Raw genomic sequence first — 65,335 nt, forward strand, 5'->3', positions numbered from 1 at the left:
CCATCTCAGCCGGTTTTACCGGGCAGCACAGCCCAAGAGCATCCCTGGATGCTGCAGGTCGGGCTGGGGCTCCCCTCAGCAGCGGTGGCATCTGAGGATGCCACTTGACAGTGTCCCCAGCCCATGAGTGACCTTCCCTTGCAAAACTAGGATTCACCCCATCAGCGAGCGGGACCAGGGCTGGGATTTGGAGGGACCTGAGGATCAGCAGAAGTGGGACATGCTCAGCACCCTCCGAAATCTGAGCTGTCCCCACCAGCTCCAGGCAGGGGCTCGGCCAGGTTTGCCCCCATCCTTGTGCGAGTCCCCTCAGGGACATGGCGAGGCAGGAAGGTGACGGGCAGACCCGCACGCACGCATCCCCAGCACCATGCAGGGAGGGTGAAAACGATGCCAAACGCCTCCCAACCCCCCGGGAACAGCCCAGGGAGCAAGAGGCCCCGGGAGCCACTTTGCAGCTCGGAACATGCCATTGTCCCCGTGCTCCCGAATACCAGAGATTCCTGCCCTAAGCCGACGGCCTCGACCTGCGAGGCAGGATTAGCCGGTGCCCTCCGGCTGCTCCTGCTCTCAGCAGGAACGGCAAAAACTCCGGCAAAAGAGAGAAGAGAAGAACAGAAAAGCCTCTCTTGGGATCTTTCTTTTGCTTTCCTTCTCCTTTCTTTCCCCCTTGTTTTCCTAATTAAAACGGTGCATTGACAGCAGTTGGTGGCTGCAGAGTCTCTGGGCTAATTACAGCTCCTGGCTCCCACCCCGGCCATTTGTCCCCGAGCCCTCCCCAGTCTGGCACCGCAGGAGAACCCGGCTTGGTCGGGACATGGCGGAGGAGGCGGCTTCCCCCCGGCTTTCTCGGCAGAGGCTCTTTCTTTCTTCCTTTCTTTCTTTCTGGATTCTTGCTGACAGCAGCATCTGTCATCTAACAATATCTCCCGCGCGGACCAGCAGCCGCTGAAGGCACCCAGAGCCCTTTGCCGAGCGCGAGTCCAGCGGCCGGTGCAGCCACCAAGTCCCCTCGCTGTCCCCAGCACCGGGCACACACCGGGAGGGCGCCCAGCGACCTGCAAAGCCACCGAGAGCAGGAATTAAAGCTCAGGAGACAATCCCCTCCGCCTCCCTCCGCTCCAGGAATAGGTTCATCCTGTCCCTGACCTCGCTGCCTGCCTGTGGCTCTGCCCAAGAACTGTCACCGTGGCCACACGCTGCACCGGGACATGCAAAGCAGAGATGAGGCAGGAGGAGGAGGAGAAGGGCTTTTTGCTCCGGCGAGGTCTCTCAGGACAATTGTGGCATGGCTGTGCTTGTCCCCGCCAACTGTGGTGGCCTTGGGGTGTCCGGGGTGTCCCCAGTGTGGCACAGCTGGGCTGAGTCGTGCGGGGACACGGGACTTTCTCCCCAGCACCCCGCTGGCATCGTGGGCGGCAGCTCGCTCCCAAAAATGATAAAACCGTCCCCAGCCCCGGGGGTCCTGGCACCAACGTGTCCCCACACCCCGTGTCCCTGTGTCCCGGGGGCGGGAGGGGACGGTGGCAGCGGGACAGGGAGGGCGGCAGCTGCTGAACCCCCTGCGACACTCCAGCTGGTTCCTCGGCTCCCTCCTCCCCCCGGGGCTCGGCAGCACAATGTGGCCCCACAGCAGCCCCACATGAACCCGCGCTGGGTTTTTCTAACGACGTGCGAAGAGCCTGGACTTTCTCCGTGCCCCAGTTCGGCTCCTCCAGCTCCCTGCGAATCCCCACTCCCGCCTGGTGCTAACTCGCGTTTTAAACAGCGAGGTGGCACTTCGAACAAAAATAAATCTCTTCGGGGAGGTGGCGGCGGGGGGAGAAGAAAAGGAGCAATTGCAGTTTCTAGTGGTGGAAGGCAATTAATGATTTCCTGCCTCCGCGAGCTGAGCTTCCTTCTCACAACGAGGGAGCTTGTGGCACCCACAAAGACACGGCACGGGGGCTGAGGCTTAATTTGGTCCGTGTTTGAGGCCACACGGAGCCAGGGGCTGAGTTACCAGGTCCAAAACTGCCGTGGCATGTCCTGGGGCTGAGCCGCACTCTCACCCCGCAATCCGGGTGCAGGAAAAGCCACCGCGGCCACCGGCGCTGGGTCCCCTCTTCCAGAAGGATTCAATTTTTCGCCCTTCTTTTTCCCATATAAAGTCTTTATTAAGAAATTTGTTTTTCTAAACTTCCTGCTGGTGTTTGTCACAAACCCAAACAGCCATCCAACATCACCCACTTGGGACATTTATTACCCCGTAAATACTGTTCACTGCATTGTGTACGTCGCTTTTTCAGACGGATTCCTCACATAGCATCTTCCCCAAGCCCCAGCGACGCTGTCGACCCCGGGAAAGCCCCGAAGGGCTGCGGTACCCCGGGCTGCACAGTGATGGCTGTTTGGCCCTGGGAAACAGCATAAAACCCCCTTTCTGCTCAAGAGCTTAAGCCATTTTTTAACTTTTGAGGACGTGAGCCTGGCCACGAAGGGCTGCACGCACGTTGGCCGCCCCGGGGTTTTACCGGGAGCCCTGCAACGCCTGGGTTTCACCACGATGCTGCGGTTCAAGCGCTTGGAGGAGGAGGCTGTTGGCTCAGGGTGGGGACAAAAGCCACCCCAGGGAGCCGTCCCGACAGGTCCAGCAAGCCTGGCGGACAGGACACCTCCTCTCTGCTCCACACCTGCACGTTGCTGTATTTCTGCTGCAAAGTGCAAGGGGGTTTAAGCCGATCTCACCATTTTTTAACAGCGGAGGTTAGTGATGGTTACACCTCGAGCTCCGCTGCCTTATCTGGAGCTGGAGAGATGGCCAAACCCAGGGAGAAAGGGACCTGTGTCCTCCAGATACAAGGGCTGGACGCTGCATGGTCCTGGGAGGGTTGGACGGCGTGACAAACAGCCCCCAAAACGTCCAAAGGTGGTGCACCCAGTGCAGTGCTGGTGTGGGACCCACCGGCTGCTCCGTGCTGGGAAACAAACACAACCCCCCGAGCACCGTGCAACCCCGGGACCCCCGGGGCTGCCAGAGCCTGGGTGCACACCGACCCCATCCAAACGCTCAGCCCCGAGAGCCCCGCTAAGGGGCTGCACCGTGCCAGGCCAGGGCCCCCCTGCACGGGGCGCTGTAGGAGCCCCCGCCAACGGGCTGCACCGCTCCAGCCCGGCCCCGTGCCAGATACACGGAGCCAGCCGCCCGGGGCCGGGTGCACCGGGAGCTCCCGTTAATGGACTGCACCGTTCCGGCTCCATCCCGGGCCGGGTGACCCGTTACCGGGCTGCGCGCTCCCGCGTTCCCGCCCTCCCGGTCCCGCAGCACCGGGCGCACGAGGCGCCGCGCCCCGGGGGACGCGCGCGCACGGCCCGCGCCCGCTTACGCAACCGCGCTCCCGCCGCTCTCTACGTGCGCGGCCGCGTGGCGCCGCTGCGCGCACGCGCCGTCCGTCCCCCCCCCCCCCCCTCCCCGCCACCGGCTGCCTCGTGCCGGGAGCGCGCGCGCGCCCCCGCCCCTCCCTCCTCCTCCTCCTCCGCCGCCGCCGCCGCCGCCGCTCTCTCGGTGTCTCGGTGCGGGGCCGCCGCGTCCCCGGCAGCAGGAAACCCTTCCCCGGCTCCCGCCCCGCGCCGCTCGCTCCCTCCCTCCCTCCCTCTCTCTCTCCCCCGCCGCCCCGCCGCGGGGGGGCGCAGCCCCGCACCCGCCGCCCCGCCATGCCGGAGAAGCGGCCCTTCGAGCGGCTGCCCGCCGACGTGTCCCCCCTCAACTACGGACTCTGCCTCAAGCCCGACCTCATCGACTTCACCTTCGAGGGCAAGCTGGAGGCCGCCGTGCAGGTAGGGCCGCGGCCCCTCCTCCTCCCCCCCCCCGGCCCCGGGGGACTCTCCCCTCAGCGGCTCCTCCCGCCGCCGGGCCCTGAGGGAGCCCCGGGTCCCCCTCCCGTCCCTCAGCCAGCGGGGGCCCGACCCCCCGCTCCCCGCCGGGCCCTCAGGGCCTCCCCGCCGGGGCCCGGCCCTTGGCGCGGCGGAGCCGGCCGGGCAGGTGCAGGGAGGCCGCTCGGAGCTGCCCCGTCCCCCCCCCCGCCCGCCCCGCCGCGGTCTCCGCCCTCCTTTCCATTCAGCTTATACATATCGATGTATATATCCCCCCCCGCCAGCCCGGGCAGCCCGCGGGCCCCGCCCTGCCCCGCTCCGGCCCCCGGGAGCGGCCTGGGGAGGGCCGGGGCTGCTCCCCCCGGGCTGCCCCCCCCGGGCGCTCCCCGGCTCTCGGGTCTGGATGTGGGTTAAGCGGGGAGCTGCCTCTGCTGTCCCCGGCTTCCCCCAAAGCTGCACCCAGCCACCCCTGCTCCTGCCCTCAGCCTCCAGCGTGCTGCTTTTATCTCTCTCCAGCCATTCAGATGGCTCGGGATTTTGCTGGAAAGACAAACTACCACATGTGCAATTAAGCGAGAACTCCTCTAGCGTGGCACGGTAAGCTGGTAGGCCTCGGGGTCACCGAGGGGCTCGGCTGGCGGTGGGAAGGGGTGCGCAGGCTGGAAACACGGCGTCTTCTGCCTCTTCCCAAAGGGAAAAGCTTCCCCGTGTTCACCCTTCAAAGCCAGAATGTTTGATGAACGCCCTGAAGTCTCATAGTCATTCTTAGGTGGCGGTGCCAAGATTTCCTAAATTTGCTTTCGTGTCTCTCCTTGTGCAATGATTTGAAATAGATGCAGGATTGTAAGGGCTTACCAGGCTTGCTCTTAAAACGGGATGACAGGGAAATACTCGAGGGAGAGTTTAAATACTGAGATGTGCGCAGATTTAAGTGTTGGTCTAAAGGGGTGGTTAAAACCCTGTAAAATGGGGCAGCATTGGGGCAATAAAGCTGCTCAGTCTGAAGCAGGAGGCGTGTGCGAGTCGGGGAGGGCAAAAGGCTGCGGGTGATAGTGGATCTTGTGACTTTTGGGACCTGGAGGAAGACAACCAGAGATGAGTAAGTTTGTGTCATGTGGAAACAGCACTGGAAACGTGAATTGCCTCGCTGATTTTGTTCTAGCTCGAGTCCTCTGGCTGCTGCTGATTTTGTGGGGGGGTCACAGTCTGATGGTGCATCAGCCTGGTTGAGAAATTCCCGGTCTCTTCCGTCTTAATCCCAACCGCCTTTTCCCGTCTTCGCACCCAAGTTGCTGCTGCTCAGTCCTGTTACAGCTGTGGGGCCGTGCTGTAAATGGGATCACTGAAATCATCCAGGTTAAAAATAACACTTAGGGGGAGGGGAGTCGTGGCTTTTTAAGCCAGCGTTGCTACTGAGGAGAGAGTCGCACTGAACAGCAGCCTTGGGAACTTCGTTTAAATCCAGGAATAACAAGGATTTGGAGGGTCCTTGTGGAGGTGGTAGATGGTTTGCAGATTTTAGTCCTGTTCAGATGTTTAAAACATTGTTTGCTGTTCAGGGGATTGCTCAATGAATTCCTAGAGCAATGGATACCACCTGACAATGCGAAATCCTGGACTTTCCTACCAGCTGAGGGCATGTGTTAAGGAGGAGCACTGACCTGGCGGGTTCAACGTTGTAAAAAAACCTCTTGTTCACATCATGGTGAGCTGATGTGGTGTTCCCATGGTAGAGTGGATTAAAAAAATATAGGGTGAGATTTTTTTAAACGCATCTAAAGTATATACCTTTATTTTAAAATAACTTTTAGCAACCATAGATGGAAGAATCATGAGGCCACGTCCCACCATATGTCTGCAGGTGCAGGAAGGTGTGTGGGGTGAGTTCTGCTTGTCTGGCATTGGAAACCTGGAGAAGTTTGCTGTGGCTGCCAGTGTCCAAAGCACAGTCAAGGCGCATCCCAGAAAATCAGGGGGGGAACTATTCTGCACCTTGATGGAGAGAAGAACAACCAGCTCACCTATGGCGCTGGGTGAACAGGATATGGAGACTTTTTTGTACCATTTAGCACAGTTAAAACCGCCAAAAATCCATAAGGGTTCCTTGTGAAATAGTTCATTTATCCCAGCTGGGACAAAACATGGTTGTGGGAGAGTCGAGCACTGCGTGTCCGTAGCAGATCTGGGGCTGAAATAGTCGCCTGCTCACAATCCTGTGACCGCCCTGTCAGTTTTACCATCTTTTAGCATTTTAAACTGTTGATTTGTTGGGCGTGTGGGGTTGTTTCTGAATGAGCACAATTCAATTTTTTTTTTTAATTTTGGTGGAAATAGTTCATCTACTTTATTCATGTGTTCGCTTGAGATTTAATTATTCTAACCCTGATTCTCAGGCTCTAGTTATCAGTGCCGCGCACTCGTATTACTCAGCGTCTAGGTCAACTTTTTTCCATTCTGCTTCTGATCCTGGGCGGCCTCTCCGCGGGCTGGAACAAAGAGGGGATGTGCTGCGGGTCCACGCTCCAGCATCGCGCCGAGAAGGCAAACATGAGTAACTGGCGACAGAACCGCCTCCCAAAACTCAACGTTTTGTTTTAAGCTTCTAAATGGAAGCTCTGAACGCTGTGGTGGCTCCAAACGAGCCCGTCCGGAGCTGCGGAAGGTGTGTGGCTCTCCTCTGCCTTCCTGCTGTTTGCTCCACATAAACTCCCTCCTTTGGGGAGTGCTGGGCAGGGATTAATTTCTTTCTTTGCAAACTATGAGGTGTTTCTTGGTTGCAAAGCAACCTGTCTTTGCTTTGAACACTTTACAACCTGAGGTGGATGGCTCTTCTAAATATCTTTCCCGGTCCCTTTAATATGTCTTAAGGATACTCTGTTATATTTAGCAAAGTTTAACCTGTATCTGTTGCTTTTTATAGGTTAATTATGCAGTATCTGCCAGACTAAAGAGTGTGTAGTCTTCTGATCCCGCTGCATGCCAGTTAAAGATTAATTGTGACACTCGTGGATGTAAATCTTGAAAAATTAAGCTTAATGGGTGTAGTATTTGTGGTCAGTGTCATTTGGGGGAGAAGTAATCTATGATAAATACGTGGTCATGTTGTCCAGCATTTTCGCTTACATTTCCAGCACGTAGAATTAGATTTGGAGCATTTTGAGTTCTTAAAGAGATATATCCTAGAACAGAAGGGAGGTAATTTGGGTTGTTTTTAGAGAATAAAATGGTAAAAACATACGTGCTTGTTATAGTGCTACATTCAGAAAAGGACTCTGAAGCCGAGTGACAAGATTTAAATTATCTAGTCTTATGAATGGCTCTAGAGGATTAGTTTTGACTGTAGAAGATGTCTTCTGCTGCACCTCATCCTGTCTTTCGGGTAGGCTGGCATTCCACTGGAGCCATTCAAATTCTTGGTTTTAATGTCCTAAAAAGGTTTTTCCATCAAGTCCTTTCCTGCTCTGATAACTCAAAAGCTTTACAGCACCTTCAAGTCCTGTTTGGCAGAGCCAAATAATGAGCCTTTTTAGCTCTTCCGTCAAATGATGTTGGAAGACTTTTGGGGGGAACTTAAGCCATTATCTCCTACTGGATGAGGTTTTCCTTCCCAGAAGCAAGTGCTGAGCGGGAGCGTGGATGAGGAGGGCGCTGGGAAGAGTGTGTCAGCTCCAGTTAAAAGGTCTTCAAGGTCTGGAGTTTTATTGCAGGGCAGACCTGCTCGTGGTATCTGCGTCTGACTAATCTCCAGAGGTATTTGAGTTCTGATTAATGTTCCTAGAGCTTCATCAAAAGCAACAGGTTTAAAGTTTTGCAACGTGGCTTCATTCCAGATCTTGGCCTTAGTTCTGCTGCTGCTTTTAGGCGTGTCAGCCTTATGACAAAAGTGCTTTCGTTGGGGCATTTGTAACCTGCTCTTGCCTTGATTGACCTCTTCTGTAGAAGAGAACATTTGTTATATTATCGTGTGAGGTGAAGCAGGGTGACAGTTCACATATACACAGCTTTGGGGTTGGTTATACCTTATGCAGCGAGATGCTTTTTTGCCTTTTAATATGATTGCACTCATGAAAAGCGCTGCCTGAGTGGAGTATCTGTCTTCCAGAACATGGTATTAGCAGAAATGGAAAAGCAGTTTCAAGGTACCGCCTACAGTAAAACACGTTCATTCATCTTCCCGATACACCTGGTGTCTGTAAGTGTTCGGCTGTAGGTTCCTCTGAGATAAAATGGTCACAAGTTAAGTATGCTGGGCGGTTCATAATTTTGTTCTTACAGGTGTGTCTGTGCTTCATTATTTTCAGTGGATCAGAGGGAGGAGGCTCTTGTGCTAGAGCCCGTGTGCCAACATGAAGCCTTTTTTGATTTTCCCACAGAATGAAATGGTGAGAGCCTCAGAAGTGTGCAGTACACTGTCAGATTCCTATCTGCAGGCTGAGTTTTGCCCTTCGTGTCTGGGGACCTGGAGGGTAAACATTTTTTAGGTTACCGGTTCTCTCAGTCCCTTTACGTTTTGTAGTATGTTGCACTCTTTTGTAAAACTGGCTCAATATTTGTCAGAGCTAAGGAAAAATCTAAAAATAGGTAATTGCCTTTCTAAGGAGCCTCTGAAGTTTTCTCTGTTTAAACATAACTTATTTTGCGGGCACAGTGCTACACTGAGAATTCTTCTGTCCTCAGCAGAAGGTGTTTTTTAAAGATTTGCCTGTTGTTAAACCCAGTATTATCTGCAATTTGGACGGCTCTTTGTGCATCTTGAATTCTTAATCCGGAGAGATTTGCGTTTATAGATTGAATGAAGGTCTCCACCAGTGTCACTTCAGCTGTTACATTTGCTGGTTTGATGCTTGGCAAGCATGTTGTTTTTAGAGTCAGGTGAAGTTTATTAGGTAACATTGTTTTGCTTTTATTACCTCCAAGAGGCAACATGGTGAAACCAGCACAGCTCTGGGGACACTGCTGCAGGATTTGGGAAGATTCACCAATACTGTGTAAGCCCTTATGTAATATTTATTCTACAAACAATTCTGCTAATGGGAATAAGCTGTAGAATTTGCTCCAGAAGCAAAGTTGGTGACTGAGGTTAGAGAGAAACTCAGGAGTTGGGTTTGTCTTGTGTAAACCACCCGCTGTGGGAGTTGCCGTCCCTTGGAATATCTGGGGTGAGCCCTTTGCTTCAGAGATTATTAGACTGGACGGGCTGCTTTTATGATGTAGATACATCTCTGAAGTTATTTCTTAAGCCTCTCTTATCGCTGGCTAGACTTGAACTTGGTTTTTATATACACAATGACTAAGGAACCATTTCTTCAGTGAGCCCGGGTAGAACAGCTTAAGGCTGAATATCTGTTTCCTCATCCTGTGTCGCACCAGCTCCTTTGTGGCAGAGCAATAAGTGTCTGTTGCAAACGTGACACTTCACAGCTTGTTGTTTGACTTGTCACAAGTGCTGCTTCCCTCAGGTGTTGGGATGGCGAGCTGGCGGGTGCACACAGAGCACTTGGGTTTTGCTGCAGGGCGAAGGAGCTCTTGGTTCCTGGGAACCAGTTCCCATCACAGATTAATAAGCCCAGTTGGTTCTGCTGTGTTCAGACATGGAGCGATGGGTACGGGTGCTAACAGGGCGTTTTAAGGTTATAATAGCGAAAAACCCAGAAAGGGATGATATAAGTCTGTCTGCTTTCAGGGACTTACTGTCTGGGGTAGGAAGCAGTTCTTTTGTGCACACGTTAAACCCTAGTTGGCTGTTGCAGAAGTTCTTGCTCTTTTATTTAAATAACTGGCGTTGTCTCCTGCTAGAAATTGGACCCTGGACTAGCAGCATTACCAGCGCAATCCAGCGTGATGATTCTAGTGGTTTCAGCTCTAAGTTTCTAAATAATTCCTAGTTTAATTCCCAAATATTTTAGCCCTTTGTAATTAATTGATATTTAATTTGAATTCCTCTGTATTCGAGCTCTCACATCCAAATAGAAAGCTGGCACAGTGAGACAGTTTATTACTACGCTGGGAGCCGGCCACTTGTTAAATAAAGCAAAATGTGTGCAGCCAAGAGCTGGCAGAAGGAAAGCTTGCAGGAAAATGTAAAGGCGAATTTCTTGGCAGATGTTTTAACCTAAGAAGTTCTTACAGCATCAACAGTTTAGAACACGGTACCATAGGTTGTATTTCTGATCCTCTCTGGGAGATGTAGGTTTGTGTTCCAAGGCTTTGACTCCAGGCTGCTGTCGCTCGTCTCTAAGATGAAGCTTGCAGGCTCTCTATCTATTTTTATTGGTCTTGGATTCCCAGGCACGTACAAGGGCCCTATTGTCCAGCTTACATACCAATTTTTAACGGGCTGTCCATTCCCTTAAATAATTTACAGTCTTGATAAGTAGGCCTGGATGGCTGGAACATGATTCGAGTGCGCATGTTCCGGAAGAAATGAGAGCAGTCAGTGGAATACCTTTTTTGCCACGCTTAAGCACTGCATTTTGTTTCAGATACTTGATGATGGAGGGGATTTTGGATTACAGGGCGGTGGGAATGCCTGCCGAAGGGAGCGGGGAACACCACTTCTTCCTGGTGATCATAAATTTTCTCTCGCAGGTGAAACAGGCGACCAACCAAATTGTGATGAACTGTGCTGACATCGACATTATTACAGCTTCCTATGCGCCAGAAGGAGACGAAGGTAGGATTGCTTTTTTGCTGGAGTTTTTACATGTTAATCCCTTTCGTTTCTGACGAGAAGTGCTGTTGCCAACAGTTAACAACTCGATTGCGAAATTGCATAGTAGTTTGATAAGCTAATCTACCCCAGAAGCAGAAATTAATTATCTAAACTTCACTCTCTTCTCATCACTACCATTGACATTATGTGTAAAAAAGTTACCTCAAGCTTCTGTGAAATCTGCATTCTGTGTCGTAGGCAAAAGGAAGTTTGACTGGTTTTACATTATTATTTATCTTTATAGTGGATTACTGTGCAAGAGCATGATCTGTACCTGTGGACTTTGCAATATTGACAACATCTGTGACAAGGGCTTAGATAAGGAATGCAGCAATAATGGCCTGCGGTAGGAAATCCTCATTGGGAAGGACTTGGAAAAGTACAGAAGACGCTTAACTGACGTTTAGCAGGATGTTCTGAGCGTAGGACAACATGGAGAAAGGTGATTATGTGGAGGATCCAGTTCAGCGAAAGGCTGGAAGTTACTGGAGAAATCCAAGCAGCAGTAGCTGTTTGTAAGACACAGCTACAGTAGTTTATATCTTCCCCGGTTGTATTTTGAGGAGATTTAGCAGACACACACATTCAGTTCTCGTAGTGACATTACCCTACGACAAATAGATTTGTTACGTGACAAGTGGAATGTCTGCAGTGAGTCTTTGCATTTAAATCGGTTTGGCTTTTATTTTTAACATATTATTAATGAACCAGAGGGTTCCTTGGGTGCAGTTGGAGGCCTGGAGTCCGGCCACCGAGTTTTGATGGAGAAAGAACACAAGGCTGTTCCCTATGTGCTTCATTGGGGCTCGCGGGCTGTCCACTGGCGCTCCGTTCCTCCTTCCACGCGCCATCCTTAGCGATCTCTGCTTGATTGAGTGCCTCGTGTTGCTACGTGCTCCTGGAGCTATTTCTTGTACTGAGTAATGAGGTGCTAACGAGAGTGGTACTAATAGCAGAGTGTGTGTGGAGTCAGCTCCACCTGCCACCCTGCCGTAAGCCCAAACCACCTATTAAGTTTTTATTTTGTCATTGAGAAAATGAAAATAAATGGAGAAGGTACCCAGGAATAAAGGTACCTAGGAAAAATACATAAAATAGAGAGGAGAGGGTCTCTATTTTAGCGTATTGTCTTTGTTGTTTTCAGAGCTGATTTCCCTCTCGTAGGGGTCTATTTTTCTGTTCTTTAGCAGTGAGAACTCATTTTAACTTCATTTTAACTTCAAAGTAGTAATAGTAGAGCTTCACGGAGACTTAGAACCAAGTACACTGGAAATGAGTTTCTGTGGCTTGAATAATTTCAGTACAGCAGTCTGGTTGTGCTCTGGGCGCTCACCTCTCACCCTGTTGCATCATAAATACTGAAGGTGCAATTCTGTTGCATGTTTACTATAATTATCCTCAGGCTCCATGGGGTTAAATGTATCTTTCGGTTTGGTAAACTGCCAACTCGTGTAATGGCTTGGGAAGGAAAATCGCGTGAAATTGGCAGGGTATTTGCTGGCACCTGTTGACACAGCTCAAGTCAGTCCTACTAATGCTTCTATTGTGCGCAGCTTTGGGATGGTAATTGTATAACTGGTCTCAAAACCAGAGTATGAAATACAGGCTGATGAACCAACAGGAATATCAGCCAGATCATTTGGGTTTAGTTACTCAGGTGAGGTTTGCACCAATTGCCCGTATAGTGTTTGAAAAGAAGTGGGACGTTAGTGATATTTTCTCCTTTAAAGGCTCTGGTGAAGAGTCGTTACCTCTTTTAGTTCTGTACCTCAGTGGGGAAGAATTTGTCTCACGCTTGTCTGTAAATGTGAGACAAAAGATAACGGGTCACTTATCTTCTTTCAAGTGTGGTTCTGTTCCGAAAAGAAGCTGTGTGAAAAAGTGACCTTCTTGTCCAACAGACAACTTTCCCTTGTTTGTGGAGGTGATCTGTTGGCTTTTGTGCGGAATTGTTTATTCTTTTCCTAATAATTCTTGTTAGAATTATTATACTGCACTGTGGCTTGCACAACAGAAGTCTTGGCTGGAACCGTGGGCCATGTTTCATCTCCCCTCCTGTTCGCTCTTCTAAAGATGGATACAGCAGAAGGTAGAACTTGATCTTTGGAATTTTAATGCAGATTTGCAGGGAAATCAGATTATTGCCCAATATTTGACAAGAAGCTGAGGAAGGATCTCTGAAGCTTTAAAGTCAAAGTAAAAAAATCTGCTGCGTAATCCACAGTTGAGCGATAGTGAATCATAAACCAGGAGGGACTGATTACACAAAACTTTGGAGTAGAAACATTGCCTGTTTCATTGTGAAACTAGTGCAGTGATTGGGACTGGGCGCTGTGGCTTTGCTGGTGGTGCCAGGTACACTGGCATGGACCAAAGTGCTCAAAAGACTCGGTTTGCTGTTGCTGGAGTAATGAGCGGCTCCTCCCACTGATTGTAACGAGCAATTGTTCTTGTTTTTTTTCCAGAGCCTTGTTTTTAGCATTCATAGCCCATAGTGCAGCCTCAGCGCTGAGGTGTGCGGGTGCTGAGCTGCTTTTGTCCAAACCATTGAGTTTGCTCAGCCGAATGAAGAACTGAAAAGGCAAGTTGGTTCTTAAGCTAAATTTTAGGGGATTGAGTTTCATACTTAGTGAATGCTGAGTAGCTTGAGCTTCCTGTGCATCTCCCTTTTTAAGGAGCTGTGAATTTGTGGTGGAGTCATCGTCAGTGAATTGCATTGTTTTTTGCTTGGAGAGCTTTTCAGATACTGGGGAATTTAAGCAGCTTCTCAAATTTAGAGATGCTCGGAGAGCAGTAGTTGGCAATTCCACATAGAAAATTAAAAGCAACCACAGTGATGTTTGTTTAGCAGAAATAATCGAGTGAACTTTGATTTGGACTTCTGGCCTTAAAATCTTTTAAAGGTTGAACTCGTTATTTTAGTCTTTTCCTTCCTAGTACGGTAGGGACAGGCTTGGATGCTGGTGCTGGATGCTGGTTACGCCAGAGCCGCGGCTGATGTTTAAAAAACAGCAAGAAAAGGTCACTAGCACTGATGGAAGCAATCAGGAAAGTGCACTGCCTGAAAACTGCCTCTACAAGGGGGGAGAAACAAAAAAAAAAAGCAGCTTGGAGACAGATCGTGTTCCTGATCCCAGCCGAGGGAAGGGGACGGAACACGCAGCTGGGGCCGGGGGGGAAAACGAGCCTCCTGTCCTGCCTGAGCACACTGGATTTGCTCCGGCCCGTTGTGAAGCCTTTCTTTGTTGTAGCAAAGCTCATCTTCACCCTTTCTTCTGGAGAGGGCTCCATGTGACGGGATTTTTTAATGGTGGAGTTTTTTAAGGAGGCTTGGGCTGCGTTGGCATGGATGGTTTGGGAATATCTGATATGTGAGAATATTCCTGACTACTTTTTTTTTTACAACCACTGGTTTCAAGCATGTGAAAACACATGGAAGAGCTCAAAAGCATTAACATTCTGGGGACCGCATCAGTGGTTATGCTGCGGGACAGCGGATGCCATGTCAGCACAGACACGGGTTAAGCCAGCGTGTTCAATTTGCAGATAGAGCAGGCAGAGCGCACCCCGTTGCTGCAGCTCAGCTGACGAACGCAAGTTCATTAAGCCACCATACCTTAATTGCCTGTGACTTCTCCCTGCCCTGCAATGAGGGCTACTCGAAAAAATCCCGTCTCTCGCACTTGGCTTTGTCTTCACTTGGAAATACACGCACATTTGACATTGCTTAACACCTCTGGCTGTGATCCACGTTTATAAGTGTGTCATACAGAAACCGGGCTCCTTAATTGCCATTTCCATCTGGTTACTGTGCAGTCTCGGGCAGAGCTCTGGAGAAGGGCTGCCCTTTATTGTCAACGCTGTTGTAAAATGTGATACGTAGTGCTCCGAGTTTGGGAGGGTCACTAGGTCTGATTTTTATGCTTTTTTTTCTTTCCAAAGGCACGGAGCACTCGCAGCTTTTTATTTTCTCATGCGACTTGGTCCAGACTGTGCACTAATGTGCTAGTGATTAACTCGCAACCTCGCAGTGCCAAACTCTCCAAAGTTCACAGGCTGCCAAAATTGTGTCGTTCTCTTCAGGAGCTTTTGTATTCGGCACCGTTAGGAACCCGGAGACCCTTTCACTGCAATTACATCTTTGTTATAAGCAGTTCTCTCAAACTCCAACAAAAAGCATTGTTGATGGTTTTCCATGGTTCTTTTGCTCTGGATTAAATTATTAGCACTGAATAGTTTAAAAAAATGTGATTTTGAATCTTCCACTCACATTCTGCAGTTTCAGAAGTTGGTGTATAAGCAGCTACTTTGAGAATTGCAAAAAATCGCTAGCGTGGAAAGAGCCTTGTAGACACCAGCTCCTCAGAGTGTGTGTGTTGTGAACCTGTAATGAGCGTCACCTCTCGCTCCAGGTGCCCTTGGTTTTAATTGCTGGTCCAGGGTGGTTGTGATGGGCACTCTCAAGGCTCCTTGCCTGCAGGTCTGGGTCGGTGTTTGCCCGAGGTGGCTCCTTCCAGGCCCTTTGAACTACAACTTGTTGTAACCTTGTTTCTAACCTAAGGATAATTGGGCTCCCACCCTGTAAAATTAAGGCTGAGAAGTTCTTTGAAACAAAGTTGCTTTCTGCAATGTTTAATGTGCTTTCCTGGAGTGTTGCAAAACCCAAACCTGCAGGTCTTCACCTTGTTTACCTGTGCCTTTCCGAGTCCAGCTTAAAAAGGTTATACAGCAGCAGAGCTACAGATTTGAACACATGTAGGACTCACATTTGGGGGAGGAAGAGGGGGAAACTCGATCTCCATTGTCAGCTTTTGGCAGAAGATCCGCATAACGCGCATTCCTCTGCGTTCCTCAGTTTCAGTAGGTTAGAACCGTGATCCTGAACTCATGGTATTGTTTGTCTTCTGTATCAGATTGTTTCCATTAGAAGCTGTAAAAAGATACAAATGTTTTTGGTTCACTGTGGTCATTTTAAGATACGTGGGGAGAGGGAGTGTTTCTGCCTTCTTGTTCTGATCTTTATCAGCGTTTCTCAGGTTTTCCACCGCTCAGCATCTGCAGGTTCCTCAGCAGCGGGCTCCTCCCGAGCAGCCTCACATAAATTTCCGACAGGTATTGAGTCCTTCCCCCTGCCCCAGGTCCCCAACGCCGTCACAGAACAACAGGTTTGCTGTTGGTTGGGCTCTAAAGATACCCGGGGTCAAAATTCATTGGATCTAAACCATGTGCTCAGCCATCAGCTCCACTCCTGTCGCTGGGAAGCCCAATTTCGGAGTATTGTGTTGTACATTAGCATTGTTCCCCCGAATATCTTCTCCCATAACGTCTATTTTTCTGCCTTGGTATTCCGCAGAGTTAGAAGAAGAAAAACTGAACCTTTCCTTTTCGTTGCTCGTTGCCCAACTCTCGCTGGCATTTTGGTGTCCTTGGCATGTGTTCTGTTTAACTGCTCTGCCTCTTACAGTTGATTTTAAAAATCTTGGCGCTCCTCGGTACAGACTAGTAGTCTAAAGTTCTTAGTTTTTACAGCTAGAATTGTTTTATTGAGGCATTTGTGTGTTATGTGCCCGAGCACGGTGGTTAACTCTGATTAAGCGCTGAGCAGAGGCTCTGAAACCAGTAGTTAAGACTAATGCATTCATACAGCTTCTGCTTTTGTGTTCTCTATGAGCAGAGGTTGGTATTAGCCCTGACTTAGGGCTGAAATCATACTATTCCAGAGTAAATAACACTTTACGTTTTATAAAAATAAAAATGCGTTTGCAGTTACTTCTGTCACATATGGAACAACTCAGCAGAAAATATGAGTCGCTCAGGCTGCCTCTGAAACCAAATACCTGGGTTCTTGGAGTGATACACGAGGATGGAAAACAGGGCATCCTATAAATTAAATTGTTGTTTCAAACAAGCTTTGTCATTCAGAATTCCACGTAATGAAGCAGTGGATATAGTGGTACATTTTTCTTTTAGAGTGCCCGCCCCTGTGTATCGCAGCACTTTGCGCTTTGAGTCTGGGCTGTATGGCCTGATGGAAATGGAGATTTACTTGTCTGAAGCAAGATAATGTAACATGCAAGTCTTACAATGGGTGGCGTTGCTTTGGTTCCTTGCATTTATATAATTCAGGATTATTTGAAATCTTCATTGATTTGTTCTATAACTCCAGAGTTATAGTTCATTTTAGTTCATTTTAAATGCTCATGAGTTACAAAACCACTTTTGGGGCTTGTTTCAAACACAGTGGTCTGTTTTTCTGTTTCAGAGGTACATGCCACAGGGTTCAACTATCAAAATGAGGATGAGAAGGTTACTCTCTCCTTCCCCAGTACTCTCCAGAAAGGTAAGAGCTGTTTCCGCGCCTTCCGCTTGCCTCAACCGCGTGTTTCAGACCTTTGCACTTGAAGGAGCTGGAGCAGGACAGCTCTGTCTTCCCTGGAGGTTCTGACTGCAGATGTGCTGCTCCCAAGGAGTCTGTCCACTAGAACTCACTTTGTGAGCCTCTGCAATTGAAAATGTTGTTTCTCTAGCGCTGGTGTTTGCTCCTAACTCCAATTATTTACCTGCTATGGGGAGTGAGGCTCAGAAGCTGTTTGTATTAGATGCTGGTGATGTGTGTTCCTCTCACTGAGAATGAGCTGATCTGAATTACTGCAGGATTTTCCTAGGTATGAATGTACTAATTCTTTTGAAACCGCTACTTTTTTTTTTCTCTCTGAGGAGTTTGTCAATTGAAACTCAGCTCCTCGGTTTGAATAAAGCAGTTTTATTTCATCTTGACAAATACAAATCCAAAGATTCTATGGTGATAACACTTCAGTGTTCCATTTGGTGGGATCTCTGGTCACGATCAGGTTTCTCCTTTTGTGCTGAGACATGGAGGGCAGAATAAATCCTGAGACTAATTGACTTACAGGCTTGAACGCAGCCAGTGCCCCATCTCGGCTTTTGTAATGGATTCCATAGGGTGCTGTTATTACTTAGTAGCCATCCTGTATTTTTGCAAACTTTACTCAAAGGTAAGGATTGTAAGGTCATGTTTCTCAACCTGTCCTGGTGCTGCATTGTGTTCAGATGAAATGAGCGCTGCAGCAGCCTCTCTCCTCCGATCAATGCTCAGATGCTGTGGTGAGTCTGGCTTGGCCTGCTCTGATCCGCTGGAGCTTATTTTGTGTAAGGAGAGCGGAGGGTTGGAGGGAGGCTGGCAAAAAATGATGGGTGGAGAGGAGCTGAGTGGCCGTCTGATCTCAGAAGGGCAGCGGCCCAGCTGAGGAGCCGGGCCCAGACCAAAGAAATGTTCTGTTTGGCACATGCAAATAACAGTGTCCCATCCGTTCTCTTACAGGGACGGGGACGCTAAAGATAGACTTCGTAGGGGAGCTGAATGATAAAATGAAAGGTTTTTACCGAAGTAAATACACCACCCCTACTGGAGACACACGCTACGCTGCTGTCACTCAGTTCGAGGTACGGGCTGTGTTTCTGTTTGCAGGGAGTGTCCTTCTTAATACAGGATTTATGCTCAGAAGAAAGACAGACACGATTTCCTAACTTTACTTGTACCCTCTGGGTAAATTTCAAAAATCCATATTATTTGCTGCTCGCTCCTTGTGTAGATGGGTAATACTAAAAGCAGCCTTTACATTGCGACTTGAAGGTCAGTGAATTCTGGATCTGGCAAATTCCCCAGCCAAGGATGATCCTGATGTGTGATGCATTGTATATGTACAATAGCTGCAATGTTTAAGAACAGCTATTTATTTAGATTTGGTCGTACACCTCCATATAACTTTCCTCTATGGAGTATATTAATTTTTTAACAGGACGCTGACTTTATCTTGGTATCTTAACCACATCCGAAATGTGAGCCTGATTCTGTTGCCAGTGTTATGTAAACCTTGGACATAATGACAGGATTTTACACCATATTGTAATTTCATAGTTATCTGCCTAGTTACATAAAATCCCGGAGCACTCACCGCACAGAAACCGAACATTTCTTGGGGGCAGTCTGCTGACAAGAATATAAATAGGTGGTCTCCTCCGGCCTGTGAACGCCTGGACGCTCTCTCTGCTCTCACATGACTGAGCTTTGCTCCTCTCATGACTCTGCTAAATTTTGCTCAGATCGTAGAATTCCATCAGAGCACAGAGCAGTTTTCAGCTGCAGTTTTTTAAACCAAGAGTGAAATAAGTTACCGCAGTACAAATAAAATGCTCTAATGCAGAGGTCAAGAGTGTCAATGAAGAGATTCTACACCAGTGACCACCCATCATTTGCCCAGTTTCTTACCTGTAGTTTTTTGTGTGTGTTTTATTGCCACAACCTCTTGTGATTTGTTTAATGCTCTTATTTCCTCCAGGCTACTGATGCTCGCAGAGCTTTCCCTTGCTGGGATGAGCCTGCGATTAAGGCAACGTTTGATATTTCTTTGGTGGTTCCTAAAGACAGAGTAGCTTTGTCAAACATGGTAAGTTCTTGATGTGCAAGTTGGGATGCGGGTAACACGCTTTGGACAGCAGCTGATAGCTGATGTGCTCAGCTGCCGTTGCAGTAATGGAATATAACTTAAATATTATGAAAGTACACCTCCATATACAATGGGGTGCTTTAATTAGGAGGGCAACCACATTACGGTGTCTATAAAATCATAAAAGTTGTCCTTTCATTTTAGATGTGTGACTCATTGCGATGAAATAATCGGGTGTGTTGTGTAATGTGGTTTCACTTCTATGAAACTAACCGGTTCCCTTTCGCTTTGAAAGAACGTCATTGACCGGAAGCCGTACCCGGACGACGAGAACCTGGTGGAGGTGAAGTTTGCTCGCACCCCCATCATGTCGACGTACCTCGTGGCGTTCGTGGTGGGAGAGTACGACTTCGTGGAGGCCAGATCCCTGGACGGCGTCCTGGTGCGGGTTTACACGCCGGTGGGCAAAGCGGAACAAGGAAAGTTTGCACTAGAGGTAAATTCGCTGAGGGCTTTAATAGCTTGGAGACACCAGGCTTGATATTAAGCAGAATTTCAGTTATGAATAAACTAATGTCTACAATGCCAAAACTGTAGGGTTTAATTCCATTTCAGTGATGTAGATTTGGTCCAAAGATGCTGAGAAGCACTGAAGGGCGGGCTGGGAGGAAAAAGGGATGGGAGTTTTCCAAGCCATTGTGCTCTGGAAGCTGGAAATGGGGTTTCTGGAAGAAAACTTCTGTATGCTGCTTTTTAGGCTAGTTTCAGTCATCAGTCTGCAAGTTTTACTAATTGTTCTGGGGTAACATTTCTCTTCTTGTTTCTTACAGGTTGCTGCTAAAACTCTGCCTTTTTATAAGGATTACTTCAATGTTCCTTACCCTCTTCCTAAAATTGATCTCATAGCTATTGCAGACTTTGCTGCTGGTAAAGTAACTCGCTTTATTGATGACCTGTATTTTATTTGAATTTTAAACATTTAGGAAGAGGTGTGTATCAATATCAATAAACCTTTGTATTTATTTTATAAAGGTGCCATGGAGAACTGGGGCCTTGTTACTTATAGGTATGCTGTTAAAATACTGTCTTTCCCCCCTCTTTGTTCACTAATTCTTGGAAGTAATCAGATTAGTTTTAGGGAGCTGTAATTAATTGGTATTGTCCCAAATAAGGCTGAGCAAATACCTTCAACTCTCGCTTGGGTTTGGATAATTTTGACTCCTGCAGCAGCGTGCGTTGTTGAGCAGGTCTTGGGAAGGCAAGAATGAGCCGTTACCACCACGTCCCAGGGCGGGAGGTGTTGAAGGGTCTGGCAGCACTGCCTGTTCTGCACGAGAACTTTCCTGGCCGCTTTTTTCCCTGTAAAAGTTCCGTACTTACTGCCACAGCTGGAAGAGTTTCATATTTTATGTTGTAGGCAAGTTGGTAAATTTAGCAACCACAGTATAACCATGTGGATATGAGTAAAGCAAAAAGATTAACTTGCCTTCCTTTTCAGTTTTTTGTTGTCGTTGTTCATCTGATCAAGCTTTTGTACTTTTGCTTGATACTATTACATTATCTGTGCTCACTGTTAGAATGATTTTCCGTCATTTTGTACAATGTTGGTCTTGTAAGCTTTGGACTTTAAATCCCAAAATACTTTGAATTTCTTCTGCTGAACTTTTAATTTGGCCTTACAAATTTGAAATGGAAATTCGAGTCCAGGTTTAAAATCTCCTTGTTTGCTTATCACAATTCTGATGGAATCTGATATTTTACTCCCCGTGGGGCCAAAAGAAAAAAAAAATTGTCCTGAATGAGTAGAATTTTTGGAAACCTTTCTTAATTGTGCTGTTAATTTCTTCCCCCTTGTGCTCAGTTCGGCACATTCACCTTATCCCTTTGGGGACAGATTTGGGCACCGTCTCTGCTTTGAGATGCACGTTTTTCCCCTTGGAGTTGCCGCAGTCCAGAAGTTCTTTCTGTGACTGACCCGCCAAGCCCTGGAGTGTTCATAGGTTGTGTGCATGTGTGTGCAAGTGCGTACATGCGTGTGCACGCGTGGAGAACCTGGTGCGTCTGCCGTGATGAGTGGAACGCGGCTGGTTGTGCAAGGGCAGTTAGAATTGAGGTTCCTAGATCCTGTAGCTGAGCTATTTTATAAATAAAGGATGCACTTTCTTGTTCCTGCCTGCGTTTCTGCACTTTTCTTGCATGCCGTAAAGAATTCTTGCTCCAAAGCGTTCCGACAGCTGTGGAACTTACCCAAATAATGGCTAAACTGAAATAGCTTTTTTGGTTTTTTCAGTCGTATTGACCACTTTTTAGCTTGCTTAGGTAATTTAACCTTCTTTTGCTTGTATTTTTTCCCTAGGCACATACCACTCTGTTCAGTTCTCTTTCTGTCTTAAATACAGGGAGACCGCGTTGCTCATTGACCCCAAAAATTCCTGTTCTTCCTCTCGCCAGTGGGTTGCTCTGGTTGTGGGACATGAACTTGCTCATCAGTGGTTCGGAAACCTTGTGACCATGGTATCTAATAATTATGAGTTTTTCTAGTTTTCTTTGATGTGTGCTTCATATAATTTGTTATTTCAAGTGTCCCTTAATAGCAGGCATGCTATGTTTAAAATAAAAAAAATTAGGCATTTAAATAGTGCTTTATTACCACTTTCTTCTTTACCAGCGTGTTCTTTGGAAGCATCCCTAGATCTTCTCTGTAGAATCATAGAATCGTTTAGGTTGGAAGAGACCTTTGAGATACGTGATGTTCAGTTGTTTGAACATTGTCCTAGTCAGAGCTGGAAATTATTGTGGCTCGGCAGGTTACTTCAAAGCAGTAATCTGTTGTTTTCAATCCGGGTAGGCACAATTCATCAGGCTTTCATACCGAGCAGGCGTATCACTGCAAATTGTTCTAGTCTGGTAGCTGAAAAGTTGCTCAGTAGTAACTTACACGAATTAATTGGGATATATGGGGAACCAGCTGTCTGAATGCACTAAACTAGGCCAGTAACAGCTTATTTTTTCTGCTAACTTTTTATTGATTAAATGAAGCTGTTGGAATTTTGTTTGTGATTCTGCTGTTTTGTCTCCCCAGGAATGGTGGACCCACCTGTGGCTGAACGAAGGCTTTGCCTCCTGGATCGAGTACCTGTGTGTAGATCACTGCTTCCCCGAGTACGACATCTGGACTCAGTTTGTTTCTGCCGATTACACGCGAGCCCAAGAGCTCGATGCCTTGGACAACAGTCACCCTATTGAAGTAAGTTCTGTCTTTGCTGTTGATTCTCTCCCTTTTTTTCCTTGTCAGCTCTGCATAAGCTTTTTTTCCTATTAAGGAAAAAGGGAGCTTTCCAGTTGTTCACAATGCAAAGGCAAATCTAAGGTTACATTTCCCGAGTATTTATTGTTCCCTGTCCCAGAATTAAACAACTTCCACTGGGTTTTTTTGTTTTGTTTTGTTTTTGCTTTTGGGTAAGTGTTGAACCAAAGGACTGAAGCGAGATCCCCAAGCCTATTTGATTAAATACCAAAAGCTTAGTTAAAGTATATTTAACCTATAAACCAATCCTAGCCCAGCCATACATGAAGAAGTTTAATTGACTGGGTGCAGAGATTCCACTAACACAATTTAGTGATGGATACACATGTGCTTTCTTCAGTGGGAAGAGTCAATTCCTTAAACACTAGAACAAGCCAAATCGAAATCTTCTGGCATTTAAAATTGTTCTCACTGTTAATTATCCCATTTACCACAGGTTAGTGTTGGCCATCCTTCCGAAGTAGATGAAATATTTGATGCGATTTCTTACAGCAAGGGAGCATCTGTAATCCGAATGCTACACGACTACATTGGTGATGAGGTAAAATGATTGTTGTTGAAAAGCCAAATGTAGATTGTAGAATCTTTTTTCCAGCTAAAAATACTCTTTTAAAAAATATTTAAACCTGTGTGTTCTATATTTTGAAAACTCTTCTCCAATTTGCATTTGGGCTCTGTTTGAATTCACCTGGGAGAAATAAGATAGTGGGAAAATGTGGAAGGAGTCCCAGTTGTACGTACTGATCCTAAGGTTCCTTGGCCGATTTTTGAATATAAATGCAGCGCAGAGGGAGGATAGAAAGGACTCGGTTCTGGTGCCATTACAGATTCCATTGTGTGTTCCCAGGACTTTCGGAAAGGAATGAATTTGTATTTAACGAAGTTCCAGCAGAAGAACGCTGCTACAGGTAACGACTGATTGTTACATGCTTGAGAAAAGTGATTTCTGGAGACAAAACTTTTTGTGCTAAAGTGAGTGCTTTCTTTACTTGAACCTTTTTTCTGCATCAGGCAGAAACGTACATCATGCTCTACCAGCCAAAACCAGCCTGTGTTCACCCAGCTCTTTTGGCATAATATGCGAAAAATCAAGGGAAAATGTTGTTCTGTTTACCATGTTGAATATTTAATACTCATATTTATTATACTTTATCACAATGTGTACCGATTGCATTTTTTTAGTAGTAAAGATGCTTTCTTCTCCCCTCTCTTCCCCATGAGTGGTTTAAATAATTTATGTTTTTTATTGCCTGTCGTATGTTACAATTCAATAAAAACACCACCCAAAATGTGAAGGGCAAAGTATAATAATAATAATAATAAAGAGGCTCCCACCCTCCAGTGCCCGTGGGGGGTGTTTAACGGTGTCCCACGTGTCCCGGCTCCTCCTTACTCAGAGTTTTGTTCCGCAGAGGATCTCTGGGAGAGCCTGGAAAAAGCCAGCGGGAAACCCATCGCTGCTGTGATGAACACATGGACCAAACAGATGGGATTTCCGCTCATTTACGTGGAAGCTGAACAGGTAAATATAACTCTGTGTTTTTCAGCACTTCGGATCAAAAATTCTGTCTTTCGCTGTGTTTTAGGATCAAATTTAGTAGTATCCCGTAACTTAAAAAATTATTTGGGATCAGGAGGCCGTACAGGGGGTTTGTTTGGTGACAAATTAGTCTGTGGAGGGAGGGGAATTGCAGCTCACTCGAGGAACCTGCTGCAAGGAACACAGAATTATTCCCCGGTGCCGGGAATTTGCTGACGGAGCCTGTTTGCTCTTTGCTGGGGGGAATCTCTGCCCTGGCTCCCCCGGCCGCACGTTTGGCTGCTCGCTCCAGTTTAGTCGTGTTTATTCTGCAGGACGGCAGGGACAGAGGATTGCTGGCTGGAAGCTGAAGTCAGACAACAAATATAAATGAGAAATAGGGCGTGTATGTTTTAACAGTGCTAAATGCGTTGGAATGATTCTTGAGGTAGCTCCTTTTTCTAGAACAGAATACAAGTTACTCCATATAACAGAGGGCACATGAATGTGTTGTGGTACACAGAAGCTGAGATCAGATCTTTTGATAATTCCTTTTTCTTTTCCATTTTTTTTTTTTCCCCTCTCAGCAAGAAGACGACAAAGTGTTGAAGTTAGTCCAGAAGAAATTCTGTGCCAGTGGACCATATACCGGTAAGAGGAGCAGAGGAGCCGGGTGTTCTTTGCTTTTCACGCCATGGCAGCATTTGGAGATGAAATCACTGCGCTGCAGAGCAGCCAGGAGCTCTGCGTGCATTCAGGGCTTTAAGTATTCATTAAAACTTAAAAAAATCTATGGTTGCGTGTTCTTGCATGTGTGGTTTCCATGTCCTCCTTGCATTTTTAACTCTAGAGCTGCCATTTCCCTTCAGATTTGTGCCTTTTTAGATTTAAATGTAAGTAACCTTGCTTAAACTGCTGCTGCAACTTGTCCTGACATCAGGCAGATTTTCTCAGTGCTGTGCACGCACAGGTTTTTTTTTTCTTAGGCCTTTTTGTTATTTCTTCCTTTAGGGGAGGATTTCCCCATGTGGATGGTCCCCATAAGTATTTGTACAAGTGATGACCCCACCTGTGCCAAAATGCAAATATTGATGGACAAACCAGAGCTCACCTTGGTTTTGAAAGACGTCAAACCAGACCAGTGGGTGAAGGTGAGTTCTCACAAAGGGGAAAATATTACTGGGAATAACTTCGATTGTCACTGTCGTGTTCCCTTGTATTTCATTTTCCTCTTCTCTCCGCCCCCTAGAACCTTCAGTCTCCTGCATTTAATCTTCTCAGTGCACAACTACCTTTAATTCAGTGCAGTTTCCTTCCTGGAAGAGAAGTTTCTCTTTTCTCCTTGCTCCTGGTTTTAACTCTAGCCTCTGTTTCTTTAGGTCACCTCTCTCTCGTCTCTTAGTCATCATTTCTTCTTTGAAATCTTAAGTCTTTCTTCCTTACTTATGATTTCTGTTTGTTATTTAAATGATAGCGACTGACTTCTCCAAGCTATGATGCTTTGAGAAATTTCTAGTGGTTCAAAAATGTTAAAAAATTGGTTATTTGTTCCTTACTTTTGAATTCTTTTTTCCTCTTTTGGTCCATTTCAGTTAAACCTTGGCACAGTAGGGTTTTACCGTACCCAGTACAGCCCTGACATGCTGGAGAGTTTAATACCAGCGATCAAAGACCTCTCCCTACCCCCCGTGGACAGGCTTGGCCTGCAGAACGATCTCTTCTCTTTGGTAAGCAACGCTTTGCTCTCTGTCTAACAGTGAGAGCTACAAAAACTGCAGAAATCTGTGTCTGAAGAGTCACCCCCAGTTTCTGGAGGCCAAGTGTCCTTGGGGTTACCGCACACATCTGGCTATTGATGAGCCTGGCAAGTTCTAACTTGTATTACAAGACTTCAACCCTATAGAAGCGATCTGGCTATAACTCCTGTTGCATTGTTCTCTGTAGGGGTGGTTTTTTTTTTACAAATTAAGTGTTTGAGAACTTGCTTTCTTTTAACTCATCAAAATAATGTTATTCTAATGATCCCCTCAATGACTTTATCAAATACTATCAGCACTAAGCAGAGAAGTGTCTTCATGATGCCGTGAAGCAGTTAATGTAAAGTTTTCCTGGCAGAGGTGGAAAGGCAGTACTTGTACTAATTCATGGCAAGCAGGAAGCAAAAATCACTTTTGCAGTTTTTACACTCTCAATTAATGAGGAGCAAATATTAAATCTCTAAATCTTTACAGTTTTTAGCTAGAATAATTTCGGTGGGTGTTGTATCTGGCTAACTCTGGGGTTTTGCTTTTTCTTTCCAATGTTGCTGCAACTCTGTTAAGTCATTTAATCTCCTTGTCTCTTTTCTTGTTTGCAAAATGTATTTATAATTATAGAGAAGTGTCCTTGTAAAGTGTTTCTGTGTGTGAGCAGACAGCCAAGGTGCTTCAACTGCTGTTAACTCACCTTGGCAGAACCTCCAACAGAGAAAATAGAGTTAATGTGCAAACCGAACTGGGAAGACTGTAAAATAATGCGATGAGCTATTAAACATCTTTAATTCTCTTTGGAAGGAAGATTAATCTGCGTCTTTTCCTCTCTCAGGCCCGAGCTGGAATCATTAGCACTGTAGAGGTTCTAAAGGTCATGGAAGCTTTTGTGAACGAGCCCAATTACACGGTGTGGAGCGACCTGAGCTGTAACCTGGGCATCCTCTCCACCCTCCTGTCCCATACTGACTTCTATGAGGAAATCCAGGTGTTCGTGAAAGATGTCTTTTCACCCATAGGGGAGAGACTGGGATGGGACCCCAAACCTGGAGAGGGTAGGAAACTTCTGCTGTGAAATCCCGTAGCGGTTTTGAACAACTCGTGTAAATAAACCGTCAAGATTTTGGGAAAGGGGAGAGAAGGGAGGAAGAGGAATCTGAAGGAGACATTCAGGGGTGTTTCTATACTGAAAAACAGACAATCACAAACCCCCAAAACAACCCTCTATCAAGCACAAGTTAAAATGGTAAAACTTTTCCCTACCTGGTCGCCGATGGATAAAAATTCTCTGCTCTAGCTTTGCATCTGTTGGAGTGCATGAAACTTATTAGACTGCAGGGATGGAAAGCCACGTACGTGCATGTTTACTTGTCCTACTCAGTCCTGTTGTAGATGCGAATGGTTAATATTACTGACCTAGCTCAGGTCACAGGCCTGGCCTGTTGTGTTTGGGCCAGAATCATCTTCTTCTGACCCTCTTGCCATAAAAAATGAATGTATTCTCCAGTTGGCACCAAGGAGAGTGGGAAAAGGCCTAGTTTCTTTAGATATCCTCAAGCACGTGGAAGGATTGTTACACAGCTCTTCCCTGATCACTCTAGGTGGAAGAATGCTTAATTTAATTGCTGAACTGTGTCTCCAAATAATAATTTTTTTCCTCCTGCTCACTTTTCAGGTCACCTAGATGCCCTTCTGAGAGGTCTGGTCTTGGGCAAACTGGGCAAAGCTGGGCACAAGGCAACGCTAGAAGAAGCCCGACGCCGATTTAAGGATCACGTGGAAGGAAAACACATTCTGTCAGCCGACCTGAGGAGTCCTGTAGGTTATTGGAAATGTTGGTTCTAAAAGACTGTCCCCATTCACTGTGTGCGCACAACTATTGTAATTCCGAGAATAGGGACGGTAGAGGAAACCAGTGTGGAGGTGTGAGGACAACTCATTTTGGCAGAGGTGGTGGGAGCTTGGATAAGTCCAGTTATGAAGAAAATGATACCAGGGAGCGTGATACAAACATCCCTGTGCTTCCTGAATCAAGTGAGCCTCATCTGCCGTGGCCAGTACTTCATCAGAACTAATTAGCTCAGCCGTACCCACGTTAACTGCCACAGTCCAGCTCTGGGCTCTGGATTGTGCTGCTTTTTTGGGGTTTGAAGGCTATTGAAGTGCAGTGCTGAACCTGAGCTGACTCCTCGCTCCCATCCACCCGTGACCAGCCCACATGCTCCAGGTTTCAAAGCTCTGTGGTGAAGTGCAGGGACTGGGCAGGAGCACAATGTCTGACTGGTGGATACAGGCTGAGTGGATGGGCTGTATTTACTGGCTACGTGTTGTGGGGTACAAAGATTTCTTGGTCTGGCGTTTTGCTGTGGTCGAAATTACCAAAATTATGCCGAAGTCGAGGGAGGAAGAGGTAAAGGAGTTGGTGCATGTTTAAAATCCAGCCTTAAAACATAGAGGGGATCGGCGTTTGTATCTTCCAGATCTGTTCACTTATTTGAAACCTAACCCAAATATGTAGAAATTGACTGTTGCATTTCTGAAAGTGTGGGTTTTAAAGGACCTTCCTTGTTTCTGGTCTGTCTTAGGTGTATGTAACTATTTTGAAGCACGGAGACAGTACTACTTTAGACACTATGCTGAAGGTGAGCGCTCTCTCTGTTAACACTGCCAGCTTATGCCATGAAAAGCTAAATATTCCACCCTACAAGTTCCTCTAAGATGTAGTTTATCTGCGAACAGGCTCAGCCCGATGTTCTACAGACGATGTGAACGCTGGGACTCCATGATGATGTTCCCTGGTCCGTGTGTGGTGTGAAATTGCCATCTAGTGGATTGTTCCATCTCTTTTTTTTTTTTAGGATTATTTTCCAGTGCTTGGAGGCACGGTCCTACTTGACCTTATCTAAGCAGTGGTGAAGATCAGTTTATTACTAATGGTACTTGTGATGTACGTGTAATCAGGTCCGTAATGCTGATAGCTCCAGGATGATTCATGAACAGGTTCCGTTCGTCACATATTAGGCTTGAAGATTAATTCAGAGCTCTGGTGTACGCAGCAAGTTCAGGAGTGCGTTTAGTACCGTGCGCTAACGTTATTCACTTTGGCTTTGAAGCTTCACAAGCAAGCAGACATGCAGGAGGAGAAGAACCGAATTGAACGAGTTCTTGGAGCCATCTCACAGCCCGAACTGATTCAGAAAGTTCTCACCTTTGCACTTTCAGTAAGTTATTGGAAAAGCTGCTGCTTCCTCACCCCGTGAGAATGACGAGTGTGCTTGAAGCACTTGGTGACAGAGCGCTGTGATGTGCTAGAATAGGAGGAATAGTCTTAACCATTAAATCTTTGAGCTGTGTCTTAAAGATTGTGGGGGGAAAAAAGAAAGCTCCCGTTGACAGATGAGGCGTAGAAATGTATAAAGCCAGTTTAGGGGGGAAATGCGTAAAGCCAACCTGCTGTTTTTGTTGAAACAGTCTTGAATAGTTGCGTACATTTTCGTCTTCAGGAAGAGGTACGTCCCCAGGACACCGTGTCTGTCATTGGCGGAGTAGCCGGAGGCAGCAAGCAGGGGAGGAAAGCTGCTTGGAAATTTGTAAGGGACAATTGGGAGGAACTTTATAATCGATACCAAGGTGGATTCTTAATATCCAGACTAATAAAGGTACGTGCAGCTGGGAGAAAAGCGCCGGTCACGTACACGAGCAAAACTAAACTGCTGTATTTGAAATACTAAACGCTCACCCTCGGTTAATGTTTCTTCCCTCAGCTAACAGTGGACGGATTTGCAAATGATAAAATGGCCGCAGAAGTTAAGGTAAGAAATTTTAATTAAAGAAGTGATTAACTTAATCTGTGACAAACGCTCTGTGCTCTAGACCGTAAGCACCTGATGGAAGAGCTGTGAGTTTCTACGTGGCTTTTGGTTTTGGACCGTGGCTCTGCCTCTATTTTGGCTGTTGTCGTGTCCCGGAGTCGCGCTGCTGTGGGCTGTTATGTGAGCTGGTGTGTGCGAGTCCCCGTGTCACCTTGTGACGTACGTTAGCGGGAGGTGATGTGCCAAACCCTGGAAGAGCCCGCTCGTGTGAAGACTCCCGGCCACGCCAGCCCATTCTGCCCTTTAACCGATTGTCAAGTGCGAAGTCGCAGCCGCCTCTGCGGGTTTTTCAGCTGTTCACAGCGGATCGATCTTGTCGATTCTGGAGGAAGAAATATGAGAATATTCAGCAAAACCCTTGAGTGCTGCTGGTGCTTGGAGGTCATTATGCGACTTAGGTAGAACGCTGAGAAATCTGATACCTGGACAAATGCTTTTGCAAACCGGCCTTAGGCTTCCGCTCGTGTCGTCTTCCAAGTATCCAGAAATACCCCCTTGATTTGCTGCTCGCTCGTTGCCTCCCAGTGAGGGACTGAGTTAATCTCTCCAAGTGCCACTTGCCGTCCCTGGCAGCGAGGACAGGACAGGACAAGGCGCAGCGTTTGGGCTGCCTTGTGCAAACGTGGCTTTTCTTCAGCAGAGAAACAGGGGCGTTTTGCTGTTCCCGCTCCGTACTTGGGATTACGCATCTCGCAAACTCCGCAAGCGCCCTGCAAATTTTTCAGAGCCCGCGATGTCGGTGGGAGCAGACAGCACGAACCACAGTCAGACAAGGAATAGAATTCACCGGATTTCTGCGTAACCTAGGGGATTTGGCCACTTAAAAACTTACGGATGGTCGTGTGCTTTTTCCACAGGCCTTCTTCGAGAGCCACCCGGCCCCGTCGGCCGAACGCACTGTCCAGCAGTGCTGCGAGAACATCCTGCTGAACGCGGCCTGGCTGAAGAGAGACGCCGACAACATCCACCAATATTTCCTGCAGCGCAAGGCCCCCCCGGCCGCTGTGTGAGCCCCCCGGTCCTGCTGCCGCCTCATGGGGAGAGAGGGAGGAGCGACCCGACAGCCGATTCACATGCCAAGAATTTGGAGTCTTTTTCTCAAACCAATGGGGATTGGACAATGAATGTAGTTAACTGGTTCCTGCTCACACTCCAGATTTAAAATCCTATTGAAATTATCAGCAATTCAGCAAAAAAAAAAAAAAAGAGAAACGAGAGAGAGAGAAAAAATCTGTAAATATGATAGTAATAAAATAGAACATAACAAAACTGTGAAACTTCCTCAAGCCTTGTCAGTGGTTACAATATTTAACACCCCCCTCCTGACACTCTTATTGACAGATGTTCTGGTTTTTTACACCCTCCCTTCCAAATAAAAAAGGACCCCAGTGGTTTCTAGGTCAGCAGAATTTTGTGGAGGGTCTGGGGCAGGAATGGGTCGATGCCCTGAGCGTTGGGAACAGGTCCCTGGACAGGCAGGTAGCTGGTGTAACGTAGAGTCTGCGCGAGGCTTTGGGGAGCTGCTCCTGCACCCCCAGGCAAGGACAGTAGGTTCCCTCCCTCTTGTGTTACCTCTCAGCAAAAAGACAAATGTTCTGTTGCTCCTCGGTTTTTCTCCTTGGTTCCACTCGCTGATGTCCTTCTTAGAGATAACGGAATTGTAAGGAAACATCTTCCATAGCCACATTAAATAAGAGAAAGATTAATGCAATTTATTTTTTGTTTTTCCTAACTGAATTGCACCCTCAAACTGCATGCAAATGAGGAGATAATCACTGACTGGTTCTCCCGCTGCTGTCAGGGCAGGTCTCTTCTCTTCAAGACACCGTCACTTGTCTAAAAGATGCAGCTTGTTCGATCTCCTCATGGCCGTAGCAGCTCTAGCTTTTCGTTCCTTTCTGTGATGTTGATGGTAATTTGATTCAGAAGCCTTAAATTAGTGATGACTGGCGTGCTGATGAAGTCTAAGCTGTGTGCCATCATTTCCTCCACAAAGCAGCGTCTACTAACCAGACACAACACCCTCTAATACAAAGGTTGGAGTTCCATATATATATATTTTTTTTTAATTTAACAGGAATTCGTATTTGGTGTGGCTTAACTGTATTTCAGAAGGTCATCAGACTAACTGTCAGACTGCTTCCCTGAAACATTTTTGTGCTATTGTTTAAAAAAGAAAACAAAAACAAAAACCAAACCCACAATTAAAACAGTTGGCGTTAATAAAAATGTCAATGTGAAATTCACGTCCCCATCTTGTGTTCTGTTCGAAGCCGGAACGAGCGTCGCTGCGTCCAAAGGACCCGGAGCTCCGAGGAGCGGCGGCAGGAAAAGCTGGTGCCCAACGGTCTGCGGCGGGCGTGGGTCGTGGGGAGCCCGGCCCGGCCTCAGCAGATCTGGTGGCAGCTGCGTCAAGATTGTAGTCAAGCGCTAAAGAACTAACCTGCACAGAATCCGGAAGGTAAAGGGGGAAAAAAATTAAAAAAAAAAAAAAGGTGGAAAAGCAAATTTCTATTAAACAGACACCTGGGAAATTGAGGAACTCTGCGAGAGGGAATGGTTTAATATTGTGTAGTGAAAAAGCAAATTTCTATTAAACAAACACCTGGAAAGCTGAGGAACTCTGCGAGAGGGAGTAGTTTAATGTTGTGCAAATGCTGCTGCTGCCAGCGGCGATGGGCCAGGGCAGGGGCACGCCAAAACGGGCCGGGTTTGGTTGTACCGCGGGCTGCACGCTCAGAAACGAGACCGAAACGGGAATTCCGCTTGTCCCGAGTCACTCCTGTGAGCCCGGCCGCTGCATTTTCCTGCCGTCAGCACCGACGCCGGCTCCGAAGCGTCAGCCGGTTTCTCTTCTGCTTCCTGCACATGGACAAAATAACGCGCGGGGTTGTGATTCCGCCCTGGGCGGCGATGGGTGAAACGCGCGGGCCCGCGGCTGCGAGTCGGGGCGACGCTGCGGTGGCTCCGAACAATGAGAATGACGAGCAGGCGGTTGGAGGAGAGCGACAAAAATAACAGGCTCGTGGTCGGTGAGCAAACTGAATGGTGGCGGCAGCCACGCCGGGCCTGGGCTCCCCTCCTGCACAGAAACGCGATTTTAGAGCTTCGTGCAAGTACCTTTGGGATTTGTCCGCGTAATGTGGAATCATTTTTTGTTCCGCTGGAGCTCAGGACTAGAACAGCAAAAGTTTTAGTGGATGAGGAAGGAGATGGGACGGGGCTCTCGTGATGATTATTGAGGATATTGCCCAGAATTGAGCGTGTTGGCGGGGCGCGGTGTCCCAACCCAAATGACACAGAAATGGGCTTTTGACGCTAGCTACTCAAGTTAAAACCCATTTAAAGAAAACTTGATCCATTCTTTCTTCTCTCTCGGGCAGTTTCTCTGGTTTCTGTGCCAACTCTGATCAAGTGAGATGAGGCAGCCTCGGCCAGGGGGATCTGCACTTTAAAATGTGTCTTTTTTCCTATTCCGTCAGCTTTAGCTAATTAAGTTTTAAGGAAATCTCAACACATCCGTTTGTTTGCTTTTCTTAGCAGAGGCAGTAAAAATAAAAGTAGCTGAAATCCAGACTGGGAGCCGATAGGAAGCCAGTTTGATACTGGGTCGGTATGGAACGGATGGGCACCTGTGCTGCATTTGACCCCATGACGCCAAAATAAGCTGGAAACTGAGGTTTTTCTGTTGTTTTTGGGAAAAACCACGGTGGGTGGGGACTGGTGGCTGATACGGATCCAGTCCTGCCGCTGACACAGCCCAGAAAGTGGCCCCTCCATTAAAAAAACCCAATTGCACGTGTGAACCCTCCACAGCAATTTGGAAAAGATGAGTTGTGTCACAACAAAAATAACGTTCCTATCTACAGTCATTGCTTTGATGTTTGCAAGACTCTTGTACATGGGACAGAATAATATTTAATCCGTCAGAGGAAAAGGCACAAACGTGCCAGGCAGATGCGGCATCAGCTGGGAAAGAGTTTGGGAATCTGGTTTACTCTCCAAAATACCAGATTTCAGACTAAAATTTTACATAACATAAGTGGAACTGCAGCGTCTGGACAGACGTTATTTGCTGCCCCAACGCCGGGGTCTTCTCCCCAACTCTTGGGCTCTTTCAGACTTTTCCTTTTATTACAGGAGAGCTAAATTTGTGCTTTAGGGTTAAAATTATTCAAGTGAAAATGTGTAGGGAAAATACCCGTATGTGCCAAAACTCGGAGCCAAAGAGGACAAGGTGCTGTGTTCGCTGGGATCTTTTGCGCTGGGTTGACGTTGACTCATTGATTTCTCTTTTACAGAGACCCAAACCGGGAAAGAAAAGTGAAGTTATTTTAAGACTGAAGATACCAAAGGACTTGGAAATCATCCCCCCAAAGCAAGAGCAGGTGAGTGTCTGCTCGGCCCTGGATAGAGACAAAATCACAGGCAGTTCCTGTCGTGTGGAATTTGTGTCGGATTTGCTGAGAAAGGTGCCGAGCAGCCTCTATAGACGCGGGAAGGGGAACCCGATCACCTGGTTCTTGTTGTAACATTTCACGTGCCGAAATAACCCCGAGTACCCCGGCCGGCTCTCGAGTTGTTCCACGGGTCAGTAACTTTCCAGCGTTTCTCGCCCGGTTTCTGTGTCTGTGGCAGAAGCCTCTGTAACGTGAATTCTGCGTATGCCATTTATGGCCATGAGGAGGAAACCAGCTCGTCTCGCTCACGTTCCCGGTCCCAGCCCGAGCAGAGCTGCGTCTGCAGTTTCGCTTATCCCGATTTTACATTGGCTTTTTGGGCTTTCATTGCTACTGAGGCCAGATTTGTATGAAATTCTTTAATTCTCTCTCTCCCTGGTTTTCCTATGGGAGAAGTTCCCCGAGGAACATCATCCAAGGCTTGGAGCGGTCGGGGAAACTGCGCCCGGCGAAGCTCCGGGGTTTAGTTAACCCCAGGGTTTAGTTAACCCCGGCCTAACCTGCAGATCTGCCAGGCTCCTCCCCGCTGCAGATTAGAATCATAGAATCATTTTGGTTGGAAGAGACCCTTGGGATCATCGAGTCCAACCAGATGAGCCGTGAGAGAGCGAATTTCACCCAATTTCAACCCAAGTGACTTTGATCTGCTTTGCTGTCCCAGCTGGAGCAGCTGAGACGGATCCAGGCGAGATGACAGGAGCCGGTGACAGAATAACGGGCGACGGGCACAAACGCAGGAGGTTCCACCTGAACACGAGGAGAAAACAAATTATATCCAGTGCAAAGAGTGATTAATCAAACAAACGGGGAGAGCACAGTTTCCCTGTCCCGCGCTGGGTCACCCGTAATTGTCCCTTTTCTCCCCGTGGCCTTTTCCTTCCCGCCTGATTGGGTTACTAATTGCGCTACTAATTGCTCGCTCCGCAGCTCGCAGCCGTTACCTGCCTTTAATTATTCAGCCCCACCTTTATTCTGCCCTTTTGCTCAGTTATTTATTTTTATTTCTTTTTAATTCCTGCGGGTTTGGGTCCGGCCATCCCAGCCCGGGGCTCTGGCTGGAGGGAACCGGGCGGGGGGACGGCGGGGGGGTCCCGGTGCTGCCGGGGCCGTTTCCTTGGGGAGCGCGATGAGAAACAGTTAAAAATGGTTTAAAACCGCCCCAATTTGGGGTGCGGCGCGGGGGTCTCTGCAGCGGCTCCGCCCGCCCCGCACCGCCCGTTACCGGCAGCGGCCCCGCCGCACCGAGCCGGGCCTGGCAGCGCCGGCTCCTGCGGATGTCCCGTGTCCCCCCCCGCCCTTCCACGGTGCGGTGGATACGGCGGGGGCGGCAGCGACGCGAGGGCCGGTTCCCTCCCGGGGCTCCGGTTCCTCCCGGGGCCTAGCAGGAGGCGCTGGCTGCGGGCGGAGCCGCCCCGGTGCCGGCTGTGCCCGGTCCCGGTGCCCGCGGTGCCCGCGGTGCCCGGTCCCGGTGCCCGCGGTGCCCGCGGTGCCCGGTCCCGGTGCCCGCGGTGCCCGCGGTGCCCGGTCCCGGTGCCCGCGGTGCCCGCGGTGCCCGGTCCCGGTGCCCGCGGTGCCCGCGGTGCCCGGTCCCGGTGCCCGCGGTGCCCGCGGTGCCCGGTCCCGGTGCCCGCGGTGCCCGCGGTGCCCGGTCCCGGTGCCCGCGGTGCCCGCGGTGCCCGGTCCCGGTGCCCGCGGTGCCCGCGGTGCCCGGTCCCGGTGCCCGCGGTGCCCGCGGTGCCCGGTCCCGGTGCCCGCGGTGCCCGCGGTGCCCGGTCCCGGTGCCCGCGGTGCCCGCGGTGCCCGGTCCCGGTGCCCGCGGTGCCCGCGGTGCCCGGTCCCGGTGCCCGCGGTGCCCGCGGTGCCCGGTCCCGGTGCCCGCGGTGCCCGCGGTGCCCGGTCCCGGTGCCCGCGGTGCCCGCGGTGCCCGGTCCCGGTGCCCGCGGTGCCCGCGGTGCCCGGTCCCGGTGCCCGCGGTGCCCGCGGTGCCCGGTCCCGGTGCCCGCGGTGCCCGCGGTGCCCGGTCCCGGTGCCCGCGGTGCCCGCGGTGCCCGGTCCCGGTGCCCGCGGTGCCCGCGGTGCCCGGTCCCGGTGCCCGCGGTGCCCGCGGTGCCCGGTCCCGGTGCCCGCGGTGCCCGCGGTGCCCGGTCCCGGTGCCCGCGGTGCCCGCGGTGCCCGGTCCCGGTGCCCGCGGTGCCCGCGGTGCCCGGTCCCGGTGCCCGCGGTGCCCGCGGTGCCCGGTCCCGGTGCCCGCGGTGCCCGCGGTGCCCGGTCCCGGTGCCCGCGGTGCCCGCGGTGCCCGGTCCCGGTGCCCGCGGTGCCCGCGGTGCCCGGTCCCGGTGCCCGCGGTGCCCGCGGTGCCCGGTCCCGGTGCCCGCGGTGCCCGCGGTGCCCGGTCCCGGTGCCCGCGGTGCCCGCTGTGCCCGGTCCCGGTGCCCGGTCCCGGTGCCCGGCCCCACGTGGCCGCCGCCCCCAGCGCCGCCGGGGCGCCCTTCCCGGCACCGCCCAATCACCGCGCTCGCCGCCCGGAAGCCCCGCCTCCCCTCTTCCTTTCCGCTACCCGCCAATAGCCGCGCCCCGGCCGCCGCCGCCAATAGGAACGCGCGCAGCCGGGGTCCGCCGGCCAATCAGCGCGGCGGCGCGGGGCGGCGGGTTAGCGGCTGGTGTATCCCTCCGCCGCCCGCCCCGCTCGGTGTGTGTGTGCGCGCGCGCGCCCGCCCCGCTCGCGCGGCCTTTTCTCCCTCCGCCGCCCGCAGCGCCAGGAGCCGCCGCCGCCCCCGCCCGGCCCAGCGCGGGGACCGACCCTCGGCCGCCTCCGCGGGGCAGGCCCCGGCGTTCTTCCCTTCCCCTCCCTCCCCTCCTCCGGCCCGCCCCGCTTCCCCCTTCCCCTCCCTCCGCCGGCGCCGGAGCCGCCACGCCGCCGCCATGGAGCTCATCACCATCCTGGAGAAGACGGTCTCACCGGGTAGGGCGCGGGCGGCGCGGCCTGAGGGAGGGAGCGGGCCCGGCGGGTAGGCCCCGCGGGGCCGGGCGGGGCGGGGGCCGCGCAGCCCTGGGGCGGCCGAGGCGGCGGCGGCGGCCCCGGGAGGGCGTGGGCGGCGGTGGGGGAGGCGGCGGGGCGGCTGGGCCGGGGGGTGGGAGCCGGAGCGGGGCGGAGGGCGGGGGGCGGGGGGAGCCGGGTCGCGGTAACACCGGCCCGGGCGGTTGGGCCCCGCGCAGCCGCTGCCTGACGCCGGTTCCCCCCCCACGTTTCCTCCCCGCAGACCGCTCCGAGCTCGAGGCGGCGCAGAAGTTCCTGGAGCAGGCGGCCATCGAGAACCTGGTGAGCGGGGAACGGGCCCGGGGGCGGCGGGGAACGGGCCGGGAACGGGCGGGGAACGGTGGCGGGCGCTCCCCTCCCCCCCCGCCCCGCCCGCTCAGGCCGAACCGCCATGGAGCGCAGCCTACCCTGCCCGCGCCCGGCCGCTGCTCCCAGCCAATAGCAGCGCGGCTTTTGCTCACGGCGGCCAATGGGAGCGCGGCGCCGGGCGAGGGGGCGGTGCCGACTGCGGGAGCGGCTGCGGGCCATGTGCGGCCGCGGCCATCGCTGCCCCGGGCGCCGCCCGCCCCGCCGGCCCGGCCCCGCCACCGGCCCGGCCCCGCCACCGGCCCGGCCCCGCCGCCCCCCCCGGCACCGCCAGCGGCCCCAGCACCCTCCGCTTGGGAGAGGACGGGAGCGCCCGAGCGGCCACGGCCTGAGAAAGGGGTGTCAGGGGAGGTCAGGGGCTTCACCCGGGTCCGGGCCCCTCCCTGTGACCTCCTTAAAATTAAAAAAAAAAAAAAGGCAAAAAAAGGAGGGAAAAAAAAAAAAAACCACCACCGAAAAAAACCCCGCACAAACGCAAAACTCTCATCCCTGCGCAGAGCGGGGAAGTGGGACTCGTTAGGGGGAGGGAGTGCGATTGGTGCTTAGTCGAGGGTTGGAGCTGCTGCTGCTCCGTGTCTGCGCAGGGCAGTGCTGTTGGTGGCCCCGGAAGGGCTGTTGGTGGCCCTGGGCTCTCACAAGGGCTGTTGGTGGCCCCGGAAGGGCTGTTGGTGGCCCTGGGCTCTTACAAGGGCTGTTGGTGGCCCCGGAAGGGCTGTTGGTGGCCCTGGGCTCTCACAAGAGCTGTTGGTGGCCCCGGAAGGGCTGTTGGTGGCCCTGGAAGGGCTGTTGGTGGCCCTGGGCTCTCACAAGGGCTGTTGGTGGCCCTGGAAGGGCTGTTGGTGGCCCTGGGCTCTCACAAGGGCTGTTGGTGGCCCCGGAAGGGCTGTTGGTGGCCCCGGGCTCTCACAAGGGCTGTTGGTGGCCCCGGAAGGGCTGTTGGTGGCCCCGGGCTCTCACAAGGGCTGTTGGTGGCCCCGGAAGGGCTGTTGGTGGCCCCGGGCTCTCCCAGCGTCGCCTCCCAGCATTTTTGGGGTGTAGTTGTCAAAAAACTGTCATCTTTTCGTTTTTTAGAACAGTTGCATCCACTGGTGCAAACTGGGAAAGGCAGAGTCTTTATTGACGCTGCTCCGTTTCAAGGTGTGCGAAGCGTCCCCCAGAATCAGGACTAACGGAGCCTTTGTGTGGAACGTTGCGTTTTTCTCTTAATTGCTGTTCGTTCAGTCTCAGGGCCCCCCTGGTTAGATTGGAGCCTCCCAGGCTGCGTTACGTGAAGTATTTCGGGGCAACGCGCTCGAGCTGCGGTTCTGGGTTTCAGGCTTTTGAAAGATCCGAGGGATCCGCTGATTTTTCAAGGTTTCTTTGATACCTGCAGCCTCGCGAGAGCTGGGTCAGGGCGGCGCAGCTTGGGCCGGGACTAAAAGTTTGTGTGTGGGATGGGGACGCAGAATGGTCCAGCCTTGGGAAGGGCTTTAGGAGCAGTTTAAGGCTCGGCCTTGCAGGGGAGCGAGGATTTGGGGTTCAGGGCTGGTTCGGGATGGATGGGAAGGGGTTGAGATGCAAGAGGTTCTGCATGATCTCCAGTGGATGGAGATGCAGCCACACGGTGGCTCGTCCTTCCTCGTTCCCTCCTCCTCCTCCCACCATTAATTTAGAGCCTTTTCTTAGATTTTTCACTGGCACTTCGGTAGGTGTGAGAGCCGAGGTCGTGCGCGTCCGCATTTGCTTTGCGTCTCGAGTCTGGAAGGTTTAATGAAATGCTTCTTGTTTTTAGCTAGAATTATTCTTAAAGCTCCATGTAAAGACAAAAAGGAGTTGTTTTGCTAATTTATGAGTGAGAAGTCCAAGGAGGCTCCTTCACCTTTGAATTTGCTACAGTCATCTTCACAAAGGTGGCGGCGACACTTTTATTTTGCCCTGTGAACTTTTTTTGAACAGTTCCTCACTTTTAATACAATCAGTGGATAAAGTGTGAGCAATCTCGATGCTTGGGAAGTGGGTTTGTTTGGTATGTTTGTAGGGGTTTTGTCTATTGCATTAAAATTTCAGAGTATCTCTGGCTTACGCTCGTCAGTTTGAGTTGTCGCACGTTTTCCTTTCCAAATTCTGCAGTTTGAGCGTTGAACAGTACTGGGTAGCCCAACTAAATTTTTATTTTAAGAGCTGTGCTTGGTCACTGAAAATGTAGAGTCCAAAATATTGGACTTATTCTGTGTTTCTGTTGAACTTTTGAAAGTTAATTTCAAAAATGGCTTTTTGGAGTCCAAAAATCTTTATATGTACCTGAAGTTCTGTCACAGAGGTTCCAGCAACGGGTTCCTTGTATCTGAATGTGAAACGTTTTCAGCCAAACCAGGGTCCCGCTGGGTGGGAGGCGGTTCTGAATGTGCTGCAGCCGTTTCCCCTGTTCCTGGAAAGGTTTTCTAGGAGGCAAAACGTTCCGTGGAGGCAGCGAAAGGAAAAACTTCGCTGCCGAAACTTCAGCTGCGTCTCGTACGTGGCGGAAGTCTCGGAAATGTAAAGCTGTCAAATCACGAAAGGATTTAATTTCTCACCTAAAGCAAGTGGCACAAATGTCGGGTATTTTTATCCCCACGTCCGTGCTTTTTTGGGGGGGTAAATCTTTGTGTATGTCTGCGCACCTTTGATGGCAGAGAAGCAAATTTATAATCTTACAAACCTCCTTGTGATGCGCCAGATGAGCATCTGATTTCACATTTTGACAATTCCTGTGTTAGGTTATAGTTGGGGTGTTCGCCTCAGCAAGGGAGCGAGCAGCAGAGAGTTTTGCTCTTCGCCTTGCATGATGCCCATCCCGAAAATACGTATCTGGGCAGTTTATTTAAAGGAACACTTAAAGCGGGCAGGAGCACGGAAGGTAACGGTCTCTCGAGTAAGCTGGGAAAAAAAAAAACACGGCAAAGTCAATGCTACTTACGGCGCTTTCCAGTGGTTCTAATTAGGAGCTTAACGCCCGCAATCTGGGGATAGAGCCGCCACGGTGGCGATTTGCTGCTGGAGATGGAGCTGCAGTGAGTCCCGCTCTGGTTTCCTGGGGAATTGGGTTTTTTCCCCAATGTTTTTGGGGTGCTGATTGCTCCTCTGTCCCCAGCCGACCTTCCTGGTGGAGCTGTCGCGTGTCCTGGCAAACCCCGGCAACAGCCAAGTGGCGCGAGTGGCGGCGGGGCTGCAGATCAAGAACTCGCTGACGTCCAAGGACCCCGACATCAAGGCGCAGTACCAGCAGCGATGGCTCGCCATCGACGCCAACGCACGCAGGGAGGTCAAGAACTACGTAAGTTGGGGGACTTGGGGGCCTCTCCGCCTGTTTTCTCACAGGGTGAACGTCTTGTCCGTCCTTTTTGACCCAGCGCATCTTCCATTGCCTGGCTGCTCCTTTTCATGAGAGCAGAAACATCATCTGCGCTTGCTTGGGTGCTTTGTTGCTTGTGGCGTATTTAATCTTAGAATTATTAGGGGAAAAAAACAACTATGAGGCTACTGCTTTTAAATTTACACCTGTAAATGCTTTTACAAGCAGCCTCTGCGCAGTCTGGTGTGATTGTGGAGCTGGTGGACGTGGTTTCCCCAGCGGGTGACTGTGACAGGGTTGGTGTTTCCCTTTTCTGATACTCAAACATCTTCCTCGACTGTTTTACAATGCACATCAACACCTTCAAATCATCCTCAGTGTCCAAACACACGCGTTTGCACCATTGGCACATTTCAAGGGTAGAATATGGTCCAAAATTTCCAAGTTCCGAATAGGAACTCATATTCTTAAATTTTCGCACAGATGGGAAATTCACCTGAGGGCTCTTGTGCTCTCTGATGGTTGAAGTTCAGGACTCGTGATGGCAGAACTGGTGGCTTAATGGTTTTTGGCTATTGGGAATAAAGACATACTTGGGTGTCCACAGGGTTATGTGATTGAAAGTACAGTATTTAAGTGGATATATGGAAGATGGAGGCTTTTAACTGGAAATGCTGAAACAAATGCCTCTCCCTCCATTATTTTTTTTAAAGAAATGCTATTGACATATACAGAAAATAATTTTTCTGATTGCAATTAAAACAAAAGAAAATTATTCAATCTCTATTTTGGCATAAAGAGTGCGGTATTGGGGGAGTGGATTTTTTTTAACCGCAAATTGTTTAGTTTTCCCAATTTTGCTTTATAACCCGAGCGGGGAGGCGTTGGGTGAGTCAGCGCGCGTTGCATTGTGTGCGGGATCCAAAGGATGTGGCACAAACGTGTCATCGCGCAGCTGGGTCTCGCTTCCTGAACGGGGGCAGCCGCGGCCACGTTCATGTCAATCATTATTTGTCCGTGGCCTCGTTTAAAAATTAAAAAAAAAGCAGGAAAAAAGGAAACAGAAGGAGCAAACTGCTTTATTGTGGAAGGCGTTTGGAATAACATCGAGCGAACACTTGGGTGGCAAACTGGTGGCCGTTTCTCGAGTTGCTGATGCCAAACGGTGTGGGGTTGGTGTCTCGGGCAGGTTTTGCAGACGCTGGGCACAGAAACGTACCGGCCCAGCTCGGCGTCCCAGTGCGTGGCCGGAATTGCCTGCGCCGAGATCCCCATGAACCAGTGGCCCGAGCTCATCCCCCAGCTGGTCGCCAACGTCACCAACCAGCACAGCACCGAGCACATGAAGGAGTCCACGCTGGAGGCCATCGGCTACATCTGCCAGGACATCGTGAGTAGATTTGAAACGTCTTTTGATGCGTTTTTCCGAGTGCTGGCCCAGCCTCTTCCCAGCACCTCTTCCTTTCTCGCACTGCAAACACTTCCTCGCTGTTATCTTTTAACTCTTGTCCGGGGAATGTCTCTGTGCCAACGGTAAACACGAGGACGGTGTCTGGAAGGACCGACCTGCTTTGGCAGCACAAATCCAGGTCGTTGTTCCTAAGGTGCAGATTTAAGTCTATAGGTCGCTGTGATCATATAACGGTGAGAGGTGCTGTGATAAAACTGTGAGATGTTACACATGAGCCATAAGCGTTTGATTCTGTGTCGGGGAAACCTGACAAATACCTTCATCTCCTGTGAGGAGTCTCCATGTCCTTAATTTAGGAATTTTTGATGCAAGAATATTCAGCTCTGAGGCACCTTCTACAAAAGGTCTCGTGGTTTTGTCAGCGTAGTTTGCAGCGTCGCGACGTGTTGCAGCAAATATCTGTGAATCGCTTGCAAAAACCCTGCGTGTCATCTGAAAAACAGAATTAGCGGCCGCTTTTCTGGTGCCGTGAATGCCCCGGAGAACCTGTGCGTGGCGAACTGGTTGAACTGCGGTATAGTGAGGCAGAAGGAGAAATCTTGTGTTGGATTGCTTGGTGGAGGGTCAGTGAAAATCCTCAGCCCTGGGATTTTGGGATGCCCTGGCTTTCTGGTTGGGTATTTTGTAACCAAGGTCCCTCTTAGAGTTTTGTAGTTTCAGTCACGTTGTGACACAGTTTGTGATGTAGTTTGGCAGTCTACTGCTGGATAAATTCTGCTGTAACAGTTAATATAGTTATTTGGGGACCTTGCAGTCTTTAAACTTACCACAAAGAAAAATTAATCTTTATGTTCATAGTTTTATTCTTTAAGCCTCGAGTGCTCGACAGTTACCTGTGCTCTCTGCTGGTTGGGCAATGTATTTTTGCTCAGTGTCTAAAAACGATTGTCAACTTTGCCAATAAAAATCTCCACTGCAGCTGCTGGCGTTGACCTCTGCCCAGCGTATAAACCAACTGGAAATCAGGTTTTCAACTTGCTGATCGAATCAAGTCAAGTAGTCTGAAGCTTGTTGACCTATTGTTTGAAACAGTAGAGTTTATTTGGCATTTATGGCTTGAATGCCTGGAGTATTTGTGCTCAGCTCAGTCTTTGCTGTCCCAGGAGCTGTAAAGACACAATGGTGTGTGAATTCCTCGTACTTGTGTTCTTCTGGTGAACAAAGGGGCTTCTTGGCCTTAATGTCTTAAAACTTCTACTTGTGGATTTCGGGATCGAACTGAGAGGGTATTTAAAATACAGAGTAGGCTGTCCAGCTGGCAAATAACTTTATCGACGCTTCTTTTAGGATCCGGAGCAGCTTCAGGACAAATCCAACGAGATCCTGACGGCCATCATCCAGGGGATGAGGAAGGAGGAGCCCAGCAACAACGTGAAGCTCGCGGCCACCAACGCGCTCCTCAACTCGCTGGAGTTCACCAAAGCAAACTTCGACAAAGAGGTGAGAGGGGGACAGTTCCCGACCTAAACCACAAAGGGCTGGATCCATGGTCTGTGATGAGACATCATGCACCACGCTGAGTTTTGATGCATAATTATGTCGCGACTGAGACTTGGATTCACCTCTGTCAATCGGGCGCGTTCTTGTTGTGATGCAGAAATGCTGTGGAAATCTTCAGAGGTTCATCAGTGGAGAAGGAAGCATCGTTGAGGCTTTTTGGGATAGATTTGAACGTGACCTTAGAGTTTAGCCTGTTAGATGCTCTGCTTCCTAATCAAACTCTGCTCTGTAATACTGCTGGAAGAGGACGAGCTTGGATCAGCACTTTCTTTCAAGAGCTGTGGCAGCGATCCAGGTTTAACTTTCCCTCGGAAAATTGGTGGGGGAGGAAGGCCCGAGAGTCTTCAAAACGGGCCTCAAAATGCGATCCTGTTCAGAACCGACACATCTATTGATTTTTCTTTTCCTTCTCGGATTGAGTGTGTCCTCCAGGTCTCTACCAGGGGGAGTTTGGGGAAGGTGGAATTAATATTGAACCTTCAGTGTAGAAGCTCTTGTAATGAAAACTTGCCCTGGTCGACTGGTGTTGATGGGGATCGAGCAGAGTCTGTCAGAATTTGGGATGGGAGGAGCATGAGCCATCCAGCCTGTATTTCTGTTGGGCTTCTCTACTGTAAATAGCCTGGCCATAAATCTCCCTATGAAATGCGAGTATCCACGTGCTGCCCCTCAAGAAATTTATGTCCTGAGCTTTGAGGTTTCTTGAAGCAATTGCTGAAGTAGCTCAGGAAACAGCAGGATCTTTGTCTTTTGGACAGCCTGTTAGGCACTTGAGCTTGAGATTCCCATTTTGGGGAAGAAATTATTTAAAATACTGCAGTGAATAGTAACCTGTACTGCTCCTTGATCTTTAGAAGCGCTGCATGAGGGATTGCATTAGTCCAGACTCAAAATAAATCCTCCATAGGAAGGCTTGCAAAGACTTGAATGCTTTTGTAAGGCAGTTCTAATGTTCTTTTATTTCCCTTTCTAGTCTGAAAGGCACTTTATTATGCAAGTAGTCTGTGAAGCAACGCAGTGTCCAGATACAAGGGTGAGTGAAATTAGATGCTTGATTTTTCTGGGGAAGCTGGCTAGAGCCGCGAGCAGCAGCAAACGGGTGGGAAATGTTACATGAAATAAGCAATATTCTGATCAGTGCATATCTAAGTACTCAAAATGAGTTCTATACTTAAAGTTGGAAGTATTAAACTACTCAGAGGGTTTATGTCTCTTGTGAGAGATCTCATTAGGTACGGAGTGAACTAAATCAGCAGAAAGGGGGTCATTGATCTGCAGTGGGCTACAACGCTCAGAAAAGTCACATCTGTGATCCATTTCCTACCCCGACAGGTGCGAGTGGCTGCCTTACAGAATTTGGTGAAGATAATGTCCCTTTATTATCAGTATATGGAGACGTACATGGGCCCCGCGCTTTTTGCTGTGAGTACTCGGGTTTCTCTTCTGTAGTTAATCAGATCTTCCTGCACTCCTTTGTCTTAATCCAAAAGGAAAAGTTCTCCTGCATTCCTGGTTCGTTTGTCTTTTCTTTGGCTGTGAATCCCTCTCCCGACAAAATCCATCAAACCAGCACCAGCTGTTTCAGACGTGAGACTCCAAAAGCCAGGCCAGTGCAGGTTGTGTGACTTGCTCTGCAGGCGCTGATAAACTTCTAAATGAGGAGATCGTCTTCAAGAACAGTAACTCACATGGCATCCGATTTCAGACAGTCTTAAATCTCACACCAACCTCCTACCAGTTGGCCAAAAGTCTGGGCACATATTTCAGGAGAAATAACTTGTTGAAATGTCCTTCTCTGCTTTCTTTCGTGTTTCTGAAGATAACTATTGAAGCGATGAAAAGTGACATCGATGAGGTGGCTCTGCAGGGGATCGAGTTCTGGTCAAACGTCTGCGATGAGGAGATGGACTTGGCCATCGAGGCCTCGGAGGTGAGATCCAAATGATGCCGAAAAGCGGTGACTGCCCGTGGTGGTCTGTCCGGGAATGCTGAAATCGTGTCTGGAAGCCATCCCGGGTTGTGTTTTTTAGGCTCTGTAGCCTAGTGTAAAGTTCTTAGTGTAGCTTGAATATGCAGCACACGAACACTGGTTTCCTGCAAACGGGACGTGACAGCTGCCTGATTTCTTTTTAGCCTTCCAAAGCTACTCCTGTAACCTAAATGTGCATTAAGCACCTATACTAGGCACAGTGTGATACCAGAAAATTCTCAGTATTGTTAAAATCTCTGAGCTGTTGCTTCATTAAGGCGGCGTCTCGGATTGTTTTGATACACGGACCAGTTCTTGAGTTAAGTTGCTGCCTTGGAGGCCTCGTGGACTCTTACGCTAACACGGAGGATTCCTGGGGTCTGTTACGGACTTAGTGCTACCCCAGTGCTCAAAAAGATAGATCACGTTCTATGTGATACATTATTTATGAGTTAAGTATAAAATGATGGGATGAAATAAAAGTAATCATCCCTTGCAGTGGATGGGGCTGGAGATGAATTTGGGGTATTGTTCTGTATGCAGATGATGTTTGCATAAATTAGCTGCAGACATCAATAATAGCTTAAACTTTGAAGGGCTCTACATGAATCATATCCATCTTTAAAAGCAGCTAAAGATATATTTATGTTGAGTGCCCAAAAAAGCAAGGATAAAAGGACAGTCAGCAGCACGTTTATATGCTGAAGACCTTTTGCCACTACTGCTTGGGGTCACTTCTTAATTATACATAACCGCAAACCGAAAGTACTTATATTTGTATGAGGAGGAGCTCTATACGTGTGTGGAATGGCAAATTGAAATTGCTTATTGAATATTTAGCTGGGATTGGTGCAGGTTGTCCTTGACGCTCCTGTGTGTTGTGGTACCTTAAAGCTGGTGTTGGGAAGGAGAGGAAAGCGCACAAATGAGAATCTGGAGTTCATCCTTCAGACCTCGTGCCTGTAGAGCCACTGAGAATCATTTGTAACCTTTTTTTTCCAGGCAGCAGAGCAAGGACGGCCTCCAGAGCACACTAGCAAATTCTACGCCAAGGGAGCGCTACAGTATTTGGTCCCGATTCTAACACAGACATTAACGAAACAGGTGAGTTGCATGGCAAAAAAATAGGTTATTATGCCCACTCTCAAATCCCAGGACAGCGGGCAATGCTCCCTTGCGTAGGTGACTTCTGGACGCGCTGCGGGTCCCCTCGGGTGGTTTCGAATGGTTTTTGTGTTGGGCACACCGGCCGCAGTCCTCGGTCTGTGATGAGACACCATGCACCACTCTGACGGGATGATGCATCAGTTTTTAGGGCTGAGACTGTGAGACTGCACGTGGTGTCGTTTTGATGCTGAATTCTCTTAGCACATGCTTGTATTTATGGGTTCTGAAGAGGTTTGGTGGTTATCTGTATTCCTAACGAAATGTTTGTGGAGTTAAAACCAATCTCTGCGTCACTGGCGATCCAATTTCTGGAATTCTTGAGCTTTACTTTTCGAACTGTGAAGTCCATGTTTATTTAGTACCTATTAAGCACTTCACAGGGACTCGTTTGGACTGTGCTTCACAGTCTAATCAGAATTAATAGAATCACTTGCTATAGCAGGTCTAATTATAAAATAAAACTGTTAATTAAGCCATACAGGATGGAGTTCATTTGGCTTATTGCAATGAACTGGGAAAGTGCTTGGTGCTCTTAGGGAATCCAGCGAATTGCTTCTCTATTAGTTTTGTATTGCTGTCCGCTTAGATGTGGAGAGTTAAATTGCAGGAAGTTCTAGAGCGTTTGTTAAAACAGGAAAGATAAAGATCAGAGAATCGCAGGTACACGGCTTCAAAGGAATTTGGAAGTGGCTGAGGGGGGAAGAAGCTCTTTAACTGGTACAGCGGGCTACTCTGCGAGGCAATGGGATGGATCAAAGGATAAAATCAGCCTGGATGAGAGAGGAGCAGCTTGGGAGACGTACGAGGCGTCACTAGAGATGGGAAGGTACAGAAGATGCTAGTAACTCAGGTTGCTTCTCTACCAGAGATGCAGCCGGTACTTCCAGACCTGAATTAATTTTGAAATATAACACCTGGTAATAAGGCGATGATGTTACCTGCAGTAAATCCAGCAGGATGCGCGAGTGGGACGGGATGTTTTCCCCCAGACTGACTGGGGATGCTCTGCTCTTAGGATGAAAACGATGACGATGACGACTGGAACCCCTGCAAAGCGGCAGGAGTTTGCCTCATGCTCCTGGCCACCTGCTGCGAAGACGACATTGTTCCTCACGTGCTGCCCTTTATTAAAGAACACATTAAAAACCCGGATTGGCGATACCGAGATGCGGCTGTGATGGCTTTCGGGTGCATTTTGGAAGGACCAGAGCCGAACCAGCTCAAACCACTAGTCATACAGGTAGGATTTGGTGGGTTTTCTTGGAGTCTTGTAGGACAAAAACTTCCTGATTTATTTGGAGGAGGATGCCGGCTTTGCATGTTGTCCTTAATCTGAGGAAAAGCAAAAGGATGCCACTTTTTTGTAGCATTTTAGAAAGACTGGGCAGGCCCAGGGCAGGCAGTAGGTCTGAATCACGGGGATGTGCAGGACTTGAGAACTGATGCATCTAGAGTCAGGAATTTTGAACTCTTTCACCTGGGAAATAACTTTATGAATCTTAAAATATGAGGACAGTGGCCTGACTGGATCAAGACTGTCCTCCCCTCTCCAGCCTAACTTGTAGGGAATCCACTAATCTCAGAAACGCTGGCAAACTCATAACATTTCCATATACAGCGCACGATCACGCCTTTCTCCTGACTGTGATTATCTCCTAGGCGATGCCAACTTTAATAGAGCTAATGAAGGACCCCAGCGTGGTGGTTCGAGACACGACGGCCTGGACCGTGGGCAGGATCTGCGAGATGCTCCCCGAAGCCGCCATCAACGACATTTACCTGGCGCCGCTGCTACAGTGTCTGATGGAGGGGCTGAGCGCCGAGCCCCGCGTGGCCTCCAACGTCTGCTGGGTACGCAGCTCGTGTTCACATATATGAATATACACACATGTATTTACAAATATATACGCACGTACATATGTATGCTCACACGCTTAAAGGGGTTTCAGAGGTGATTCGTGGCTTGGTCATCCCGCACACACAACTTGTTAACTCTTAAGTTACCTCAGGTCTGTTCTGTGGCTCCGCTAGGAAAGAATAAAGGAAGAAATGGATTTTAAGGAGAAAAATGCTAATATTCATGGAGGGTAGAAGCTGCTTTCGGTTTGAAAATGCTGTGGGGACTGCCCTTGATACCAGGTGTGATAGCTGCTTAGCAAAGACACTGGGGTTTCCCTTTTCTCTTGGGGACAGCCGGATTTGTCGCCTTAGTCTTAAGGGAGATACGAGATACCTTGTTTCCCAATCCCTAAACCTTCTGCAGCGGTTCCAGGACCAAACTGAGGAGTGTGAGGCTTTTTTGTTCACAGAGCTGCAGTCCCGTGGGTTGGTTTGTAACTTCAGTTGTATCGTCTCGATGCGTGTCTGCTGCACATCTGATTTTCGCTGTAAAGAGGATGTGTCCCTTACTGCCTTTTAAGGGAGCCGCTCAGTAGGAATTGAGCTGGAGATGAGTATTTGCATGTCAAAACAAGTCTTAGAAATGACAGAATTTATTCTCTTAGTATTCCAGAGGTTTGAAGGCTTCTAGTTCAGCGCAGAAGCTTCTCCCCGATGCGTTGATCCTGGCAAAAGCCCATGTAGCTGTGGCTTTTGTCTGCTGCAGATGATGACTACTCTGTGTTTGCAGACTGAAGTGAAAATCAGGAGGCTTTCAGCTCAGCTCTTCTAACCCACCCGTTATCTCAGCGGTTACAATCGCTCGTGGTTGGGAATTGGAGCAGCCACGTCCAACCCGGGTTTTTAACTCGCGATGGTGACGCTGGGTAGTGGGGAGAAGCTGATCACCCCCACGAGGTTCAAGCCATTTGCTGTTATTCTGTTTGATTTTTGACAGCTACCACTTGACACCAACGCTGCACAGACGTTTGTATTTTAAATCTTGGAAGTTTTCACCGCTGTTGAACTGAAGTTAATCCTGCATATGTTTGGAGCTTCTTAGGGTTGTTCTGTTAGCATGAAAACCATTGGAATAGACGTTTCTGGACTTGTGAGGGTAAACTCATGAGTAACAGCGATGGTGGTTCTGTGTTTCAGGCCTTCTCTAGTCTCGCTGAAGCCGCCTATGAAGCTGCAGATGTAGCTGATGATCAGGAAGAACCAGCAACCTACTGCTTGTCCTCGTCGTTTGAGCTCATAGTGCAGAAACTTCTGGAGACCGCAGACAGGTAACGCTAAACTGTTACACCGGCTGGCTTCAGCTCTGCAAAAAGGCTTTTTAAAATTACTTTAGGCTGTTGGTCCTCTTGCAGCTTAGATCTGAATGGTGTTTTATCAGAACTGGGCTTTTTTGGTGTCCCATGGAATACAGAATGCTAATATGCGGGAAGAACGCTCTTCACACGGAATAATTTCTCAGTATTTTGTCCATATCTGCTTTTAGTAAGTCTGGTGTTTCCTCCAAGAATCTCCCTTCCCTGTTTACCTCGAGGTCTCTGAGCACAGTTTAAGACCGTGCACGTCTTTGTACAGTAGTCATAAGACTCTCCAAGGCCACTGAATAATCAGGATTGCAGCGAGACGTAATTAGAAATCTGTGTATATCGAACGGTTCCTTTTACCCTGATTGTTTTATGCCGTGGTTGTTGCCGTAGCGTTACATCCAGGTGCTCCCGGAGGAGACGAGGACCTAGTTAGGCTGGATACCGTCCTTTTCCCAGCTAAGCCGAAATATAAATAGACGAGGCAAAATATTTTTCTCGGTTCTGCAGATGCAAAAATCAGGGTAATGCTGAAGCTCGTGTTTTGCCTTGAAGGTCGCGCAAATCTTGACAGCTCGGAGTTCAGTCCTTGGATCAGTTCAGTCTCTGGTTGAAGCCTTTTGCTGCAGGACGACTCCTTCAACGGTGTCCCTGTCTGCACGGCTCAAAGTCTAAACTCTTCCCGTCTCATTTACATCCAACCACAAGTGCAGGGTCTGGCTCAAGGCTCTGGAGCCCGTCAGTCATGTTAGCGCAGATCTCGGCTCTTTATTTCTGATTTAGCACCCTCACCGGTGTCGGAGGCAGTGATGTATGCTGCTCACCTTCCCAGGCACGCGGCAGGACGCGGGTTTGAGGCTTTTTCTGTTCCTGTGCTTGCTGCCAGCGACTGAAAATATTGGAACTCATTAATAGCGAAAGAAAAAAAAAAAAACATTCCAAAAGTGGCTTTACAAATTTCGAGTCTTGGAAAACAGGAATGCAAGTGCTTCTGCTTGTCACAACACTAACATTGAGCTGTTACCGGTTTACTAAAAAAATAGTCTGTTTCTAAGCAAGCCTGAGCACTGGGAACTGCAAATGTATTCCTTCTGTTACAGGCCTGATGGACACCAGAATAACTTGAGGAGTTCTGCGTATGAATCTCTGATGGAGATCGTGAAGAACAGCGCCAAGGACTGTTACCCGGCTGTGCAGAAGACGACCCTGGTCATCATGGAGCGGCTCCAGCAAGTGCTGCAGATGGAGGTAGGAAAGCCCGGCTTTAAACCCGCGGTACGGGCGGGTTTAAGCAAACCGAGCAGCTGCGATGTTGTTGTGCTTTGGCTTCGTCTGGTGGAGAAAAATGAGCTTTGTTGCTGACTGCATATATTGTGGTACAATGGGGTTTTATTCCTTTTTATAGCTAGGTAGATACATTAAGCTTCTGAACAGTACCTCTTGCCTTAAATTTGAAGAAACAACTAAAATTGAAGCTCTGGAGCTTGTAGTCAAAACCGCTGTGTTTGCATGGACTGCGACTCAGGCTTTTCACACGGGGGGTTTCTTCTTTTTCAGTCTCATATCCAGAGCACATCCGACAGAATCCAGTTCAATGATCTTCAGTCTCTTCTTTGTGCTACTCTACAGGTGAGTTCCCGTCTCCTGGGTTTGTGGTCGTGGGGAAGAGGCGGTTTTAGGGCTGGTGATGAGATCTGGGTGAGGAAACTGGATCTGGTGGCCCAGCTGACGTGTGGGAGGTGACACAGGGTTCAGAAGGCGTCAGTAGAGTACGGCTTCTAAAATTTAGGGCAATATGAATAAAAACCGCCGTTTGCAGTGTGTTAAAGGTTGTATGTGCTTTCAGATGAGCTCTTGTGTTGGCTGAACTATCGCTTTGGTTGGCACCGACGAAAAAAACCTCCATAACGGCTTTAATTCGTTCATCTGCCTCTTGTGGTTGGTGTTCTTATTTAAAATGGCACTAATTAAAATGCACCGAGTGTCCTTGAAATTAAACATCTGGTAACGAACAGCCCGTGTGACTCGGAGTACCAGCGTGTTTCAGTTCCTTGCTTACTCCTACCAAGTCCGCTGAAAACAGCCACTTTTTCTCCCCAAAAATCGCTCAGGAGATTGATCAGACCCTCCTCTGATTTTTGATACTGAAGCTTTCCTGTTCGCGCCGCAGGAAGGGTCTTACTGTGCTGTATTAACTCATTAACCGAGCTCATTAACAGCTTCAAGGCGCTGCTTTAAATCTCTATAATAGGCGTAGATTCAGCATCAGTGCAGCTCAGAGAAGAAAGGAGTGTTTTCTTCTGGAGGTGTAACAGAATACCGTGTAATCCGAACCAAAAGCAGAGCAGAGTATCTATCTCTGCTCAGATTTATTCCTTTGTTGGGTGGTGTTACCTGTTCTCTGCAGTTTTTCTTCCATTCCTGTTAGCCCAGGAAACGGAGCCTTTTCCTGCAGGTTAAGGAATCAGCCTTTCTCTTTTCATAGGAAACGCAGGTTTATTTTGCATCAGGGTATATCAAAGCTGTGTTCTGTAGTTCACGTGCTGAAAGGGGCGGTCAGAGCGTGGGTGGAGCTCAGGTATTTACCTGGGCTGTTTCTGCTGGCTGGAACACACTGGATAACACAGCACGTGTCCTCACCTCCGGCTCTCTCCAAAAATCAATATTTCAAACACCCCAGTGCTAAACGCGTTCCTGTAAACCCATTTTGCATCAGTTGTAAGTTAACTTATTCCCGTTCATCTTTGTAGGGGAGGTTTGACTGCAGTAAGGACATTGTTATGTCATATTTCTGAAGTTTAATTCGGCGTTTCGAAGCAAAGCTTACGTGCAGCCCATGCTTGGCAGTACGAGATGGCAGTGATGGAAAACGGCTTTTTCACAGGCCCAAGTTTGAGCTGGTCACGTTTAATGCCAGCTCGCAAACGGAAAGCCTGGAGAATAGTCTATGCAGCAGGAAAGGTGAATTCAGCTCGTTCTGTGGCTGGAAAATTGAATGCAGCTAAAACGAGCGGGATGTTGTGCTCGCCCTGACAAAGCACATTTCTGCAGCAGCCGAGTTCAACCAGCAGCTGCGTTTTTAGCAGCACGCCGCGGCCGCGGGAGACGTGAAGGCGCGATTCAGCCTCGCGTACGTGGAAATAATCCTGATATCTTTGTCCGTCCCCACCAGAACGTCCTGCGGAAGGTGCAGCACCAGGACGCTTTGCAGATCTCGGACGTGGTGATGGCGTCGCTGCTGAGGATGTTCCAGAGCACGGCGGGATCGGGGGGCGTGCAGGAGGACGCCCTGATGGCCGTCAGCACCCTGGTCGAAGGTCGGTCCTGTGCTGCACAGCAGGCTTGTCCTTGGCTTCCTTCTCTTTTTGACTATATGGCGAAAAACCTGATTTTCCTGGGTTCTCTTGAGGCACACTTCTGATCACACACCTCACCACATCCATCTGCAAAGCTCCAAGTCCGGCTGATTACACTAGATTGTGTTTTGTGAATGAATGGTTTGTTTTCCGTTAATAACGTAGCTACAATGCAATTTCTGGCAGGGAAAAACACCCCACTGGTACTTTGTACCATGCCCCACGCAGGGAGAACCTGGTCCCTTTGTGCCGCTGTGGCACAGATTTAATGTTTTCTTCATGATTCATACTCGCCGCTGCCTGTGACCTGTGGTGGTTTTGTGGAGTTTTGTCAGCGGTGGGTTTATGGCCATTGTTCTTGTTTGAAAGAAATCACAGCGGCAAAGGTCGGCGTTGGAGCGCGTCAGGATGGGTGGTGGCCGTGGTAATCCACGCAGTTTTTGAGCTTCACGGTTCAGGTTTAGAAGGTGAAAACTCCACGTTTTACAGCTGCCATGTCCCTTGGAGGCGTCTGCTCAGTCAGGAAGGTCTCAGTGTCCTCTCTGAGCGCTGGAGGGGGTTGTCTGTGTTCAAATAATTGAGTTTTTTTGAATCTCAGTTTAGTCCAGATGGACATATTTCACTGATGCTCCGTTTTTGTGTGAGAACCCATTTGTTGTGCTTCTGTGGAACACGTGGGTCCTGGGTTTGGGCGGAACGTAGTGGTGCATTTCTGTTTTGCTGAACTCTGGCGAATATGTTGTAGTTTGGGATTTTTTTTTCTAACTAGAGTATTTTCCATGCCCAGTCCTAGGCGGCGAGTTCCTGAAGTACATGGATGCCTTCAAACCGTTCCTCGGCATTGGACTGAAGAACTACGCTGAGTACCAGGTAGAGCTCAGACCGTGCGGCCCCGTGTTCAGTCTCTCAATTCTCACCTGCTCGGATGCTGAGTTCAGCAGGTGTGCATGTGTAAACCAAAACCACACAGCTTCTGGTGACAAAACCAAACCTGGAGCCCCGTAGACTTGTCTCTAATTATCGGCTGCACACACAAATTCAAACTCTCTTCTGTGTAATTCAGCAGAAGGGCTTGATTGATGTGACACCTGTGTTTTCACAGGGGCTGCGCATTAGTTTGCCTTGATGAGGACCTAGTTTGCTCAAGGCTGTGAATTCTCGTTAGAGGGTCAAGTCCATGTTGGGTGGGTGTTCAGACCATCCGGCCACTGAATTTGGCAGCGTTTATTCAAACCAAGTCCCTGTCCCTTTGCTGCCCCCGGGTTTCTTGTCCTCCCCCTGGAAAAGCACACTTGGCTCTTTGCAGCTGTGCGTTATAAATGGTTAACGAAGCAGGGGCTCGTCAGCTACATGGGGGTCGTTATTCCCTGTTTAATGGCTCCAGACTCATCGCTGCTCGGTGTTAATCAGCTGAGGACGGAGCAGGGAGCCTGACTCAGCGGTGGGTGTGGTGCTGCTCTATTCGCAGGTGTGTCTGGCTGCGGTGGGGCTGGTTGGGGACTTGTGCAGAGCCCTGCAATCCAACATCTTGCCTTTTTGCGACGAGGTGATGCAGCTGCTCCTGGAGAACCTGGGGGTGAGTGTTTACCTCCTCATTAGCCGGTTAGTAACAGTTGGCTTGCACGCCGAGAGGAAAGTGGGAGGTGGGAGAAGCAGAAGTGTCAGGCATGCTCTGAAGATCGCGTGTTTGACAACTATCTTGCTTACTATTTGAATGGAATCCAAATTTATTGGGGGTGAGGATTTACATTGCAAGTAAATGTCCTAATTTATTAGCTCCTCCCTCCTTAGCAGCTGAATGTAATGGTGCCCAAATCTCTTCCAGAATGAAAATGTCCACAGGTCTGTGAAGCCTCAGATTCTCTCGGTGTTTGGCGATATCGCCCTTGCCATCGGAGGAGAATTTAAGAAGTACCTCGATGTTGTGCTGAACACCCTGCAGCAGGCGTCCCAGGCGCAGGTTGACAAGGTAAACCGCTGCTGCGTGATCGCGTCCCTTCGTTAAAATCCGAAACGAGGAAAGGCCCGATGACATACGGCTGAAATGTGCTTTCCCATCGGCTTTTCCAGTCTGACTATGACATGGTGGATTACCTGAACGAGCTGCGGGAAGGCTGCCTGGAAGCGTACACCGGGATCATCCAGGGGCTGAAGGGAGACCAGGAAAACGTTCATCGTGAGTATCTCATCCCGCCGCGCCGGCTCCGGGCCTGAAACGACGAAGGGAGATGGGCAGAGCTCTGCCCGGACGAGCTGTTTCCACGTCCATGGGCACGTCCTTGTTCATCCCCTCCTGTGCGGGAGTGAATGTTCTGCTGCTGTGAGCAGGGAATGGCTTTGGAGCCTTTGCTGTGGCTCCTCCGGCAGTTTTTTCCCCTCCCTGTCTCAAATTTCTCCTCTGGGGCCAGATTTTGGCAGTTTGGGGGCATCTGAAAAATCTCTTCTAAAGGGCAGACTGTTAAACTTGAACTGCGTTTCACCCCACTCTGACGAAGCTGTTTTCTTTCAGCGGACGTGATGCTGGTGCAGCCCAGAGTAGAATTTATTCTGTCTTACATTGACCACATTGCTGGAGACGAGGATCACACCGACGTGGTGGTGGCGTGTGCTGCCGGACTGATAGGGTGAGTTAAGTCAATAGAAACCGTCGTACAACAGCTTTAATATCTGAAGCTGCAGTTTTATGACTGTCTGAAGCGTTTAACGTCAGTTCTGGGGTTTTACAGCCTAGCGTTGGGTTTTTAACCCAAGGTGTGAAGTGCTTCACGCAGGCAAAGTCCTTTAACTGACAGGTTGAAAACCAGGAGGTAGAAGTGAAAGTGTGTGTTACAGAAATTCCACGTCGTATCTTTTTCAAGGGTGACCTGGGCTTAAAAAAACAAAACATCCCACCCTCAATTCCCCGGGTACGGAGGAACTCGGGTCAGGGCGTTTTAACGTTTTCTGTCGCATTTAGGGAGAGCTGATGGGGACATCAGGGAGATCAGTCTTTGGGCAGGAGTTTGAATGGTCTCCGGTTAATCACAATTTCAGGAAACTCTTCAGCTCTCCTCCTGCTGCAATTAGTGACCATATGCAGCATTTTAAAAAAGGACATTAGCTGTGAGTCAGATCTTTTTGCTGGCGGGAGCGGTGCCGGCACATCTGTTTGCGGCGCTCAGCCCCTCGTTCTTCCGCAGGGATTTGTGTACAGCCTTTGGGAAAGACGTCCTGAAATTAGTAGAAGCTAGACCCATGATACATGAACTGCTAACTGAAGGAAGGAGATCCAAGACGAACAAAACAAAAACCCTCGCTACCTGGGCGACTAAAGAGCTGAGAAAACTGAAGAATCAAGCTTGGTAAGGGCTGGCACCCCGACACCCGCCTTGTTTTCCTGTTGTGTAATTATGGAATTGGCTAAACCGAGCCTGAGACGCTTCGCCAAAAGCCTTGTTCTCTAGAAGGTTGTTTCTCAGTTATTTTTGCTGTAAATAAGCCTCATCTGTGATCTCGTATGTCAGAACAAATACTGCGAAACACAGCGAACTTGGGTTTTGCGAGACCTGCAGACTCGGGCTCCTGAAATCCGTCACCCGTGCGGCTCGGGGACGATCCTGCGCTCCCCCAAATGCCATTAATTAAAACCTGTTGCCTCCTCAGTCCGACTGAGAGTTCAGGGAGCGTCTGGATGATGCTTTTTAGTCGTGGTCTAGTTTTAGGTTGTCCTGCAGACACTTGGACTCGATGATTCTGTTACGGGTCCCGTCCAACTTGGGATGCTGCGAGTCTGTGATTCTACTGAAGTGCATTTGAAAACAAGCGGATTGTAGCGAGGGGCGTGATGTTATATCAGAACTTGGGAGAATAAAACTTACATCTTTGTCGCCCCACCTTGAGAAGTTCCTTAGGATCCCTGTTATTTCTCTTTTAGTCGTTTTTTCCCCACTTACTGCTGGTTTTATCTCCTGAACGTGGGGTTTTGTGAGGTGTGTTTCATTGTTTTGACGGACCCTTTCTGCTTGCAGATCTGTTACCATTGGGACACCTGCGACCCCCACTGGAAAATCTCCAATCTTTAAAAAAAAAAATAACAAAAAAAAAAATACAACCTGGAAGCGAGGAGTGTGCACGGATGCTGAATGTTTGGGAATGAGAGGATGAGTGAGTGAGGCTTGAAAAACACACCACATCGAAAATCCCGCCGCAGCGCCGCCAGCGAGAGCCGAGCACTGGTTTGCGTAGAGAGAAATCCTGGTTATCGGCCAACGTCGCGGAGAGGAAACGACCGATTTCTGTGCGAGGAACGAGCGAGTCTCTTCTCCCGCCACGCCAGGACGGGCTTCTCCGGCGCCGACGGGGAGAAACGGCCGGTTTAGGAGAGAAAACTGGGTTCAACTGTGGTGCTTTTGGTCTGAGGTTTGGCTTTTTTTGGCTGCCGGAGGGGGAGATGCCGGAGCTTTGGGTCTCCAGCCGCCCCCTGTGCCGCAGGATCTGCCCGGGGAGGAGCGGGGTGAAGGATTTTCAGTCTAGGAGTGAGTGTGTGTGAATGAGGCGGTGTCCACATTCTCAACTTCGAGTCATTGCAGTTTATCTTTTCCCAAAAAAAACCAACCAAGCAAGCAAACAGAAATAAAAGGGTTAGCTGTTGCATTTCATAAACTAACCGAAGTTCAGTCTACTGATGCAGCATAAGAGATGTAAAAGAGAAAAGAGTAAAAAAAAGGAAAAAAAAAGGAAAAAAAAAAGAACAAAAAAGGACAAAAAAAAATAAAAAAAAAAAAGGAAAGTCGCTCTTTAGGGCTTTTTATTTTAGGGAAACACTGACGAATGTTCAGAGCTCCCGTTCTGAGTGACGCTTTTCATGATCTCGTTTCATCAAAGCGCCTTTCCTTCCTTAATATTGTTCAACTGTGAATGTAGAAATGGGGGGAAAAAACAAAAACAAAAAAAAAACAAAAAAAAAGCAAACTCTTGCATTAGAGGGAATAGAAATAAAATTGTCAAACAGGATTTCAGGCTTAAAAAATAAAAAAAAAAAAGGACAAATGTAAAGTGCTCCGAATTGGCATGAGAACGCAAAGGGAAAGGTCTCTCCTGACTTGTACTGTAGCAGCCCGAACACCCACAAAAATTGTGCCAAAGAGTTGAAAAACAAAACTTCAGGTAATATTTTGGATTGCAAAATGAGGATAAATTCAATGTTCAAACAGAATCTGATAAAATGCCATTTGGAAACTGCTTGGCCTTTTGTGCTCTTTATTTGATCAAATTTAATGTGGTATTGGTCTCTTGCTGCACTTCAAAAACAAAAAAAAAAAAAAAGGAAAAAAGAAATTTATATAAAATATATATATACTGACTTGAGCTTACACAAGACGGCACTTGTAAAAGGTTATATTTTTCCACTGCAGTTGAAGATTAATAAAATGGTGTCAAACATTCCCCAATACTTCCTTATTGTATTCTTGGTCTTTCCAGTAAAAGGGGAACCCATTGATGTTATTTTTTATTAGAGGGAGCAGTAACCGCCCGGTGCTGCCCCTGTCGCCCCGCGTCTTATTCTCACGTGAAGGATCCGAATCTTTTGTTTCCTCTTAAATGAGACTTTTGCTTTGGAGCAGCAGCCCCTCGTGTCAGCAGGAAGCTGAGGAGGAAGGCAAGCGAGGGAGGAGGCGCAGGGCTGCGAGGCTGTTTTTCAGGTGCAGGCTTTTGAGACCGTTTTTCATTTCATTTTTATTAACGCAGCTGTTGCTACTACCGGCATTTGAATCTGCAGTTTGACATGGGCATTTTTAAAAGCTGCTTGTGGGAGGGAGTGTAGAAAACCTCAGCCAGTATTTTTTTTCGTTTATTTCTTTTTTTTTTCTTCTAAAAAGCAGGCGAGGACCCTGCGTTACCCCCGGTTTCCTTTTCCCCCCGATCCGAGGATCCGTGCCAGTGGAAAATCCCCTTTTCGTTGCCCATCCGCGCTGCAGCATCCACAGCCGCTCTTGTACAGGGTATCGGATAATGTGCCTTTCAGTGCTGGGTTCAGATCGCAGTCGAAGCGCCGACTTTGAACCAGTGTACAAAAAAAAATAAAATATAAACTAATAAAAGAACTAAAATCCCAGGTGTGGAGAGTCAGGCCGCTCCGCAGCACAGGGAGCCCTGGGTCACGTTTCTAGTAATGCCTTTTCTTTTTATTTCGTTTCTCGAGGTGGGGGTGGGATTTCCTAAAAAAAAAAAAATAATAAAAAAAAAAGAAATATTAAAAAAAAATTTAAAAAAGCCATTCCTGAAGTTGGGGAGGGGGCGTGGAGGGAAGAAATCTGATCATTCCTCAGTGGTACCTGTTTCTGTCCTGTGTGGCTGTTGAGCTGTAGACAGCAGGAGAATAAAGTACACTGAGCCCGTAGTGGAAACAAACCGTGTCTGTGCTCTTTGTTTTGGGGCTTCTTCTGGGGATTTTGTTGCTTTTGTTTCAGGCTTTACCTGAGCGATGTTATCCCTCAATCCTGCTACACTGGCTGGAGGGGGAGGACCAGGTATTGCTTTTATACACGTGTTTTTTGAGAGCTGCCCTCGCTGCTTGGCAGATTTAATTACTAGGATAAGTAACTGATTTTTTTTTCCATTATTTTTTCCTTTTCTAAGTGCCACGGCAGCACCAGGATCAGAAGGTCCCTGTCTGGCCGGGGCCGCACGACCACGAAGGTTTTGGCACTTCGGGTCGAGCCTTTTCCCCCTCGGCGGATTTCTCGGTGCGGGGGGATTTGAAGTTTAATCTCTCGAAGTGCCCGTTAACGCAACCTGGACCTTTTCTCTCCAAACCAAGTCTCTTTATTAATTTCGTCTGAGTCGCACGCAGCGAAGGAACCGGCGCTTCTGGCAGCAAAGACGAACCTGCTGGTAACAACGCTCAGAAAGGACCCGCTTACCGACGGATCGGTAGGAGCCATTTATTTACCTTCTAAATTTTTTTTTTTTTAAAAAAAAGCTTTATTTTTATTTTCCTTTTTCTTTTTTTTTTCTGCTTCGTTTCCCCAGAGCCGCCTCCGCTCCCGGCGGCTGCGTGGGACGGGACGAGTGACAGTGACGATGTTTCCTCTCGGGGAGGTGACAGCAAATGTGTCACCAGCCGTATGTGCCACGCCGGGGACCGCGGGGCCCCACACGCTATTTCTGGGCACGGGGGCTCGCTCTCTTCTCCCCAAACGCTGCGTTTTTATTATTATTATCATCATTATTATTATTACTTAGCGTCCTTCCTGGCGCTGGGTGGCTCGAGGTGAGCGGGGCTGACGTGCCGAGCTCCCTGTGGCAGCCACATCCCTACAGGGGGAGGAGAAGAAACAATTTCCCTGCAGCTTTGGGGACAAAAAAAAAAAAAAAAAAAAAAAAAACCAACCAAAAACTTCATTTTCTAGTCTGGGAGGTGTCACCGCAGCCTCGGCACCTCCTGCGCTGTCTGGCGCCGCCGGCGCTCGCCGAATGCGGCGGTGGGGGTGGCACGATGGCAGCGCGGGGGACAGGGCGAGGACGTGGCCCGTGGGCTGGGGTCACCGCTCCGGGATGAAACTTTGCACCTCAGGGCACCTTAATTTCCCAGCTGTTGTCCCTGACCCTGTTGTCGCGGCGCTGGCTGCGGGGGGGTCTGCACACCCGGGCGGCGAACAGGCCCTCGGGGGACACGGTTTGGCGACAAGCGTTGGCGTAACGGTTGGACTCGATGGTCTTGAGGGGCTTTTCCAACCAAAACGGTTCTGTGATGAATGTTCCGTGTGCCGGGCGCTGGGGGAAGCTGCGGTTCCCGGTGGCGGGGAGCGTCCCCCTGCGAAACGCGGGTGCTGCGGTGGCATCGCGCGTGTCCCCTCGCCCAGCGGGGCCGTCCTGCGACCACCGAAACGCCGGAGTCCAGACACGGGGTAAAGCCTTTGCCCCAGAGCTCCCGCATTCCTCCCTGTGCGGTTAATGGGGATAACGAACGAGGGACTGTCCCTGAGGATGATGAAGGTGATGTTTTGGGGTTCAACTGGTGTTTTTATCACAGCTCAGGCCTTGTGTGAACTGGGGAGTTTGCAGCCTCCCGGTAACATGGGCCGTTCGAGGAGGAGACGTGGGCTGGGGACGGGAGAGCTTGTTCCTCCCCTGCTCTTCCTCCCCTGCTCTTCCTCCCCTGCTCTTCCTCCCCTGCTCTTCCTCCCCTGCTCTTCCCCTGCCATCCATCATTCCCTGCCATGGCCACTGTGGAACTGCGTGATTAGCTGAGACCTCAAGCGCACCCAAAATGCATTAAATAATTCAGTTATGGGATGGAGACGGCGTGAGAGACGCCGGGAGACGCAGGGGCAGAGCTGCAGCATCCCCGGGCTGGCCGGGCTGGATGCTGCTCTGCCCGTCCCCGCGGTGCTTGGCTGGGGGGTGCAATGGGGACCCCAAATCCCAGGGCTGGGCTTACGTGGGTGATGATCGTGGGAGCTTGGATCATTCCTTCTGCCTCCAAAGTCTCCCTTTGCCTTTGTCCCCTCCGCGCCCAACCCTGCAGCCGCTCCTGGGGCCTGACCCCCGTGCGCAGCCCCCCGGGGGGCTCGGGGGGGACATTGGGCCGTGTCCCCATCCCCGCGGGGCTGCCCATCTCCAGCACGGCTCCTGCCTCCAGCCCACACAGGCGGGGCTGAGGCCGGTGCTGTTTTCCTTGCGTCAAAATTAACTCCGAACCTGATGGAAAAACCTTAATTTGCACTTCAAAGCGCTTTGCAGCAATCTGCCAGCGCGAGCGACGCCGGAGCTGGCACACTCGGGATTTTTCCAGGGCCCTGTTTGCGGCAGAGCCCGGTCCCTGCCTGTCCCCTCTGCTCCCCTGTGTCCTCTCCTGCCTTCCAGCCCAGCCCAGTGCCCCCCGCAGCCCCCAAGAGCTGTTGAATTCCCCAGGTCGTGCGCTGAAGGCACCGTGCCAGTTCCCTGGCAGAAATTCAGAAGGGAACGGCCGCGCTCTGCTCGCCGAGGCCTCAGAGCAGCACGGCGCCCGCCCGGCATCGCCCTCCCAGAACCTCCTGGGCCTCGCGTTGTGTTTTCGGCTGGGAAACCCCCGGCGTGGTGCCCGGTTCTTGCTCCAGCCGTGGGAATCGCTCAGCATCGGTACCCGGTGATGCCAACCCGGGGCGGGCAGGGTCCGGCTGTGCCGCCGGTGACGATGCTCCGTGCGCTGAATCACCGCCGCGCTCTCCCGGCGCAGCCCAAGCTCCATCCGAGCGATGATCCAGCAGCACCAAAGGCAGCGCCGGGAAGGGGGGTCTGGGACAGGGGCGCCCAGGGGAGCTCCTTGGCCGGGGGCTTCACTCCCTTTGAGTCCCCGAGGGGGAAACGGGTTGGGTGAAGCCAAAAAGCATCTTCGCTGGTTTTGCGGCGACACCTTCGCCCCCAGCCCGGCACGAGGTGGAGGCAGCTGCCCGGGATGCAGGATGTGCTGCGGTGGCATCTCCCGCATCCCGGGGGCTCCGCTTGTCCCCCGGGTCCCCCGGTGGGATGGAACGAGGCCTTGGCAGCGACGCTTGTGCCATCGGGGTCATCCAGCGCTGTCGGTCTGTCCGACAGGTGTTGTGGGTCTGTCTGTCCAGGCCTCGCGCTCGGGGGTGCCAGGCTGGCAGTGACACCCCCACCCCGGGGGTGCAGGGGTCTGTCCCCCGCAGCACGGGCGGCAGCGGCGAAAGGAGAGCAGCTATTAATAACCCTGCGCAGCACAGGGAAAAAAATGTAATTCCATAATGGAAGCAGCTCCGAGAGAACAATTCAGGGAATAAAATGTTCTCGGAAGGGGGAGGGGGGGAGGCGAGCCCATCCCAGCCCCCACGGCGTGTGGCTGCGGCGCTGCCATCGCCCCCCGCGGGGAGGGAGAACCCCCGGCCCCCATCAGCCCCCCGGGGGGGCCCGGCCGCAGGGGGGGGCTGGGGCCGGTGTGTCCCCCCCGGGGCTGCAGGGGGTGGCGGCTCCGGGGGGGCTGCAGCGGGGTGGGGGGTCCGGGGCCGCGTGTGTCCCCCCGGGAGGGCCCGGGAGCCGCGGGTGGCGGGGATGGGGGGGCAGCCCCGGGGGCGGCACCGGGCCGGGGGGAGGGGCTGGCGGCCGCCCGGTGCCCACGTGGTTTCGCGGTGTCTCCGGAGCGGAAGAAACGGCGGCCGGGGCTGCGGCGGGGGCGGCCGGGACCGAGACGGCACCGGCACCGCATCCCGGCGGGCGCTGCCGCGTCGCATCGTATCGCATCGTATCGCATCGTATCGCATCGCCGGTGAGTGCGGGGCCGGGGGGGATAACGGGGCTGCCCCCACCCCACCGGGGCCTGTCGCCTCCGGTCACCATCGCGTCCCCGTGTCCATCCCCATCTCCCCCCGCCACCCGCGGCTCCATCCCCAGCTCCGCCCCGGACCCTCCCGCATCCCCGGTCCCGTCCGGCGCGGTGCGACACCGGCCAGGGCCGGGGCCGCTCGGGGAGGCTGCACCGGAGGCACCGGAGCCGCCGCAGGCCGGGCCACCCCCCGCACCGCCCGCCGGCGCCCGCGACCCCCCCCGGGCTGAGCCGCCTGCCCGGGCCCCGCGCCCGCGGCCGGGGGCACGTTCGCTGCCCGGGTCGCTCCCCGGTTCACACGCCGCTTCGCAGCCCGTCCGCGCTCCCTCGGGGCCGTGGCCCCGTGTCCCGGGGCCGCTCGCCCCCCCGCAGCGGGGACAGCGCCCAGGGGGTGCCAGCGCTGAGGAGGGGGCTGCCCCGGGGCAGGGGCGCGCGGTTGGGGTGGCTGCTCCGGGGACACGGTGCCACCGAGCACGGCCCCCCGGGCGCACAAGCGGGGCCGTGCTGGGGGGCCGGGCAGCTGCGTGGAGTGTCCCCCCATATGGAGCTGGGTGCTGGCATCGCGGTGGCACCTGCTCCCCGGCACAGCCCGTCCCCATCCCCACTGCCGCTCACCGGCCGAGCCTTCCTGCCGCGTCCCGGTGCAGCGGAGCTGCAGCCCCATTTTCGCTCTCTTTAAAGGTATTTGTAGGCCTCGAGGAGGGGCCGAAGGCTGGGAACGCGGAGGGAGCACAGCCGGTGCCGTGGGGACCTCAGCCGTTACCCCTGGAACCTAATGATAACGCTGCCATCTCCCACTGACCCTGTCGTGGCCGACCCAAGCGCCCGCCCGCCGCGGCTCCGTGCCCACGCTGCCGACGCCTGAGCCCCGCGTGCCCGCGCCGCAGCCCTGCCCAGCCCGCACCGCCGCGCCCCGCGCCCGGGGCCCGCTGCAAGGTACCGAGGGGGAAACTGAGGCACAGGCTGGGGAGCGGCACGGGGGTTTGTCTGCGTTTCACGCTCCTCGTCCCAACGGAGGCTGCAAAACACGTGGCTGTGACAGCACCGAGCTGGGGCAGCGAGAGCAGCGGGGGGGTCTGTCCCCCAGGGCAGAGCGGGGCTGGGGGTTCCATGGGCTGGGGGAGCCCTCGGCGCAGGGGGTGCTGGGCTGTGTCCCCCCATCACCCAGCAGAAATGGCCTCTCTCTCCCGGCTTTGCGCTATGAATTATTTGTGCGGCAGCAGCTCCCGGATGTCTGCCCGAGCCGGGGAGGCTGCGCACAACCGGCGGCCACCCCAGTGACCACCAGGACCCCAACTGGGACAGGGGGACAGTGCCAGAGCCCAGTGCGTGTGTACCAGAGCTCAGCACCGCAGCCGCTGCCTCCTCGCCAGCTCGAGGTGCATTTTCCCTACCGGGCCGGTGCTGAATGGCAGAGCTGCTGGTGGCACCGGCTTTCGGGAGCCTCAACCGCTCCAAACCCTCCACCGGGGACAAACCCTGTGGTGCCGGGCGGTGCGGCAGAGGGGGCCGGGCAGGACGGGGCCCCCCGAGGCGGGTGTCTCCCCAGGGCGCGAGCGGCAGCGCCGGTATTTAGGGCACGGCGCGGGCTGCGTGCCGCTCGCAGCGTGGGAGGGCGGGAAGCAGCTCGCGTGCCGCGGCACCGGCCGCTATTTCTGGCGCTCACTCCCGGGGGGACGTGGGGAAAGTCACCGTGTCCCCCCAGGGCTGTTTTGCCA

The 65,335-nt window shown here is 50.5% G+C and overlaps 2 protein-coding genes across 3 annotated transcripts; both read left to right on the forward strand.

Moving 5' to 3' along the window:
* Positions 1–3,489: 3,489 nt before the first annotated feature.
* On the forward strand, positions 3,490–31,724 carry NPEPPS (aminopeptidase puromycin sensitive). The gene is made up of 23 exons (XM_065651337.1): positions 3,490–3,816; positions 10,441–10,525; positions 16,827–16,904; positions 17,907–18,028; positions 18,925–19,032; positions 19,328–19,528; positions 19,863–19,959; positions 20,065–20,098; positions 21,432–21,546; positions 22,115–22,279; positions 22,776–22,880; positions 23,187–23,247; positions 23,752–23,861; positions 24,446–24,509; positions 24,870–25,009; positions 25,451–25,585; positions 26,442–26,661; positions 27,282–27,424; positions 28,192–28,248; positions 28,720–28,827; positions 29,110–29,265; positions 29,371–29,418; positions 30,336–31,724. The coding sequence occupies exons 1-23, from the start codon at positions 3,694–3,696 to the stop codon at positions 30,486–30,488; spliced, it is 2,628 nt and encodes an 875-aa protein (XP_065507409.1). The 5' UTR covers positions 3,490–3,693; the 3' UTR covers positions 30,489–31,724.
* A 4,971-nt stretch (positions 31,725–36,695) lies between these two features.
* KPNB1 (karyopherin subunit beta 1) lies at positions 36,696–59,612 on the forward strand. 2 transcript variants are annotated; one of them, XM_065651070.1, is made up of 22 exons: positions 36,696–36,900; positions 37,199–37,257; positions 40,451–40,633; positions 41,841–42,041; positions 43,410–43,562; positions 44,596–44,655; positions 44,955–45,044; positions 45,442–45,552; positions 46,594–46,695; positions 47,774–47,998; positions 48,418–48,609; positions 49,795–49,925; positions 51,059–51,206; positions 51,516–51,587; positions 53,131–53,275; positions 54,102–54,184; positions 54,783–54,890; positions 55,140–55,283; positions 55,385–55,490; positions 55,824–55,938; positions 56,494–56,655; positions 57,322–59,612. In XM_065651070.1, coding segments are annotated over exons 1-22 (2,631 nt in total). In that variant the 5' UTR covers positions 36,696–36,860; the 3' UTR covers positions 57,323–59,612. The 2 variants fall into 2 exon arrangements, with proteins under 2 accessions (XP_065507142.1, XP_065507141.1); XM_065651069.1 differs by lacking the exon at positions 57,322–59,612 and having other exon boundaries at positions 56,494–56,659.
* Positions 59,613–65,335: the final 5,723 nt, after the last annotated feature.

The sequence above is a fragment of the Caloenas nicobarica genome, chromosome 24, assembly GCF_036013445.1.
Source record: "Caloenas nicobarica isolate bCalNic1 chromosome 24, bCalNic1.hap1, whole genome shotgun sequence".
Lineage (NCBI taxonomy): Eukaryota > Metazoa > Chordata > Aves > Columbiformes > Columbidae > Caloenas > Caloenas nicobarica.

Excerpts from the sequence above, each read along its gene's own strand:
- NPEPPS (XM_065651337.1), top strand. The coding sequence starts at position 3,694 with ATGCCGGAGAAGCGGCCCTTCGAGCGGCTGCCCGCCGACGTGTCCCCC. Across the intron at positions 18,029-18,924 it reads CTGCTGTCACTCAGTTCGAG|GCTACTGATGCTCGCAGAGC; the intron begins GTACGGGCTGTG and ends TATTTCCTCCAG. Across the intron at positions 28,249-28,719 it reads CTTTAGACACTATGCTGAAG|CTTCACAAGCAAGCAGACAT; the intron begins GTGAGCGCTCTC and ends TTGGCTTTGAAG.
- KPNB1 (XM_065651069.1), top strand. The coding sequence starts at position 36,861 with ATGGAGCTCATCACCATCCTGGAGAAGACGGTCTCACCGG. Across the intron at positions 43,563-44,595 it reads AAGCAAACTTCGACAAAGAG|TCTGAAAGGCACTTTATTAT; the intron begins GTGAGAGGGGGA and ends TTCCCTTTCTAG. Across the intron at positions 49,926-51,058 it reads CTTCTGGAGACCGCAGACAG|GCCTGATGGACACCAGAATA; the intron begins GTAACGCTAAAC and ends CTTCTGTTACAG.